Source organism: Monodelphis domestica, chromosome 2 (genome assembly GCF_027887165.1).
Source record: "Monodelphis domestica isolate mMonDom1 chromosome 2, mMonDom1.pri, whole genome shotgun sequence".
In the NCBI taxonomy this organism is placed as follows: domain Eukaryota; kingdom Metazoa; phylum Chordata; class Mammalia; order Didelphimorphia; family Didelphidae; genus Monodelphis; species Monodelphis domestica.
In genome coordinates, this window is record NC_077228.1 from 308,073,149 (window position 1) to 308,134,096 (window position 60,948).

Here is a 60,948-nt window from a genome sequence, read left to right on the forward strand (position 1 = left end):
AAATTGAGGCAACAAGATTAAGTGACTTCTCCAGAGTCACATAGTTGGCATGTGTCTTAAGCCAAATTTGAACTCTGGAAGAGTAGTCTTCCTGACTATAGATGTAACGCTTTATCCACTGCACCAACTAGCTAACAGGTAGCAGAACAAAGATTTTGATACAGCTTTTCTGGTATTCAGGGTCAAAAGCTAAGCCTCTATAACACAGGGCATCTCCCTCAAAAAAGTATTATTGGTGCTCAGCTTCAATACATCACTGCAGCCAATAGAGTAGAAAGCTAAGTAACTCTTTACCTCTTTCCTATCTTTCCCTATCTTTACTACTACTATTACTACTTTGATTTAATAAAGATATTAAAGTTATTAGCAGTCTCATAATTTAATTTTAATTATTATATATCACTTACAAATATTGATTTACTCCAAACTAGTTACCTTGTGATAATTTAGGATCTGGACACATGATATTGAGATTTTTTCCTATTACTGTATCATTTTTTTATTTTTAAACAATGCTCTGGGTTTATTATTTGATTTCTTTTTTATTTTTTAAACAATATTTTATTTGATCATTTCCAAGCATTATTCATTAGAGACAAAGATCATTTTCTTTTCATCCCTCCCCCCACCTCTCCCATAGCCGATGCATGATTCCACTGGGTATCACATGTGTTCTTGATTCGAACCCATTTCCACGTTGTTGGTATTTGCTCCAGAGTGTTCAGTTAGAGTCTCTCCTCTGACCTGTCCCCTCAACTGCTGTAGTCAGGCAGTTGCTTTTCCTCGGTGTTTTTACTCCCACAGTTTGTCCTCTGCTTATGGATAGTATTTTTCTCCTAGATCCCTGCAGATTGTTCAGGGACATTACACTGCCACTAATGGAGAAGTCCAACATATACCACAATTTGTTCAGCCATTCCCCAATTGATGGGCATCCCCTAATTTTCCAGTTTTTGGCCACCACAAAGAGCTCAGCTATGAATATTCTTCTACAAGTCTTTTTTCTTATTATCTCTTTGGGGTATAAACCCAGCAGTGGTATGGCTGGATCAAAGGGCAGACAGTCTTTTATCACCCTTTGGGCATAGTTCCAAATTGCCCTCCAGAATGGTTGGATCAATTCACAACTCCACCAGCAATGAATTAATGTCCCTACTTTGCCACATCCCCTCCAGCATTCATTACTTTGCATAGCTGTCATGTTAACCAATCTGCTAGGTGTGAGGTGATACCTCAGAGTTGTTTTTATTTGTATCTCTCTGATTATAAGAGATTTAGAACACTTTTTCATGTGCTTATTAATAGTTTTGATTTCTTTATCTGAAAACTGCCTGTTCATGTCCCTTGCCCATTTATCAATTGGAGAATGGCTTGATTTTTTGTACAATTGATTTAGCTCTTTGTAAATTTGAGTAATTAAACCTTTGTCAGAGGTTTTTATGAAGATTGTTTCCCAATTTGTTGCTTCCCTTCTGATTTTAGTTACATTAGTTTTGTTTGTACAAAAGCTTTTTAATTTGATGTAGTTGAAATTATTTTACATTTTGTGACTCTTTCTATGTCTTACTTGGTTTTAAAGTCTTTCCCTTCCCAAAGGTCTGACATGTATACTATTCTGTGTTTGCCTAATTTACTTATATATAATATTTATATTACTTATATATACTTAATTCCTTCTTTATGTTCAAGTCAATAACACATATTGAATTTATCTTGGTGTAGGGTGTGAGGTGTTGATCCAAACCTAATCTCTCCCACACTGTCTTCCAATTTTCCCAGCAGTTTTTATAGAATAGTGGACTTTTGTCCCAAAAGCTGGGATCTTTGGGTTTATCATATACTGTCTTGCTGAGTTCACTTGCCCCAAGTCAATTCCACTGATTAACCTTTCTGTCTCTTAGCCAGTACCTAATTGTTTTGATGACTGCTGCTTTGTAATAGAGTTTGAGATCTTGGACTGCAAGGCCCCCATCATTTCTGTTTTTTTTTTTAAATATTTCCCTGGATATCCTTGATCCTTTGTTATTCCAAATGAACTTTGTTATGGTTTTTTCCTAAGTCAGTAAAGAAATGTTTTGGAACTTCAATGGGTATGGCACTAAATAGATAAATGAGTTTGGGTAGGATGGTCATTTTTATTATATTGGCTCGTCCTACCCATGAGCAGTTAATGTTCTTCCAATTGTTCAAGTCTAGTTTTAGTTGTGTGGTGAGTGTTTTGTAGTTGAGTTCATATAGTTCCAGTGTTTGTCTTGGGAGATAGATTCCTAGCTATTTTATTTTGTCTAAGGTGATTTTGAATGGGATTTCTCTTTCTAGTTTTTGGTGCTGAGCTGAATTGGAGATACATAGAAATGCTGATGACTTATGCAGGTTTATTTTGTATCCTGCAACTTTGCTAAAGTTGTTGATTATTTTGACTAACTTTTTGGTTGATTCCCTGGGATTCTTTAAGTAAATCATCATGTCATCTGTATAGAGAGATAACTTGGTCTCCTCCTTGCCTATTTTGATGCCTTCAATTTCTTTTTCTTCTCTAATTGCTACTGCTAGTGTTTCTAGTACAATGTCAAATAGTAGAGGTGATAATGGGCATCCTTGTTTCACTCCTGATCTTATTGGGAATGCATCTAGTTTATCCCCATTGCAGATGATATTAGCTGATGGTTTTAGATATATACTGTTTATTATTTTTAGGAATGACCCTTCTATTCCTATGCTTTCTAGTGTTTTTTAATAGGAATGGATGTTGTATTTTATCAAAGGCTTTTTCTGCATCTATTGAAATAATCATGTGATTTTTGTTGGTTTGCTTGTTGATATAGTCAATTATGTGGATGGTTTTCCTAATATTGAACCAGCCCTGCATCCCTGGCATAAATCCTACTTGATCATGGTGGATGACCCTTCTGATCACTTGCTGGAGTCTTTTTGCTAGTATCCTATTTAAGATTTTTGCATCTATATTCATTAGGGAGATTGGTCTATAATTTTCTTTCTCTGTTTTTGACCTGCCTGGTTTTGGAATCAGTACCATGTTTGTGTCATAAAAGGAGTTTGGTAGAATTCCCTCTTTGCTTATTATGTCAAATAGTTTGTATAGTATTGGGATCAACTATTCTCTGAATGTTTGATAGAATTCACTTGTGAATCCATCAGGCCTTGGGGATTTTTTCATAGGGAGTTCCTTGATGGCCTGTTGGATTTCATTTTCTGATATGGGATTATTTAAGAATTCCATTTCTTCTTCTATTAGTCTAGGCAGTTTGTGTTTTGTATATATTCATCCATATCACCTAGATTGGTGTATTTATTGCCATATAATTGGGCAAAGTAATTTTTAATGATTGCCTTAATTTCCTTCTCGTTGGAGGTGATGTCCCCCTTTTCATCTTTGATGTTGTTAATTTGCTTTTCTTCTTTCCTTTTTTTAATTAGATTGACCAGTACTTTGTCTATTTTGTTTGTTTTTCAAAGTACCAGCTTCTAGTCTTATTTATTAAATCAATAGTTATATCACTTTTGATTTTATTAATTTCTCCTTTAATTTTTAGGATCTCTAGTTTGGTTTTCTTCTGGGGGTTTTTAATTTGTTTGCTTTCAAGTTTTTTCATTTGCATTTCCAATTCTTTGATCCCTGCCCTCCCTAGTTTGTTCATATATGCACTCAGGGATATGAATTTACCTCCGATTACTGCTTTGGCTGCATCCAAAAGGTTTGAAAGGATGTCTCATCATTGTCATTTTCTTCATTGAAATTATTAATTGTTTCTATGATTTCTTCTCTAACTAAAAGATTTTGGAGTATCATATTGTTTAATTTCCAATTAATTTTTGATTTGGTTTTCCACTTATCATTTCTGATCAATATTTTTATTGCCTTGTGATCTGAAAAGGCTGCATTTATTATTTCTGCTTTTCTGCATTTGTATGCCATGTTTCTGTGACCCAGTGTATGGTCAATCTTTGTGAATGTGCCATGTGGTGCTGAGAAGAAGGTGTATTCCTTTTTTTGTCCCTATTTATTTTTCTCCATATGTCTATTAACTCTAATTTTTCTAAGATTTCATTCCCTTCTTTTACCTCTTTCTTATTTATTTTTTTATTTGATTTATCTAAATTTGATAATGGTTGGTTTAAATCTCCCACTAATATGGTTTTACTGTCTATTTCTTCCTTCAATTCTCCTAGTTTCTCCATTAGAAATTTGGGTGCTATATTATTTGGTGCATACATGTTGATTAGTGATATTTCCTCATTATCTAAAGTCCCTTTTAACAAAATATAATTACCTTCCCTATCCCTTTTAATCAGGTCTATTTTTGCTTTGGCTTTATCAGACATCATGATTGCAACTCCTGCCTTATTTCTATCAGTTGAGGCCCAGAAGGTCTTACTCCATCCTTTAATTCTGACCTTGTCGGTGTCTACCTGCCTCATGTGTGTTTCTTGAAGACAACATATGGTAGGGTTTTGAATTCTAATCCATTCTGCTATTCATCCATATTTTATGAGGGAGTTCATCCCATTCACGTTCAAAGTTATGATTGTCACTTGTGAACTCCCTGGCATTTTGATATTCTTCCCTAATTCTAACCTTTTTTCTTTAGCTCTAACCTTTTAATACAGTGATTTACTTTAAATCAGTCCCCCTTATCCCCTCCCTTGATATGTTTCCCTTTCTAGCCCCTCCCTTTTTTCCCTCCCCCTACCCCCTCTCTTTCCCTCTCTTTTTATGTTCCCTCCCCCTACCCCTCTTGGTTTTCCCTTCTCCCTACCCTTGTTGGGTAAGATAGAATTCAAGATCCCAATGGATCTGGATGTTCTTCCCTCTCATAGTTGATTTCCCTGAGAGTAAGATTTAAGTAAAAACTCTCTTCCTCTCCTTCTTATAGGAGTTTTCTTCCCCTCTCCTTCCCATGTGAATGTTTTTGTGAGAAAGATTATTCTATTTGTTTTTTCTTTTCCCCCTATTTACACATTACATTTCCCCCCACATATTAATATATATAGATTGATATAAATGTAGTCCTTATAGAAGAGAGTTTGAATAAAAGAAAAAGATAATATTTTTCTCCTTTTCCCTTTCCTTCATATTTACCTTTTCAGGTATTCCATGCTCTCTGTTTTTTGATATCGAACTTTCTACAGAGCTCTGGTCTTTTCTTTGCAAAAACTTGGAAATCTTCTATTTTGTTGAATGCCCATACTTTCCCTTGGAAGTATATAGTCAGTTTTGATGGATAGCTGATTCTTGGTTGAAGACCCATCTCTCTTGCCTTTCTGAAAATCATGTTCCATGCCTTACGATCATTCAGAGTGGTACTTGCAAGGTCCTGTGTGATCCTGATTGGCATTCCTTTATATCTAAATTGTCTTTTTCTGGCTTATTGTAAGATTTTTTCTTTTGCTTGAAAGCTTTGGGATTTGGCAATTATATTCCTGGGAGTTGGCCTTTGGGGATTTAGTGTAGAGGGTGTTCTGTGAGTTCTTTCAATGCCTGTATTGCTCCCTTGTTCTAGAATCTCTGGGCAGTTTTCTTTGATTATATCTTGTATTATGATGTCGAGTTTGCTGTTTATTTCTGGCTTATCTGGTAGTCCAATTATTTTCAAATTATCTCTTCTTCCTCTGTTTTCCATGTCTGTCACCTTGTCAGTGAGATATTTTATGTTCTCTTCTAATTTCTTTGTCTTTTGTCTTTGGTTTATTAATTCTTGCTCTTTTGCAAGATCATTGTCTTCCAGTTGCCTGATTCTGACCTTTAAAGCCTAGTTTTCCTTTTCAGTTTGGTCAAACTGGTTTTGTAGTTGCGTGAATTCCTTTTGCATTATTTCCTACTTTTCCTGCCAGAAGGCTTCCATCTTTTTGGTCATTTCTGATTCAAATTTTTGAAGAGTTTGTGGAAAGTTTCCATTTCCTTTGGAGGGTATCAGAGCATTTGCTTGTGTTTCCTCTTCTATCTCCTCTGTATTTTGTATTTTTGCTCCATAAAATGTGTCCAAAGTTGCCCCCTTCTTCTTGTTTTTCTTGGTGTTTTGAGGCTTTTGTACTTCTGTAATTTTTGTCATCTCTATCTGAGTGGAGGTCCTCTTTGTGCATCTGTCTGATATTCAGAGGCTTTAGCCCCAGGCAAATTGTCTTTTCTCTGCAGCTGCTCTGTCTTCCCAGGGAAGCCCGGGGTTTGCTGATGTTTCCGGTGTTACTGCTCTCAGTTCCCTCTCGATCTTTCTCTGCTGCTTTACTTCACATTCTGAGCCTGGCACAGCAATGTCCACAAGGTATCTCAGTGCCTTTGCCAGCCCTGAGTTTACTGTTCTTCCAGAAGACCATGCACTCTGAGGGGAGAGGGGCCATGGCTTCCTGGAGCTCCTGATAGGATTAAGTTCAGCTGGATTGGACTGAATGTACCCTGATGCAGGGACCTTCTGTGAGACTGAGAGGGAAGGATCCTGCCAGGGGGTTACAGGCTCCCCCCTGTCTCTCTCTGTTTTTCTGCCTTCTGTGTTGAGTACCCCTGGAACTGGCTCAGGTTATTTTCAAGATGTGGCATTCAGAATAGCCGGCCCTGAGGTCCTTTTGCCGGCCCTGAGGTTCCTGCTGTTGTCTCGGGCTCAGAGCTCTGGGTTGGGGGGAGGGGAATGGGTCCTGGTACCTTCCTTCTGCCTACCCCTTAGATCCGGATGATCTAGGATTCTGGCTTTTGGGGGGCTGTACCTTTTGATCCAGGTCCAGGAGGAGGGTTCCCGGAATCTATCCTGTTGTTCTTTTTGAATTTTAGTGCCCTAGAAGCATACAGTTTGGGATCGGTATGGAAGGGTTTTCGGAGATCTCAACTTTAGCTCTGTCTAAGCCACCATCTTGATCAGAAGTTCCTATTTAATTTCTAAAAAGATTCTATACATTGTATTTTTCAAAGTTTTTCCTCATTCCTTTGTCCTGACAATTATAGGAATACCCTCATGTTCTCTGCCCCAAAGCAGTTTCTAAAATTGTAATAATTAAGACTGAGAATATAAGTTCCATTATGTCTAGTAAACAAAAACTAGTTTTGGCCAAATATATCCAAGGATTGGGGGTGGGAATGTCCTTGTCCTTGATTTCCCCATTTGGATGAATAATGGAAAGTCAAATTTTAACCAGACTTAACTTCATTTTTCCTTCTGGATCAGCAAGATTATTGGAATCCTATAGTTGGGCATGTGACTTTCCTCCATTATTATGAGAGGATCAGGGAGGGACAGAAAAATATTAGCCCATCTCCTCATTAGGGATCCACCAATTAGAGATGTCTCAGGTTGTTCAGAGAATAACAGAAAATAAGCTTCTAAAATTTTATTTAAATGACCAAAAAATGTTGAATGAATTTGCTCTTGACCACTGAGAGAAACCACAGACCAATTAATTTATTGTTTATTGCTAGTCTAATCGATATAGTAATTTTTATTAACTATAATCCAGTCTCTCAGAGTATTTACCTGCCATATTATGATATTCTGAAGGCATGGATGGTTTACTGGATTGAAGGGTCAAGAGATTTGTGTTGTAATTACAGTTTGACTTTGAGATGGTGCTTATTGTGTTATTTATTGAAATTTTTCATCTCTTTGGATCTCTGCTTTCTCATTTTATGGAAGGGAAATAAGCATTTATATAGTGCTTACTATGTAGCAAGCACAACTATTATCTCAAAAGAGGTTCATAATGCTAAGAGATAAATGCTGTTATTTCCCCCTCTTTACTGTTGAGGAAACAAAGGTAGGGAGAGGTTAAGTGACTTTCCCAGTGTCAAACAGCTGGGTAGTATCTGATACTGGATTTTAACTCAGATTTTCCTTGCTTCAGGCCCAACATTCTGTCTACTATACCATTTAGATGCCTAGGAGATTTTAAGGGATTAGAATAGATAGTTCATTTCTAGTAAGACATTTCAGTGATGCCCTCTGGTGGAAAGGTATGCCCATGGGCTCTATCACCTCTATTTAAAAATGGGGTTTGGTAGGGTTTTTTTTTTCCCCATCAGCTACATTGCTTTTGGAGCTCTTTGGAATGTTCCATCTTGCCCATGTATCTTCCTACACCCTTACTCTCTCCTTTAGTTTTTTAACTTCCTATTGTGTGTTGTCTTATCCCATTGATTGTAAAACCATTGAGTAGGGACTTTTAAAAAATTGTATTTGTATGCCTAGCATTTAGCACAGTGCCTAGAATGTAGAGAGTGCTTTATAAATGTCTATCGACTGACTGATATAAATTTTATTAAAAATGTTCTAATACAATGAATTTCAGTACTATAATAAATTCATTATATTTTTGTAGGTTTTTGGAAAGTCTTTTCTCTTTTTTTAAAAAAGGAGTAATTATAGCTACTAAAACAATTGCTACTATTGCAGAATATAATCTTATTTGTAAGTAGCATGGTGCAGTAAAATATGCAATGGATTTGATACTAGGTAGCACAATGGAAAGATTAATAGATGGAATCGGGATGGCCTGAATTCAAATCCAACCTCAGACATTTACTAGCTGTGTGACCCTGGGCAGATTGTTTAACCTCTATCTGTTTCAATTTCCTCATCTGAAAAATGGGGATAATAACATATACCTCAATTGACTATTGTAAGGACCAAATGAGATAACATTTAAATCACTTTATAAATATTGCAATACTAAATAAATGCTGCTTGTAGAGTCAGAGAAGCTGGATTCTAATGCCAGCCTTGCCTCTTGCTGCCTATCAAGCTTGAGTGCTCATGGAACCTTTCTCTGACTCTCAGTTTTCTTATCTATTAAATGAGGGGGGTTGGACTAGATGGTCTCAAAGGATTTATATATATATATATATATATATAAATGGAAACAGGAATCAGAGAAATGACAGAAGTATTAATTAGCAAGGGCCTTTATTCATCATTAAAGTTGGCATTTGATGATTGACTTTTAACCAAAAAAGCAAAGAAAAGAATTAAATTATTACATTTTGAAGTTAGTGAACCCTATCAAACCAGTGGATAGGTCACAGTGATAATTCCTTGAGACTAATGCTCTGTGGGACAATGGATAGAGTGCTGGTTCCAGAGTCAGAAAAACCTGAGTTTGAATTTGGCCTCAGACACTTACTGTGTCTTAGTGACACGTATTGACACTTATTGTGTGGCCCTGGGCAAGGCACTTAACCATGTTTGCCTCAGTTCCTTGTCTATAAAATAAACTGGAGAAGTAAACGGTAAACCACTCCAGTATCTCTGCTAAGAAAATTCCAAAAGGAGTCATGAATTCCCAGCTGAAAAATGGCTGAAGAACAAAAACAACAATAATACTCCTCATTAATTGACCATATGATATTATTTCAAAGAGTATATACATATTTTAACAGGTATGTGTAGATTAGACTTTATCTCATTATGCCAGTAATAGTTACTCATGTAGAATCCTCAAGAGGTTTTCACATGAAATGCAATGGGGGAAATATTAGTAATTAAGCTATAAACCTGTACTTGTAAACTTTATTTGAGTCATATAATTTGTTCTTGGTAGCTTTATACTCCTCCAACATTACATTTTATCTAATCTGTCTCTTCTAGAGTATCTCTTGAGAAGCAAATTAGTTGTGGCATTACAAGGTTCTTAAATGTATTGCCTTCTTTTTTCTTTTTTACACTTCTTTAATAGAAAAGAGACAGTTCATTTGGTTATTAACTCACATATCACTGATTTCATCACAGAGAGTGGGATGCACCTATTTTTCATTTGTATTGCTTCATGTTATCACCTGAGAGATGGTTTCTAAGGTCTGCTGAATAACTTTTAATATTTGCTGTCATTTAAGTCTTGAATCTGCCTTTTTCTTTGGAATCATTTTTTGTAGAACATAGTCTGAAGTAACACTCCAGCTGCCATATTTGATCCATTTTCTTTCAATTCCTAAATTCTCTTTTTCTCAGTAGGGACAGAACATACATCAGGAGAACAGCCAGCAATGGTCTAGGGATTGGTCTGAGTTCTATTTTGTTTCTCATATATCAGACATCGGTGCTAAGTGACAAATAATAGAAACTTAAAAAATAAGATGACTTTTTTTCTGGTTTGCAATTTTTCTTTTATATGACTCCTTTTCCTTTTATCATATTTTACAGATTGCAGTGCATATCTATGACTGTAAGTTCTTTGAAGGCAGAGACTAAATAATTTTATATCTGGGCATCTCAAAAGACTTTTCCAATTTAGTAGGTCAGTAAATATTTGATGAATGAGTTGCTTGAATAAAAGCATATTTGTTTGAATAAAATCATATTATCACTTTCCTCCTAGACATTAAGAAAGTATTGAGAAAGGATTTTTTTTTAAACCCTTACCTTCTGTCTTGGAGTATTGACTCCAAGGCAGAAGAGTGGTAAGGGTTAGGCAATGGGGGTCAATTGACTTGCCCAGGGTCACACAGCTAGGAAGTGGCTGAGGCCAGATTTGAACCTAGGACCTCCCTTCTCTAGGCCTGGTTCTCAATCCACTGAGCTACCCAGCTGCCCCCGATTTTTTTTCTTAAATCAATTTTGGAGGAAACTTCAGGGACGTAGATTGTTTCATTAAGCGCATGAGGGCCTTTAAACATCATAAATATTAATCCATTAAGTGTCTAAAAGCAAAGAATTTAGCTTATTTATGAGTGAATGACAGGCACATCTCCTCAGGTATCATGCAGGGCTTTTACTTTTAAGATAAAAAAGCCAAACAAAATAATGTCAAAGCTTGCTCAAGAATGTAAAGAGCTACCCAAGATAAATTCAAAATGGGTAAATGACTTAAATATTAAGAGTGAAATAATAAATAAATTAGGTGAACATAGAATAGTATACCTGTCAGATCTGTGGGAAAGGAAGGAATTTAAGACCAAGAAATAGATAGAGAACATTACAATATATAAAATGAATGACTATGATTATATCAAATTTAAAAAGGTTTTGTACAACAACAACAACAAAAAAACAACAACAATTCAACCAAAATTAGAAGGAAAGCAACAAACTGGGAAAACATTTTTATAACAAAACTCTCTGACAAAGGTTTAATTTCCCAAATATATAAAGAACTAAGTCAAATTTACAAATAATCAAGCCATTCACCAGTCTACAAATGGTCAAGGGACATGAATAGGCAGTTTTCACATGAAGAAATTAAAAGTATCAATAAGCACATGAAAAGGTGTTCTAAATATCTCCCAATTAGAGAAATGCAAATAAAAACAACTCTGACCTTCCACCTTACAGCTAACAGATTCCCCAATATGGCAGCAAAGTAAAGAAATAAATGTTGGAGGAGATGTGGCAAAACTGGGACACTAATACACTGCTGGTGGAGTTGTGAATTGGTCCACCCATTCTGGAGGACAATTTGGAACTATGTGCAAAGGGCTTTAAAAGAATGCCTGCCCTTTGAAATATGTGAGTAATATCGACGGTAAGTTTGTAGACTTGGTATATCATGGGTTGATAGTTACTCAATATACCTAATTGGAAATTGGACCAGCAGGTCCTTCCAGACCCAAATGCCATCAGACTCTTAGACCAAGATTTAGAAATATCAAAGATAGGGTTTATTACTATTCAAATGTAGGATAGGAGGACTAGGAACAAAGGGATCCCTATTGTATGAATTCTGGATACTCTTCCCACTCTGACCCAACTAATCTTCCCAATTAATGTTTGGGTAAATTTATAGTTCATCAGAGTAGTAGCTTTGAACTCTTTGCCTTGGGCCCAAGATGGCTTCAGGCCTTCCCCACAGTCAGTTTTATTGGTTTGCTGACTATTTCTCTTCATAGCAGTCAGGAAACAAGCTCAGGACTCAGGAACACAATTAGATGATAAAATTAGTAGACAGAGTAGGTAGGATCTCAATACCAGGATACCAGGACAGCAGGACAGCAGGACAGCAGGACAGGTAGGTTTGGCTCTGTAGGGAAAAGTTCAGCCAACTCCCACTTGGCTCACACAGAAGCTAGCTACAGGAAATTGCCCCTCCAAGCTCTCCCAGGGACAGGAACCAACAGCCTGAATTGTCTCACTGTGTCCATTCTTATCTCTTCTCCACACTCTAGAATGGGGTCCTTATAGTTCTGTAGTATGGGGCACATCAAGCCTTTTTCTTTCCTTTATCCCTTACATCTTTGATCCAGCCATACCACTGCTGGGTTTGTACCCCAAAGAGACAATAAGGAAAAATATGTGTACAAAAATATTAATAACCATACTCATGGTGGCAAAACACTAGAGGGGATTTCCATTGATTGGGGAATGACTCAATAAACTGTGGTATATGTTAGTGATGGTGATGTTAGACTTTTGTAATATATGTACAAAATATGAGTCATTTAGCTCTCCATTTAGAACATATAATTTATATATGTATTTATATATTTGACATGTATGTGACACCTATCAGTGGCGTACACTTCTATATGTTTTATGTCTGTGGCACACATGTGCTATGCATGTTTGTATCCATGATACGTGGGCATATATGTAAATATGTGACATAATTCAATATGTACCTATTTATCTACTTCATATATACATATTTATATGTGTATTTACATAGCTATGACACAATGTCACATTGTTAATAGATCCATTACACACATTTATATATGTATTCCTATATTTGTCACATGTTTATCTATGGTACATATGAATATTTATGTGTGTGTTTATATGAATATTTATGTGTGCATTTATATGTATATTTATATGTATTATTTATATATATTTGTATATATATACATGCAGAGAACCAATAGGACTATGCATAAAAATTTTAGGTGCTTAAAATCCTATGCACTGTCCTCTTAAATAATTATCAATATCTCTGCTTTGAATTCATATGGGGAAAAAAGAATTATATAAATGCATGCTAAAATATTAAAGAACAGGAACTCAGGAAATGCATCTTAAAAATGTGTCAGCATAAAACTCTTATTAGCAAGTTTGAGACCATTAAGACGATTTATAAACCAAACAACTTGGGATCTACATCATACATTTAAATATTTCTTGGGGAAGAAATGTGATTATGTAATGCATTTTATTTTGAAGGAGAGAACAGAAAAATATGGCCTAGTAGGACAATGAGTATATAAGGATATTTGGGGTCAATGACTTATTTTGGGATGTCTGAAGACTAGAGGAATTCCTCTGCCTCCATCTCCCTGCCAATGAAGAACTTAAACATATTTCAGGATCTGATTAGTACAAAATTTCTATAAATTGCCCTGTTATCTCTGTAATAACAAAGATGATTTCACATGAGTAGACTTTCCAACTAATTCAAGCAAAAACACTTTAAAAAATTCCATGTCATAGTGGGAAGAACATTGGATTTATAGTTTGAATATCTGAATTCCAGTTCAAGCTTCACTGCTCAATATTCATGCAACCTGGACAAGTTGCTTCATCTTTCTAAGCCTCACTTTCCAATCTGTGAAATCAGAATAGTAATACTTATCTGTCTCAATAGATAGATAGATCTATCTTATTCAGTTGTAAAGAAGATCAAGTAAAATAATTTAAGCTAAGTAAGTGTTTTCCATAATTAAGGTATGCAAAGAGTTATATAAACTTAAGATATTACTATAAATAATAATAATAAAAATTGTATTATGTATTTCTAAAAAGTATTATACTGGATGTTGGACAATGCAAAGTCAATTTAAAATGTTTCTTTCCCAAAGAAGCTTATTATCTCAATGGGAAGATAAGACTATACACAAATAACCATAATAAAATGTAGAAAGGAATCATGGTACACATGTGTGAACACTAAGTTGCGAGTAAGAAAACCTGGGTTCACAATCTGGCCCTGCTACTTATTATCTATATGATCTTGGTGAAATTAATCCATCTTCTTTTTTTACCTAATTTATTTATTTTTAAAACCTTACCTTCTGTCTTAGAATTCAAGGCAGAAAAATAGTAAAGTTGAGGCAATGGAGGTTAAGTTACTTGCCCGGGGTCACACAACTAGGAAGTATCTGAAGCCAAATTTGGACCTAAAACCTCTTGCCTCCAGCTTTGCCTCTCTATCCACTGAATTAATGGGCTCTGAAATCTTTCCACTTTGGAGTCCATGGACCCTGGCTTAAAAACCTCTAGACTACATGATGTCCAAGGTTTTTCCTACATCCAAATCTAATAATCCTAGTATAACTAGAAGGGAAGTTGGAGGACATCAAATTCCTCCCCTCAATGTATAGATGGGAAAACTGAGGCTCTTAGGGGTGAAATGAGTGGTTCAAGGATATATGGGAAGTGAGTAGCAAAGCAGAGCTCTGAATCCATTCCTCTGGCTACAAAAATAATAATCATTCCATTCCACTTCACTGCCTTGTCTATAGTCTTGTGAACCTAAGTGGCATATGGAGTGCCATGGAAATTCAGAGGATAGAAATATCACTTCTAGGCTTACAAGTTCAAAGAAGGCATCAAAGAGGTAACATTTAAGCTGGGCCTTGAAGAATGGGTAGAAATTTAAGAAATGATAATAGAGAGGAAAGCATTCCAGATATAAGGAATAGTGGGGGAAAGTCAGAGATGCGGGAAAAGTAGGGCAAATGTGGTCCAACTTACATGGTTCATAGACTATGTAAAATAAGTATGTAAAACAGATTGAATTGTGGATAGTTTTAGTTTGTTTGTTTTGTTTGATAAACATTTGAAACAAATGCAGGGTTGGTTTTTTTTTTTAAACCCTTACCTTCCATCTTGGAATCAATACTATGTATTGGTTCCAAGGCAGAAGAGTGGTAAGGACTAGGCAATGGGGTGGGGGGTGGGGGTAAAGTGACTTGCCCAGGGTCATACAGCAGGCAAGTGTCTGAGGTCAGATTTGAACTCAGGACCTCCATCTCTGGGCCTGACTCTCAATCCACTGAGCTACCCAATTGCCCCCCTAATTCAGGTTTTTGAATAATGTAGCCATATAACCAGAGATATATACTAGGAAGATACAGTAGAATGGATGTTAGAGTGAGGAAGAAAATTGGGCCAAAGATATATTGTATTCATCTACATGATGTGCACTTGGTTTGGGACAGTAACAATCCTAAGAATTATTCATATGTGAGACATCCTTTCCTAAATAGAAGGAAAAGAACTTGGATCATGAAGGAGAAAGCAAAGTAGAGATGATGTCAAAATGATGGTAAGTGGAAAAGAAATGGAAAGTCAGGAGGAGCAACAAATTTTAAGAGAAACACGATAATTTTGGTTTGTAGTATGGGATTATGGGAGAACTAGGAGGAGAACCAAACACAGTATCACAGAAATCAGAGAAACCAAGTAAGGAAAGATAAAAACAAAGTGGGAAGTTAGAGGTGTCAAATGCTGTAAAGCAGTAAATTAATCAAGAGATTAAGGAAAGGCCAATTCATTTGGGAATCTGGAGTTGATTAGTGAATGCTAAGAGCAAAGTGATGAGTATGATGCTGGACACAAGAGTTAAATAGTGAATGGATCATGAAGAAATTGGATATTCCTTATCCTTTTAAGATGTTTGGTGGAAAAAGAAAAAAAGGATAAACAAGGAGAGGGAAGCTGAAATAACAGGGATAAAAAAGACATTTAGAAAATTTATTTTGTTTTCAGACTAGGAGATAATTGAGCATGTTTCTAAGTAGAGGAGAAAACCAGTGGAGAAGAGGAGTTTGAAAATAGAAGAGAATTTGGAAACAATGGAAGAGAAAAACTTTTGGCTTTAATAAGACATAGTGTATAACGCTTTGTCTAATTAGATTGTAAATTCCTTGTGTTTTATATAAATTTTATGCCCCATCCCTTTCCTTCTCAGTGCCTTGCTCAGTGTTGCTCACATAAGAAGGCACTTAAGAGTTCTATTGATTGGATAACTCCAACACTGAAAGTGTATGTAGCAGTGGTTTTGAACATGTTCTTTTCTCTAAAAGGAAGAATTTGTTCTCTAAAGTACCCATTGTTCTTTCCAGCTGAAAAATTTGTTACAAGCAGTTGTTCTCTGAGTTGGGTATGTGTGATTTTTTTAGCTGATTTTGCTTGTAGAATAAACATATTATGTACTGAGAGGTTTTTGTTTGTTTATTGTTGTTGTTTTCCAGATGTCAATGAATTATCTATTAGGCTTTTTTAAAGAGATGTTTTGTTTTTAACTTGATAGCTGCTGTCTTAATCACTGCCAACAACTGTTTTCAGATGCAAAATTTTGTTTCACCAAACAGCTATACATAGCATTATTTAAATGGTAAGGATCCAAATTTTAAAACGACATTGAAAAACTGAACTATGTCCAGAGTAGGGCAACGAGGATGATGAAGGGTCAGTACAAAACATTGTAGAAACAACAGGATGATGAATATGAAAAAAAGGAGACATAAGTAGGGAATGTTGTCTTACAATATTTGAAGGAGTGCCATATAGGATGGTGATTATATTTATCTTGCAGTTCCAGAGGGAAATGGTTCTAAATGATGGGATTATAAGGAAACAGACTTTGCTTAAAGAAAAAAAAAAGAATTCAATTAGAGCTATTCAAATATGGAATGGGCGATCTTATGAGGTAGTTAATTCTTAATCATTGGAAATTTTGGAAGTAAGTTGTTTTTCACCAACTTTGTTGGAGAGATTTAGAAGGTGAGTTGAACTAAGCAGTTCAGAGCTTTTAACCTGAAGACTTTTTGTGACTCATACCATGAATTGGAAAACTATTTTTGTTGTTGTTCAACCATGAGGTGGCAATGCTACATGCTAAATCAATCCTCTTCACCAAAAAGCGATAGAATTTTGTGTAATCCCATGATCAACTTGGAAGGTAAGTGCTACTTTCCACTTAGGTAACATGCTGGGAAAGTGCCAAGCTCTGTAAGGTTCTCAGAAAACAGTCAACTTTCTATCCCCAAGCTCCACCTCCCTTGCCATCATTGTACTCATTTCATGAGTCTAAATAAGGGTTCTTAGCCTGAAGTCCAAAGTACCCAAGGGAGTCTATGGATGGACCTTGGAGTTTGGATGTAAACAAAGAAATGTAAAAATAACTGTATTAGCAAGAAGGAAAGCTCAGGAGCTGAGCCTGACTTTGGATATTTCTGTTTTTCAGCTCACAATCTCTAACCTTCTGACTGCTTCCTGTCTCACTTTGTCATTTGGATTAACTGACGATATATTATGGCTTGTTCACTGTTAATGACCCAATGGTATAGATAAGTAAGGGCAGGCCAGATACAAACAGTGACATTCTCCTTTCTGCTCAACTTTCTCTTTCTCTGTGCTTTTATGCTTAGGAACATCCCCATCACTCTTTCTGTTTTTGTTTCACTAAGTCAAGAAAAATGTCAAATCCCCTTCTGTTTCTTCTAAAAGACACTCAATTTGGACATTTAGATATTATCTTCTAAGAAGGAGAGACTGAAAAGTGAGAGTGTTACTATATTTTCATATTTCTTTAAACAAACAGAAATAAGAAATTGTAACCTGAAATACTTTAAATGTATATAATATAATTGGCATGAATCCTCCTTCCAATCATATTGCTCATAACTTTTATTTCTCTTCATAGATGGTCCTTGAGAGTTATTGTGGTTGAAAAACATCAATATTCTTCCAACTTAGAGAGGAGGCTCTCCAATGTAGTGAGCCTGGTCCTTGGTCCTACAAGATATTCACAGTCATTCCACATTAATAAGAACTGTGATCTTGAAATAAATTAAAATTACTTTTGAGAATTCAAAGTGACATATCAATGCTGTCAACTCAAATAGAAACTAGATCTCTGAAGGCCACATATTGAGTTAGAAAATCACAAATTGGCATTATTTATATTGTATTTTTATTTATTTTGTTAAATATTTCCCAGTGTCAGATTAATCTGGTTCAAGTTTCACTAAAGAGTCTTGCAGCCTGCTTGCAATAAGTCATTGGCATAGAACTTTAATGGTATTTTGATAATATTGTTTCTTATGACTCTACCTGATAGAGAATCCTTGGAATAACTTCTGTCATTGTAATGAAAAATGTTCCTCTTTCTGGAATTGGTGACCTCTTCCATCTCTAATGTCTGTTTTTTTTTTTTTTTAAACAAAGGCTGAATGGTTCTTTCAGTCAATCAATTCAGCAATCATTTATGTTGTAGACATATAGACATATTATAGTATAGAGCATAATATAGATGTATTGAATGCCTACTATGGGCTAGGCAGAGTACTAATACTGGGGATATTGGTCCCTGCCTTTAAAAATCTTACAATTCTGGGAAAATTAGATCTGTTTCTCAAAGTTTGTAGATCAAGTAGAGTCTTTATTCAGATTGTTATTATAAGGCATAGGAGTGACTAGTTGATTCATAGAATTTCTTCTTTAGTCCGAGTGGGCTTTGATTATAATCTGTTTCTAAACAGTATACAACATATGGGATAAAATGAATAGCAAAAGAGTTAGGGTATGTAGTTTGGATCATAAGATCTCTGCCTGACATTTGCATTCCTATTGTTTATCACCAGGCTTTACAATGAAATCTTTCCTAGAAGGGAAGCTCTAAATTTTTGTTCTCATGATTCCATGATGTGGAATTGAATAAATTTTAATTGAATTATGCTTTCTCCATTGTTAGTGTAAAAATGGAGATTTGAACCCTGTACTTCAATCCCCAGAAGTCCTTGCTCTAGTTCCCGAGATGCCCTTTAATCTCACTGAGATTTTCACCTGTGCAAGATCAACATTTCTATTTAACTGGCTGTAAAAGCCTACTGATTTCTCTTCCTACTTCTGCTTCCAAGGAGACGCTGCTCTCCACCTATCAGGCAAGATGTGAGTGGTTGTGAATGGGCTCTCTGGGCTTAGGCACATGCTTTTCTTATTTTGTATTTTCTCTATTTCTTAATCTTTAAATAAACCTCATAAAAATATAATACTTCTAGCAGAGAAACTAATTTTAACTGTTATGTTAGTTGATAGGAAGGAAGGACTGTGCCTGGCTGTGCCAGGCATGATAAGGAAAGAATGAGCAGCATGGTGAAGGTTCATGAAACAATGAGAGAAGGAAACTTATTGTAAAGAATTATGGTATCATTCAGTATTTTTATGATGTAAGACCAATTACCCATTAACTGGACCCTTACTACATTGAACAGATTGGAATTTCTGGTTTTGAGAAAGATGCAGATATATATTAAATATATATGTATATAATATATGTATGTGTATATATAAAATGGATTTCATAAATGCTTGTGGATTAAGATAATATATACAAAGTCCTTTGTAGATCTTGAAGTGCTAATATGAATGTAAGTTTTGATTCTAATGATAATTGCTCACTTTATCATGCAGTCCCAGTGGAAGCAATAAACTCTAGTGCAAAGAATTCTGGATTTAGAATCAGAGAATTTGGTTTCAAATCCCATTACTGGGACTTACTCTTGTTGTGGCCTTAGGCAAGTCATTCCACCTCTTTTTTTTCAATAAAATAAGAGGTTTGGACTAAATGGTCTCAAAGATCTTTTCCAAATCTAATTTTATGATCCCATTAAGCCTAGAACTGGGCATATCCTCAATTTTCTCTTGTAGTCTTGTAGGACTTTTTTTTCTTCCCTTCCTTCCCTCTTGTCCCCTTCATGAATGGGATTTGTCTCTCCAATTCAACCTCCCTTGACAACAACAAAGCAGAGAACTTTGGCCCAATAAAGCTCCCTCCAGCCCTTTGAAATCAGATTCTTCAGGTAATGACTTGCTTCTTATTTCAGCATCATAAGACAAAGCCTACAGACTCTTGAAAGTGATTTCAAGAGAGGAGTTTTGAAAGCATTTTGGATAATCACAATTTCTCTAAAATCAATATATAGATATTTATTTTACTTACAAGTTCTGGTGTGTGTGAACAAAACAAATACACTCCACATTATAACCATATTCATTTACTTTTTTTGCTAAGTTCATAGGATCAGGTCATAGAATCAGAGCTGCAAACTACAAGGGATGTAAGAGGTTATCTAGAAGAACTTCATTTTGCAGATGAAGAAACAAACTGTGGGCCTGAGATGCTGTATTTTATCTAAAGTCATGTGTGTATTAAGTAGCAGATCCAAAATATGTAACTTCTTGAAAAATTAGAAAGTAATCCCCCCACAGAACAAATTTATACTGAATCAGTTTTCAAAGTTAACTTTTCCCCCTCTAGAAATATTGAAGCAAAAGGGATTCAGCCTGTTTTATTAGGAGAAAGAGACTGAATTCTAGACAATTGGTAGAATATGGGAAAGGCATATGAGGAAATAAAGTAAGGAAAAGTTTCTTAACAGGTAGAATGATTCCAAAATAGACTAGATTGCCTCCACAAAAGATGTTTAATGATTTAATTAATGATTAGATGACATTTAAGTATTTATCATTGAGAGGATTCTTGGCAGGTTCAATTATGGAATCTTTGTGGTATTCTAAAGCCTGATATTCTCTGTTTTGGTGAGACATAAGAATATCTGAAATAATTTTTCCTTTTTTTTTATAATTTCCAAGAAATTAAAAGTACTAATGAATTCAAGAACAGTGGTGAAATGCATTGTGGAAGAAAAGAGGCTATAGCACATTATAAAGGATATGCCAATAGAATGTCATAAAAATAAAAATAAAACTTAGGGTTGGAAATAAAAGTGGGTTCACCATATAGATAAAGTGGAGTATAGGACATGGAGGAAATCTAGAGATAGGTCTATAGCATGTTTCAGTGAAAGGTCTATGAAATATTTATTGGAGGATAGATATGGATAAGAGTTGTACATGATAATCCACAGCCTTGAAATTAAGACTTAAATGAATTAATTCATAGACCCAATGACAAACTGAAGACTTGGCAACCTACCTACCTATGTACTGACTCTGATAATCAAATGTATGAAGATGTTTCCTTATTCATCCAGTACTAGAGTTGGGTTTGAGGCAACCATTCAGAAAGCTGTTACTTGGCTTTTTGTCTTTTGTGGACTGGCAGCAGTCTGCAATTAATTTCAACCTGATTTTCCATTTCAACAGTATCTGGGAACAGGCTTTAATATAAATCTGAGTGTGAGAACATCGATCACCATCTTCCTTGGGCAGAATCAAGACAAAAACTAATGCAAAAATAGTTTCCTACTTTGCAGCTCCCTGAAACACCAAAAATCCTCCAAAGTGGTTTGTCAGGGTTATAGATGTTCTTCTATCATTTATTTTGCCTTCTTATCTAATTCTTAGAGATCCACTGTTGCTCAACACGAAGAGTCTGAAAACTAAATCTGACATTCTTAGCCTATTCAAACAGTTTATGATAATTCTTTCTTCTATCTGGATTTTTAAACTCTTCTAAAGTATTTGAATTGCTGATCATTAGTAGAATTTTTATAGTATTGGAGACCAGTTAAGTCCTTCTCCCTAGCTCTGTCCAGTGTGCTTACAGCCTGATGTAGCAGAAATAGAATATGATCTAAAGCCAGAGGGGCAGCTAGATGGCACAGGCTTGGAGTCAGGAAAACTTATCTTCCTGAGTTCAAATCTGCCATCAGACTCTTACTAGTGGTTTGACCCTGAACAAGTCACTTAACCTTGTCTGCTTCACTTTTCTCATCTTTAAAATGACCTGAAAAAAGTAAATGAGAAGCCACCCCATTGTCTTTGCCAAGAAAACTCCAAATGGTGTCATAAAGAGTTGGACATGATTGAAATGAATGAATAGCAAAATCAGAGGAACTGGATTGAAATCCTAGTACTGCTATTTGTTCCTTCTTTGACTTTGGACAAGTCACTTAACTTTCCTAGGTCCCAAATTCCTCATCTGTAAAATGTGGAGATTGAACTAGATGGTCTTTCATATCTATGAGCTTATCATCTTAAAAAAAAGGAGTTTTATTTGGATGAACTTTAATTTCCTTTATTTCACTAAACCATTTATTCTGTAGGTCATTCTCTTGTCATTCTATCCCTCTACCTTCATACTCTGAAAATGCCAGTAATAGGGAAATCACTTTGCTCTTAAATCAATTCCCTTGTCTAAGTCATTTTAGGAGAAGACAATGACTTTAGCTCCTTTAACTCCACTTAATGAAATTAAGGGAATCAGGGAAGCTGAAGAAGAATTAAAAAGCTTCAGTTCATTTGTGTTTAGAGGATTCTTGCCTTCATCTATGTCTTAAAAGAATTTGGAGATGCAAAGATATGTTTTGTTTTGTCTTTCTTCCTGACAGTGGAAATTTTTAATTTAGTTTTTCTTACTTTGGTACTCATCAAACTAGATAGCCAATGGTAATATCATAGTGCAATTCTATTTTTCTGGGCTTTCTTCCAGAACCCTGGCATTACCAGTAGAATAAGAAAGACATGGAGCATTCTGAAAGTGACTATACTACTATTTCTCTTCTGCTAGGCTTTCTAGAATAGCCATGGGAGTCCACAGCTAAATATAAAATTAGAAAAGCATACTTATATGCATTTTAAGCACATTCCTAAACTATGTCTAATTTAAATGCTTAAGGAAGCTTATTAACTATAGATACCTACTTGTATGCTATTGAGTATAGGACTAAGGTCAATTGAGCATGTGCCTAGAAGAAGAATAAATCTAAATAATGTTTTGTTTTTTTATTATTTAGAAATGTCTCTGGATTTTACCCACTCATCCAGGAAACATAGGACGTGATTAAGATATTTTTGCTGTGTTTTTACTTGGAGTATCTTTTGTATATGCTTGTACTGTTACTATGTGTATATATTTACATATATTATGTATATGTACATAAATACATACTTACATATATTTATATGTATATATTTTTCATTGATAGGATATAACCTCCTTGGAGGCAAATATTGTTTTTATTATTTACTGTTTTATTATTCCTTTTGCATTCTTAATTCATAGAACAGTGCCTAGCACATAGAAAGTACTTAATTTAATGCCTGTTGATTTACTTATATTCTCATGTAATGTTTTAATGTAAACCACCTTACCAAGTATACAGATATTACTATGAAAACTGAGGACTAGTTGCTTTAGTTTCTTGTTGATTGAGGAGATAGCTCAGAATTTCCTGGGTTGCTTGAACCTTGGATTTGACCTAGGAAACACCACCCAGAATGCCTAAGGGTTTTAGGTTTTTGGTAGACTTTTTTAGAAGATGGAGAGAAAGTCAGAAAACCATTTCAGGTAGCTAAGAATGGGCTATAGAGATATCTGTTGAGATGAAGAATTTGGGGAAGTATCTCCAAACAGCATAAATTCATATCCCAAGACCTGAGTTGTCAACCTAATGTCTATATATATGACAAGGAAAGTTAACCTGGTTTCCCCAATACACCAGGTTGTCCATTTCTCACAAAATATTCTATCAAAAGAAAGGTTGGAAGTTCACTACAATTTTTTAATCTTATTCTTTTTCTTGTTTTTCCTCCTCTTCTTCCTTCTCTTCCTTCTTTTTCCCTCATCTTACCACCTTAGAATCAATACTAGTATTGATTCTAAGGGAGAAGAGAATAATTGTTAGGCAAATGGAGTTAAGTGACTTGCCCAGGGACACAGCTAGGAAGTGTCTGATGCTAGATTTGAACCTAGGGGTTTGTGATTCCAGGCCTGGTATTTTACCTACTAGCTATCCCCTACATAGCTATTCATTTCTGATGGGAAAACCATAATACTCCCAAATTGTTTTGACTCCTGTAATATAGTCATTTTGCTGCAGTTGATAGGGAAAAAATTCCTTGAAGAGAACTTCATGCCTATGTTTTAATTATATTTTCTGTTACTTTTCAAGATGTTACAATTTCGTATCTTTTGGATGTTATGAGCTAATCTTGGTATTTAAGTGAACTGGAAAATATTTATTTAGAATTTTTAGATGAGCAAATACTTTTAAAACAAAATTTACTATACCTTAATTTTTTAAACTATCGACAGTTTCCCCAAAATGCTCTTTACTGGTATTGAGTCCTCTCTTCTAACAGAGAAAAATGGTTAAGTAAAGCCAACTAACAAGCCAATCATTTCTGAAGGGTATTTGTTTTTCCAAACTTCTCTACTGAGAATAATGATGTGTGTTTAATTTTTGTTCTTTCCCACTGAGATTGTCTTCATTTTCCAATAAGAGCCTCCACTGTCTCAGCCCAAAGAACTATCTTTTATAGAAAGGAACAAAACTGAAAGAAAATGAAAATCATTCAGCAAAATGAAGCAATAAATCAACTAATACCAACAATATTTCACATTCAATTTCCTCTTACTTTGGCAAAGAAGAAAGATTGATGCATTATCTTCTTTTGGGCCACATTCTATCATCAAATTTACAAAATATTCCCTTTCTTTTTTTGTTTCATCTATTTATGTCTTTTTTGTCATTGTGTATATATTTTTGGTTCTTTTTACTTCAATTTCCTTTAGTTTATATGGTTTTCCATACTTCTCTGTAGTCTTCATATCCATTATTTCTTACAGTACATTGATTTATTATTACATTCATGTCCTAGAATTTATATAGCTATCTCCTGATTGATGGAGAACTACTTTGTTTCAAGTTTCTCAGAACTAAAAAAAAGTTTAAACTTTCTAATCAATTAGGAGAATCATGAGTATAATCCAAATTGTGACTAAATGAAAATATTCATCAACGCATTTGTATTAATAAAAATAACTCTTGCTTATGAGCTATTTAATGAACCTATATTGTTGAGGCAAATATTATGAATTTGAAAATTACATGAACCAGTGATTTGATGACCATGAATTCTATCCTAAACCATCTATTTCTCTCATAAGAATAACAGTGGTATTAATAATATAGCACAAACTCCCATATACAATGCTTTAAAATTTACAAAATTATTTTTGCAGAACATGAAGTAGACTTTATTTTCATTGATGTCAAATAGAGAGAGGGAATGAATAGATCTGTTCAAATTTATTGGATATACTAAAAACAACCCCAAACTAAAACTAAATGAAATAAAACTTCACAGCTTTTATTATTATTAATTATATATATATATATATAATTATTATTAATGAGGGTAGAAAGTGCTACAGTGGAAAAAAATTCTAGATCTGGAATCAGAATATAAATTTAAGTACAAGTTTTGCTACTGACTACCTGTGATATCTTGGATGAGTCATTTAATATCTCTGTGCCTCAGTTTCATTATCTGTAAAATACAGTGACTGAGGTTAATAATTTGTAAGTTCCTTTTTTGCTCTAAATCTATAATTCTATGGAATAAGCTTCATGGTCATATATAAAAGAGAGAATGTAAAAGTATCAAATTAGATTCAGCTGAGCAAGTAGTTTTGAAAGCACTTGTCTCAGATGAAAATTTGAGTTGTTTGCCCATTTTAGCCATGAGCCAATGTGACTTACCCTAGATAAGTCAATTTCTATTAAACTGAATAGTGTTTCCACTTGGAGGAGATACCATATAACTGAAATGGGTGAAATGAAGGCAGATTATTTTTTAGATCTAGCTGTTAAGATAAAATGTAGGAAAGCTCTTAAAGGCAATTGCAATGGAATTTAACATTTTTACTTTTCCTGAAGAAAAAATAATATGGCATCAATTCAGCAGACAAGTACTTAACACTGCTGAAATGTAGGAGTAATGGAGCTTAAAAGTGAAATAGTATATTATAGGTTCTTTTTTAAATGTCACAGACAAGTCATTCATAAGTCTTCTAGGTTGGTGAAAACTCAGGGTCTGGAATTTACTAGGAAGTATGTTCACGTACCACATACCCCATCTAATTAAAATTCTGTCATTTGAAAGAAGAGGAAACTGATCCCAAGAGAAGTAAAATGACTTGCTCACACTTAGGTATTACCAGATTTAAGACTAGATCTTAGATTACTTTTTCAGTTCCATATTCTTTCCAACATCCCAAGGATTACCAACCTTTTTGAATGAGAAGACCTTTTCTCTAACAAAAAAAAAAATAACAGAACCTTCATGTAACACTTATACTAGTAGTATCCATTGATTGAGAAAGTACCTGATGATGAAAAACTATTAGGAATGTAACAATATTTTAAATGAATTTGTGTTTTAGCATTCACAACAATATCACAATATAAGATAGTAATGTTCAAAAAAGTTTTTAGATTATAGAGTGTTAACTTATTGATTATGCTGTCATACTGCTTTTTTCTTAGAACTAAAATACAAATAAAAATGATCATTATTGAGGCTCTTATGGGTTCCTGGACCGTTTGCTATAAAACCACAAAGCATCTTGGGATCAGAGGGTGAGAAATGCTGCCCAAAGTTAAGCTTTGGTTGTTCAGTCTTGTCCAACTCTTCATGACTTCATTTGGGGTCTTCTTGGCAAAGATATTGGAGTGGTTTGCCATTTCTTTCTCCACCTCATTTTGCAGATGAGGAAACTGAAGCAAACAGAATTAAATGACTTGCCCAGAGTCACAAAGCTAGGTTATATCTGAGGTCAAATTTGGACCCAAGTTTTCCGGAGTCCAGGCCCAGAACTGTATCCACTGCATCACCTAGCACCCCCAAAGACAACTTTTGGGGAAAGCTTAAAGCCAAACTATTATTTGGCCTATTATATTAGTTTATATATTCTTTCTACCCTATTTTAAATAGAGAGGACTTAGTCCTGATTATATAGAAAAGGAAGGGGCTCAGGCAAGCATGTGCCAGACACAAGTTTTTCTAGCTCAGAAGAACCAATTGTTAAATTTTTAGTGTAAGAATTTACACCTCAGAGACTAGAAAATGTTACAAATCAGGGCTTTGCTTTATTGTCCTGTGGCAGATGAGATTCCTTATAGGTGGAAGTAAAGGGATGTGACATGGGGACTGGAGTGAAATCCTGGCCAATTAGAAAATCATAGGGGAAAGGTTTAGACTAAGTGTAAAGAGTCAATGCAAGAAAGGGAACTCTCTCCCTGCCATTTTTTCTTGTGGCAGAAGCTTTCTCACTGTTGAGAAGTCCTGGAATCTATGCAAGCCATCTCTTGCAAGCAGCACACAATCGGGCTGGCACAGTACAGCACTAGGGAGGACCATGCCAGTTGGAAAACCAAGAACTAAAGGATCTACAAGGCCAGAGATTTTGGGTAGTTAGGCTGGTAAACTTTCTTTCTTTCTTTCTTTCTTTCTTTCTTTCTTTCTTTCTTTCTTTCTTTCTTTCTTTCTTTCTTTCTTTCTTTCTTTCTTTCTTTCTTTCTTTCTTTCTTTCTTTCTTTCTTTCTTTCTTTCTTTCTTCCTTCCTTCCTTCCTTCCTTTCTTTCTTTCTTTCTTTCTTTCTTTCTTTCTTTCTTTCTTTCTTTCTTTCTTTCTTTCTTTCTTTCTTTCTTTCTTTCTTTCTTTCTTTCTTTTTTATTACAGTTCACACAAAATTGTGACTCATACTGAGCTTACATATAGCCAAAATCTTCAGATTTTTTTTCAGACTACTGTATAATCATGCCTTAGTCTATTCAAAAATTTTATATCCATTCCAATATTTTATCTTGGTATGATCTTTTGGGAGCCTGGCTAGTCACACAGTGTTAATTAACACTCCCAGTTTTGTGTCATCAATAAATTTAATGAGCATGACATCTCTGCCTTTATCCAAAGAATTGATTAAAATATTTAACAGCAAAGAGCTCAGTAGACTTCCATGGGTCATAACATTATAGACGTCTTGCTAGATGAATAGCAAACTTGTAACAACTGCATTTTGAGTCTGGTAAATCAACTAGGTCTAAATCCTTGTAATTATATTATCATCTAGTCCCTATTTCTTCATTTCTCATTATAAAAGTATGATATATTTTATCAAGTACCTTACTAAACTATGGCAAAATTCTATCCACAACATTACCGTGATCTGCCAGTTTAGAAAAACCTATCAATCAAGAAAATAGAATTAGCCTTGGCAAGGTATGACCTGTGCTCAGTGAAGTGAGACTTGTTCTTTGTAATCACTATTTCATTTTCTAGTAATTCAGGAACCATCTCATTAACGATCCATTCTGAAATTATGCTACTCATCAGTCAAGTTCATTTGGCTTATGCTTTGCAAACAGATCTTTTCCTTCTTTTGAAAGTAGAACACTGACCCTTCGCTAGTCTTGTGATATCTCTCCCACGCTCTGCTATCTTTTTAATATCACTGACAGTGGGTCAGTAGCTCCGTTTTGTTACTGAAGGATGTAATTCATTTGGAAAAAGTCACTTGAATTAATCAAGAGCAGGTATAGGTTTACTTGCTATTGACTAATTTATTTATCATGTAACCTGTTTTTCAGTTTTGGTCTTGTATTTCCCCTCCTTAAAGAAAACTGATGCCAAAGAAGAATTAAACACTGGTACCTTCCCTCTACTTTAAGTTATAATCACCCCTATTACCTCCAAACCCTAGACTTTCTTCATTCCTCTTCTTTCAGCCAATATTATTGAAAAGAAGATCCCTTTATTATTGTCTTTGCTTTTAATTGTCAGATATCTCATTCTGAGTTTTAGAACTCATTTGTCTTGTATGTTGTGTTTTTTTGTGTTCTTTATTATTTATTTATTTTTACTCCCATCTTTTGGACATATCTTCATATGTGTGAAACTGTCATTATGTACAAATTTGTTAGAAAAGGAAGCCTCATGGATTATGTATATAAAATATTAATAATTTGGTCTAAAATAGTATAGAAGACGTATCATTGTAATTAATTCAAACTACATAAGAAAACAATAAACAAAATTCCTTTGTGCTCTATGAATACCACTATCTTAGTTCATAGAATATAAAATTAGATGGAATTTTACAGATTGTCTAGGTCAGGGATTCTCAATCTTTTGGTCTCAATACTTCTTACTTTTTACAAATATTGAGGACTCCCCCAATCCCAAGAGCTTTTGCTTGTTGGGGTTTATATCTATCAATCATTATTATATTATAAATTAAAAAACATCTTAATGTTGTTATGAAATTAGTATTTATCTTATAGTCCCTCTTGAAAGGATTTAAGAACCTCCAGACAACACTGTGGGAACTGCTGCTCTCATCCAACTCCTTTATTTAATAGTTGAGAAAACAAAGACTAAGAAAGGCTAATTGACTTAACCAAAATCACAAAGTGAACAAACCAAGATTCAAATCCAGGTTCCCTGACACTAGCCCCCTACATGAGTTTTCTACTAATCTATTCTCTTTTCCTAATCAGCTAACCCATTCCCTACATTTTAAAGATGAGGTAACTAAGACCCAGAGATCTAAAATGACTTGGTCTATGAGCACATGTCTTATAAATGGCAAAGTCAAGATGTGATGCCTGCTTTACTGAGTTGAAAGAAATTTAGTGCTCATGACACTATACCCTGCTGTGGGCTTTGTTTTCTCTCTCTCTCTCTCTCTCTCTCTCTCTCTCTCTCTCTCTCTCTCTCTCTCTCTCTCTCTCTCTCTCTCTCTGTCTCTATGTATCTCTCTCTGCCTCTCCATCTCTCTCTGTCTCTCTGTCTCTCTCCATCTCTCTGTCTTTCCCTCTCCTTCTCTGTTTCTCTCTCTCTCTCTGTTTCTTTCTCTCTGTGTTTGTCTCTCTGTGTCTCTCTGTCTCTGTGTCTCTGTGTCTCTGTCTCTGTCTCTGCCTCTGTCTCTGTCTCTCTGTCTGTCTGTCTGTCTCTCTCTCTCTCTCTCTCTTTCTCTCTCTCTCTCTCCTTTCCCCATCTACATCTTAAAAAAAATGTCAGAGTGGGTTGTGAGTTCCCTATATATTCACAAGCATCTCTTCAGATTGCTATTACTTTTCCTCAGTATCAAATTTCTCCCTGTTTTAACATTGGGATTTCATTTCTTAAAATATTCCCCTTGAATTAACCCCCTATAGAATTGAAACCTAAGATATTCCACCTTTACTTTCTTTGATCTCTTTGAAATATACAGTCTCGAAATCTAGGCTGTACATTAGTTTATGATGGCTTTTCTGCCCTCTCTCAAAAACTTTAAGAAGAACGAGGAGTCATTTCCCCCAAGTTTCTCATCTTTTCTTTCCTCAAAACTAGTTCCTCTCAATTAGGGAAAAGCATATACAGAGTAGAAAAATCAGGAATTTATCAGATGTTCTACTCTTGACAGAGTGACAACTCAACCTGTATATGGATAATTGACATCCTTCGTTATATAAGACTTTATTTACTCTAGGCTTGTGATGTTTGCCCCCCATTACTTATCTATTTTTCTGTTTCATCCAGGCAGGTCTATAGTATACTGTGATTATAATCTTGGATAAAGTAAGGTTGCCATCCCTCCCCCCCACTCCAATTTGCTGTGTAATAATTAAACTAATAATTTATATGCTTCAGTTTTTCCTTACATAGAATATAAAATGAAGCTAAAATGAGTTAACAGACAGAAACATTTTTAAAAATAAATGTGCCATAAGAACAATAGCCTGTTCTGACTCATTTGGAGACATGCACCATTAGCTAGTACTAATTAGATAGGCTAGGGAATTGCTAGCCATCATCAACTGCCCATCAGGCAATGCTAATTAAACTGTCTTATCTTCTAAAAGAAAAACTAGATAGACTATTGCATGTTACCACATATGCCACAAAAGGTTTTATTTCAACAAAAGGAATTTTTTCCTCTCATGTATTGTTATTATTATTTTTTTAGGGCATCATATATGTGAAATAGAGGATGGAATGTTTGGATTGGAGTTAGGAATCTTTGAGTTTGAAGGCTGCCTCAAACACTCACCATGTGATCCTAAATCACTCTCTGAATCTCTGTTTCTCTGTATGTATAACGAGAGGGGTAGATTTGATAGACTCTCAGATCCCTTCTAAATCTATGATCTTATCATCCTATGGTAACAAACTAAAGACAGGGCAGGTATGAAAATAGATAGGAAAAGAGAAGTAATACTGTTCAGGAAGAGGTTAGAAAATAAAGGTCATCCACACACATAGAGATGTCTATCTGTAAATACCTAAATAAAGTTATCAATGCTTCTTCCTCTCTTTGACAGGCTAATTCCTGAATATTCAGCCTGCTATTTTCATTTCAGGTTCCTGATAGCATAGCACTGAGCTAGACTCAAATGTTTTGAGAGACAATGTATTAAAATGGAACAAAGAAAAAAAGATGAAATGGACAGCTAAGAGTTTGAACTTTGTAAATTTGTTTATATTGTAAGTCTTAAAATTTCACAGACTTATGAATGTTAAAAATTTTACTCCACATTGAGGAATCCTCCAATTCCCTACTTGAAATAATTCCCTACCAGATAGTGAGAACTCTACTTGAATGTGAAAACTCCTTGCTATGGGAGGATCTCTACCCCATCCCTACTTGGGACTGCTTTAGGGGAGAAAAGTCCTTGCTAAACAATGAAAGTACTTGAAAACCATACTTATAAAGGAAAGGAGTTCTTTGAGCCATGCCTATTTTTGGAATTGATACAATGGGATGCTAAGTGCCTATAAAGATGGGGCAACTTGTAAACTACTTAGACCTAAAAGGTGAAAACTTACTCACAGGTTTTCTCTTAATGAAATTAGTCGACACAGCAGCATTTTTTTCTGACTTACTAAAGAGATTAATCTACTCAGCTGTGAATTCAAAATGGGCTGTCTTTTGGAAAACATCTACAGTGATTGGTAGATGAAAGAACGTAGGGGAGGTGACATAGGAAATTTTTCCCTTAAAAATGAGAGCTCAGAGAAGAGCTGAGGTCATTCTGAAACATTCAGATTGAGGAGGACTCATTCTGAAACATTCAGATTGAGGAAGGACTGATTCTGAAACATTCAGATGGAGGAGGGAGCTGGTGAAAGCAGCTGAGATGATGCTGGCCTGGTGTCACTAGAATCCTTATTTAGACAGACCTTGTGGTGAGTGTTAAAAGACTGCCTGACTGATCTCTCTCTCTCTTAAGACTCAGGTCTAGGCCATGTTGGCTTAAGGCCCTTCATACTTATTTCCTTTTTCTCTCTTTCTCTTTTTTCTTGAATTCCACATTTGTATTAATTAAAATCTCTATAAAACCCAGTTGACTTTGGTATTTGAATAATTGGGAATATTTCCCTGGCGACCACCTTATATTTGATTTAAAACCCAAGACACTATAGTGAAACATATTTTCTGCAGTCAAATTTACTCACTCTCCCTTATATCTATCACAATTTATATCTTCCACTATTTTAACTCACTACAGTTTATGGGCTTCACTATTTTAAATCTCACAATATAAGAAGAGGACAGATGAAGAACAGGACTTATATGGCAAAAGTATAAAAAATATTAATTTCACATATTAGGAAATAGCATACAGCACTACATAACTTGGAAGAAAGAAGAGAGCCATCAGTCAACATGAAAAGTGGAAATCTCAAGAAACTTGATAAGTATCCATTCAACACAGCACTATTAGACAAAAAACACAAAAATCACAAACTTATATATTAGGAGACCTCATGTAAATAAATGTGTCTGAACTTGCATTTATGCAAAATGTAAATATGTATATAGTTAGTTCCATAAGGTCTGTAATAAAATAGATAATCTGTGGGACTATTACTTATTGTAATAACTGGATACTCTGGCAGGCTAGATAGCTGCTACTAGAGGGACACTTGAGGGCTCTTAGTTATGAGGATAGAAGTACTTTGATAGATACTGAGAGATAGAGAGATGCGCCTGCAAGGGAATGCTCTAGATTTTGCCTGCTGTTCTCTACTGATGACTAGTAGATCAATATATTTCCTAACCTCCTCCTCCCTTTACTCCCTCCCTTCTTCCACCCTCTCCCTTCCAGTTTCTTCTGAAGCATGTGGCTTTGCCCCTTCCCCCTGAGTGGACTATGATATTTATGAGGGAAAACTTCTTCCTTTCTTTTCTCAGGTAAGGGATTTATTGGGATAACAGAACAAGGAAACTGAGGTGAGAGGGATGAGGGTTTCCCTAATCTAAAATGAGAATTATGAGGGTTTGGGAACTCACAGCTATGACAGGGGGACAGTCAGAGAGATGGAGGATAACTATAAAGTCTTTTCTATTTTCGATTCATAAAGCCACCAAGGTCTCTTAGCCTAATTTCAGAAGGCCCACTCAAGGGTCCTTCAGCCTGGGATAGAAGCTAATAGGGATCAGTTCTCAGCTTCTTCCCCCTCAGCCAGAAATCAAGGAAATCTCCCTTGTCAGTCAACCCCCAGAGAGAGATAGCATCTGTTCCTCCTCCTCCTGGCCAGCTTCAACTGCCTCCTCCTGGGAACATTCTGTTTGGAATCTTCACCTTGATTTTGCAGATCAGGCCCTTCACCTTGGTCTGCATGCTTAGATTGTCCTGCAAATCCTCTCTCTTCATTTCTCTTCCACAGGTCTTAGGCAAATAGATCAATAGATATTTCTATGTGACTGATGATCCAGATGTGGGAACAATGTATATTATTGTATTATATGTAAATAATCTCTGTAAATAATGTATATACTTTAATTAGGTTAATAAAAAATAAAATAAAATGGAATACATACTAGATGAAACATGTTCTAATATGTACTCTGCTACTTAGAAACTGGATTACTTTGGGATAGTCAATTCCCTCTGAGCCTCAATATCCTGTTTGTTTTGAAAGCCTCAAGAGCCATATAAAGTGAATTATTTATACATAGGTACATATATACATATATACATATGTATACAAAATGTTTCTGACACTTGAAAGTGGATTGTTAGTCTAATAGATGATAGTGGATGGAAAATAGTGAAGTTTCTTATTTAGTATTTACTTGAAAAAGGCAGAGGGAGTTCACAGACAATACTGATGCCTAAACTCTAGATAGGAAATGAAGGGATCTTAATATTCTGGGGAAAGTTTATTGTCTACTACAAATATTCTATGAATTTTCTATATCAAAGGAGCTTATGGGCTACTATGAGTTCTATAAAGCTACTGTGTCTATGGAGTGAAATAAAGAGTGACTTTTATCTGATATGCATTTTTTCCTTGAAATCTTTTGTGGAATTATGTCCCCTTTTATTCACATTTGTGAAATAATAGCAGATTGAATATAAGAAAATTGAGACTAAGATTATTAGAAACATCATTGATTCTGAAGCAATAGGAGATAGGTTCAAATTCTGCCTTCAATGCTTAAAACTTCTAAATCACTTGTAGTTACAGAAACTCAAATTAAAACAACTTTAAGGTACCACCTTAATCTATCAAATTGGCCAATGTGACAGTGAAGGAAAATCATAAATTTTGAAAGGTATGTGACAAAATTGGAACACTGATACATTGTTCATGGAGCTGTGAACTGCTCTAACCACTGAAGAGGGCAATTTGGAACTATGCCCAAAGTGCTATAAGACAATATATATTATTTGATCCAGTGATACTTTTAGGTCTCTACCCCAAAGATATGATTTAAAAATGGGGAAAGGACATACTTTACAAAGGTATCTGTAGCTATTTTTTGGTTGTGGCAAAGAATTGGAAATTGAAAGAATATCCATAAGTTGGGGAATGGTTGAACAACTATGGTATCTAATGTGGATGGAATACTATTATGTTGTAAGAAATGATGAAAAGGATGACTTCACAAAGAGTTAGAAAGGCCTACATGAACTGATGCAGCGTGAAATAAATCGAATCAGGAGAACATTGTAAACAGTGATAACAGTATTGTGGAATGATCAAGATGTGAAAGACTTAGATACTCTCAACAATACAATGAATCAGGACATTTCTGAGGGACTTAAGGCAAAATGCTAATTCACCTCCAGAAAAAGAACTGTTGGAGTTGAATTTTTATCAAAGTACATGACTTTTCACTTTCATTACCTGGGTTTGGGGGTTGGGGCATTTTGGTTTTATATGAGAATTCTATTTAAAATATGAACAGTATGGGGTGAAGATAGAATTATCTCTCTTTGTTATTTCTAATGTAATCAATCAGCAACCTTTAGTTTAATCAATCAAAAACTGAAAACACTCCTACTTAACTCTTGACCAGTCACTAGGTGGAAGAGTTCACAAGCCAAAAACTCTCACCTCCAAAGGGGACTGCCTAACACTGGGTAGGGCTAAGCACTTTGGAAGCTGTGATTAGTTCCTGTGAAGAGGGAAGAGACAGGAAAATGTGGGGAAAAGGACTATAAAAAGGCCATAGCTTCCTGGATTCATGGCTTCTTCTTCTCTCTTTGGATATTCTGGCTTGGAGTCATTCCTGCCTTGGTGCTTGAAGAGATGCTTCCCTTGGATCTTGTGGTGGTGAGTGGAGTGATTCCTTCCTTGGATCTTCAGTGAGGAGATCCTCTCTACTCATTGGTGCTTTGGTGGGACACTCCCTTTAGCATGAATTCTGATGAGATTCTTTCCAGTCTTCAACTCCTGTGCACTGAAGGTTCACAGCTGATTCTTTGGTGTGTCCAAGCCCATAGGATTCTGGCTTCCTAATTAGGACTTTGGATCTGGTGAGGTTTGCTTTTGGATTCACATTTGCAGTCTAGAGACATTAGGATTAAACTCAGAGTATTTGTAGCTAGGCAGTATTTTATGTCTCTTTATCTACATTTTTCCATTTTCACTCTTTCCACCTCTTTGTAAACGAAGCTGCTAAAAGTCATTTTGACTTAAGCTGTAATATTTTAAATTTGGTGACCACAATATTACTTTATAATTCTTATATTTAGCATAAAAACTAAATTTAAACTCTTACAATGGAAATGTTTTACATGATAATACATGTATAATCCAGATCAAATTGCTTATCAGCTCCAGGAAAGAGAGGGAGGGGAGACAATTCGGATCATATAGCTTTAGAAAACTTATGTGGAAAATTATTATTACATGTAATTAGTAAAATTAAATATCTTTACCAATTAAAAAATAAAAGATAATATATATGTATATGTATGTACATATATATATAACAACATCTCACCACCAAAATAAACACTCAATACTTATATGACATTTTAGATCTCCCTTAATTTCATTTTCCTTATCTGAAAAAATGTGAAAATTAGACTAGATAGCTTTAAAGTCTTTTCCACTTCTAAAGCTACAATACTATAAGTTTTATGTGTCAGAGTGACTTTTAAAGAAAGATGTTCCAGAGAGCTGGGTATGTAGGTCTGCATACTGAAAAAGAGGTAGGGGCTGCAGTGAAAGTTACTGGTATAAAGATGAATACTGAAACCCTGAGAGTGAACAAGATAACCAAGGATGTGAGAGAACAAAGGACCAAGGAAAGGACTTTGGGGAGTACCTGCATCAATCAATGTATCAGGAATAGGATCCAGTGCAGGAGATAGAGAATTAGTAATCAGAGAGACAGAAGAACCAAAAAAAAAAAAGCTGCTCTGGAAGTCAAGAGGAGAAAAAAGCCATAAGTGGACTGAGAATGAGGTGACAAGCAAGTCATCAAATTCAGCAATGGAAAAGTCAAGGAATTTGAGGAATAGAAAAAAAAGACTAGTAGATTTAGTGATTAAGATGCTACTTCTGAACTCTGAGAGAACAATTTCAGTAGAGTAAAAGCAACAGAAATTTTAAGGTCAGGATGTTGAGAAAGTAAGGGTACTGGATGTAAGTTGCCCTTTTTAGAATTTTAGATCATGGGACAAAGAACACATCATGCAAGGTGAACAAGATGGACAATAGGTGAATGGAATTGTTGGATAGATATCAATGGTTCAAGGCAAAACTTTTTTAGGGTTGGGATGATCTGAGTACTTTTATAGACATGAAAAAGCACAAAAAGGAGAGACTAAAGAAGTATGAAAGTCAGGGGATGACCCAGATCAAGGTCCTTTAGAATTTTAGAGAAGGTCATCATAGGTATAGGCAGAGGGATTAATTTAGGAAAGTAGGTTTTAATTTGCTTAGGACAAGTTAAAGAAAATATGATTATATTGAGAAATGTGCAAGATAAAGAAGGGGACTTAAGGATATTTTCATTTGATGGACACCAGCTTGTAAGTAAAGAGGTAGGTTACCTAGGCCATTTCCTCTGTGTGTGTGTGTATGTGTGTGTGTGTATGAGTATATGCTGATAAAGTGAGTGCAGGGGTAGATATCAATTGGGGTCTTTTTTGTGTATGTTTTCATGTTTATTTTTTAATTGAGAGGCTTTCAATCTCCAATATTAGTCCTGAAGTAGGAGAAAATGTCTCTTCTTGTTATTCACATTACCTAGAAGTTTATTGCTTATGTTTCAAAGTTTCTATTCAACTCTAGTCTTTGCATCAGTAATACTTTTATAAATTTTTTTATACCTTTATTTTATTAAAGGTCTATTCTCTCCACCAAACTCAACCACCAAAGAAGTATACAAGGTTTTCCAAGGCAAATCATTTTTTTGTTATAAGCCTCTATCTTTTGCCTCTTGGGATATTATGTTGCAAAATTTCTCTCTTTTTAAAATTTTATTTAAAAAATTCTCTGTGGTTACATGATTCATGTTGTCTCACTCCCCTTTTCTCTCTCCCCTCATGGAGTTGACAAGCAATTCCACTGAGTTATACATATATTATCACTCCAAACCTATTTCCTTATTATTCATTTTTGTAACAGAGTAATATTTTAAAATCAAAACCCCAAAGCATATACCCATATAAACAAGTGATAAATGATATGTTTTCTTCTGGATTTCTACTCCCACAGTTCTTTCTCTAGATGTGCATGGCATTCTTTTTCATAAGTCTCTCAGAATTGCCCTGGATCATTGAATTGCTATTAGTAGCAGTCAATTACATTTGATTGTCCCACACTGTTTCAGTTACTATGTATAATGTCCTTTTAGTTCTGCTTATTTCACTACACATTAGTTCATGTAGATCTTTCCAGTTCTTACAGAAACCAATCAATTCATCATTCCTTATAGTACAGTTGTATTTCATCACTATCAAATACCACAATTTGTTTAACTATTCCACAGTCGAGGGGCCATCCCTTCATTTTCCAATTTTTTGCCACCATAAAAAGTGCAGCTATAGACATTTTTTGTACCAATAGATCATTTCCCTTTTTAAAAAAAATCTCTTTTGGATATAAATCTAGAGGTGGTATTGCTGAATCAAAGGGAAGGCATTCTTTTAAAGCCCTTTGGGCATAATTCCAAATAGACTTCCAGAATGGTTGGATCAATTTACAACTCCACCAGCAATGCATTAGTGTCCCAACTTTGTCACATTCCCTCCAACATTTATTACTTTCCTTTGCTGTCATGTTAGCCAGTCCCCTAGGCATAAGGTGAGACCTAAGAGTTGTTTTGATTAGGATTTCTCTAATTAGGAGGGATTTAGAATACTTTTTTAATATGATTGTTGATAGTTTTGATTTCTTCATCTGAAAACTGCCTCGTCATATCCCTTGACCATTTGTCAGTTATTGGGGTCTGAAAGAGAAAAGAATAGATTTAGAATAGCCACTCTAACACAGACAGATAGAAATATTATTCTTCATGTAATAAACACAAATAGAAATGAAAACTTCAGGAAAATTATAGTATCTGAAACTCATTCTCTGTATAAGACAATTAGAAACAAAAATTCTTATGTTCATTTTGCTACTAATGATTTTTGAAAATAAAATGCTAGAGTAAGAAAATTTTCTTATTTTCAATAGTAGTAGTATGATAGTACCCTAAGTTTCACTCATTTTCATTGTTATCATGTACATTATTAGATGCAATGCCCTGAAGAATTATCTTTGAAAAGTTGAGCCTCTCTGCCTTTTTCCAGTTGGCTAGCCTATTTACACAAAGTAACCAGAGATCAAAAACAAACCAAAAACAAACAAACAACAACAATAACAAAAAAAAAAAACACTACACATCTTTATAGAGAGAGTGGAGAATTAGTCAATTATCTATATAACAAGTTCAAAACTAACTGGTTTGGGTGATGGGTAGAATTGACCTCTCTGGGGATCTATATCCCCTTGCCATTCATGTGAGAACTTGGCAGGTGATGGCTTTATTCTATCATATATTCTAATGACGTGTCTTTTTAAAATACATATAATGATAAGAGAAGTCAAAGACGTGTAGGTCTGATGTGGATGAGACAGAGGAAGCTTTCAATAGCTGATTAAAACAGAGGAGAAACAAGAGCTAAGGGCTTGCCTTGATGACCTATTTTTCTAGTTATGGTAATGAGGGAAAAAATACTCTCTACAACACTCAGTTTCTGTGCTAGAATGCTGCTTTCAGTGAGTCCTAAGCCAAAAAATACTGTGCTCAGAAGTTAAGGGTTCCCAATGTTGCTGTGGGGGATGCTCATGTAGGATCCTTCAAGATTAAATTGGTCATGGTTGGTCATGATGTTTTGGTGACCTAATAGGTGATGTCTGGAACAGCTATTCCAAAGAAGAGACCAGTGCTCCTCAGAGGAGACATGTATATATGTGGGTGTATGATAGTTTTGGAAAATGGTTTTGAGAATGCTCTGTTCTTGATTTAATTCCTAGATATTCACCATTTATTCTATGTTAAATAATGTACTTTGATTTATATGATATCAAATGACTTATTCTGAGTTAATTGGAGAAATTTAATGGAAATGGGAATTGTTAGCTGTGATTACCTTCTAGGTGCCCTGGACCTAGGAGTAGCCAAGAGAAATCTATATTTGGGGTCCCTAGAGCAAACATTCATTCACTTTTGCTCAAGATTTTTCAGATGCTTGAAGTCAAAATATTTTTAGCTTTAATTATCCATTTAATAACCTGAATTCTCCACCAAGTTATTAGTAGAAACAACCCCTGTTGGTTTAGAAAGTTGTTTGCTACTGAACTTCAATACTGAAATATATTTTAAATTTAAAGAACATAAAATGTAAAATTATACCAACAATGACAACCTGCTTGTTCTGGTATGTTTGAAAACAGTTGAGTAGAAATTATTGACTCAGAATTTAAATCTGAAAAGGACCTTAGAGATCATCTTTTCCAACTCCCTCATTTAAATATGAAGAATTTGCACTAATAGGATTATAACTACTATTTGGTCTTTGTTGCAGGACATGTGTGATTCCCCCCACATCGGAGGCTTATAGGAAGGCTAGAATTAAATTCTGGATTAAATGGATTTGCCAGAAATAGTGTAATGCTTAAATTTAAGTAATAGCAATCACATTGGTAAAGAGATCTATACTAATAAAGTTAAAATAAAATATTACTATGTTAAAACACCAAAATAGGTAGGACCACCATTAGGCAAAATTTTGATTTCTTTAATTTGTCTTTTTAGCTCCCATTCTTCCTTTCCCTGACTTTTCCTCTATTTTCTACTTAGAGTCAGCTAGGTAGCATAATTGATAGATCACTGTACCTAGAATAAAGAAGATGAGTTCAAATCCATCATCAGACACTTAATAGCTGTTATTCTGAACAAATCATTTAATTACTTAGTTTCTTCAGTTCTAAAACTGAGATAAAAACACACTTAATTCCCAGGTTTGTTGTGAGGATAAAATGAAATAATGAGATGCTAGTTATTATTACTCTTATTGTTATTTGTTCCCCATATTCCATATTTTAATGTCAAAGTCATCTCTTTCTTCAAGTAGAAAAAATTGGTAAACATATCTACACTAATATTTTAGAACTTATTATATTTTACTTTTCAGAGTAAATCAATAAATAAAACTTATTAAAACAATAATTTCTCCCAGTCTGCTAAGAACTAGGGATGAAAACATAAAAAACAAAAGCAAAATCCTAAAGAAGTATCTACATTTTCAAAAACATCTCAGAAAGTGTATAATTAAAATTAAAGCCAAAGGGAGATATGTCTGTCATTGGTGAAAATATTTTTAGATAGTTATCTTTCCAAGATCCATCAAATAACAATGTTCAGGTTTGCCCATTTTGCTATGCCTAAATGTTCAAAAACATTTTTAAAAATTCAATTAATTCAATTTATTAATTAAATTAATTTTAATTGTTCTATGAATAATTAATATAAATTAAATTTAACAAATTCAATGTAATAAATATAAAATAAAATGCATTAATTTAAATTTAACTTAAGTTTAAAAACTTTTTAATGATGTCTTTAGGATATGTAAGATTTTACTTGACAAGAAAAACATCCGGCATTACTTATTCAATTTCCTGAAAAGAACATTATTTACTTATTTATACCCTCTATTTTGCATTTATTTGTAAGTCTGAAATAAAGGATATTTACAAAACCAAGATTTAGAATAGGTCTTGATCCCTACTCAATTATTACTGATTTTATGATCATGAAACTTTATTTCCTAGTTGGCTTGCTAGGTGGCATTCTAGATAGAGGACTGGACTGTAGTCACGAAGATCTGAGTTCAAATTTAAACTCAGACATTTATTACTTATATGACCTTGGGCAAGTTACTTAGCTTCTGTTTATCTCAGCTTCTAGAATTCTAAAGTGGTGATAGCAATAGCATCTGAATCCCAGGATTGCTGTGAGGAATCGAGGAAATAATTATGAAGCACTTCTCACAGTTCCTGACAAATAGTAAGCTCTATTTGTTAGGTATTATTTTTCATAGAATTTTAGATGTGGAAACAGCTTTAGAAATCTTTTATGATTTAACCTCCTCATTTTGCCAATTCAGGAAAACTGAAGATCCCATAGGTGAGGTAACTTGTCTAAAGTCACACAATTAATCAGAGACACAGTCAAGATGAGAAGTCAATATTCCTGACTTCTAGTTCATAGTTCTTTGCATGAAATAAGGCTTCAAACTTTCTCTACTTTTCTTCTCTTTCTCTTTCCCATTATTACATGGAGGAAATGAATAACAGAACTTCTCTTGAGAAAATTTCTTTTTAAATGTATTTATTAATAAGTGATCATTCACAACATTTTTCACTGGTCTTATGAATATATAAGGTTGCACTGTTAAGTAAAATTCAGTCTCTTCCACAAAATATGTTATGTTAGAGAGACAATTCTTATTCAGGTATGTTTTGGAGGAGATGGCCACTGGTGCTTGCAATTCTGTGAAAACAGTTTAAAGGAAATGAAGGACACTCCATCTTTTTTGGTGCCTTTTCATGTTCTGTCCCTCATACCTATAATATTCTCCCTCCAAAGTCCTTCCTCCTAGATTTTCTGCCTATTTTTTATGACCAGTTCAAATCCAATCATGCCAGTCTCTCCTGGTCCTCCCACATGATGTATGCATCTATTTTTCCCACATCCTTTTTCCTGCATTATAACTTTAGCTCCTTGAGAACAGGAATTTTTAAAAATATTTCTTTGAGTCCTTAATGCTGAGCACAAAGCCTGGGACAAAGTAAGCACTTAAATTCTTGTTAGATGATTGATTAGAGATTGTGCTTTCTGTTTTTATTGAAGCTATTTTCCACATTTCATGTGGGAACTGATTATGTCATCCTCCTACTTAATAGTCTCCATTGTCTTTCTATTGTCTCTAGGATCAAATACAAAATGCTCTTTTGGCATTCAAAGTTCTTTCTAGTCTTCTTATAACTTATTATCTAACACACAGCCTTTGATGGAGTGACATTAGCCTTCAGGCAGTTCCAGGATGGAGACATTTTATCTCTTGGCTCCCTGCATTTTCTTTGACTATATCCCGATGACTGAAACATTCTCCTTCCTTACCTCTACTTACTGACTTTCCTGACTTTTTAAAAATCCTAACATCCCATTTTTTCTCCAATCCTTCTTAATTCTAGAGTCTTTTTTGTCAATTAAAAAAAATCCTTGTATATAGCTAAAAATCCTTGTATATAGCTTCAATTATATTTCTATGTTGTCTCCATTTGGTTGTTAGCTCCTAGATAATGAAGATTTTCCTTTGCCTCTTTTTGTATTCCCAGCACTTATTACAGTGTAAGAGTTTAATAAATGTTGACTGATTGATTGGTCTGGAGAGACAAAGTGCCATAATGAAGTAATGAACTTGGAATCAGAAGATCTTGGATTGGAGTCAATAGCTTTGACACTTACTAGCTATGTAAACTTGGGCAAATCATTCAAAGTTTCTCAGCCTGACATTCTTAGTTATAAAATGCGGATTATAACCCTTAATAACCTAGAAGAGAGTAAAGGGACAGAAGGAGGCCATAGAGAAGCAGTGGACTGCATCGTCCAGGATGTGTTAATAGATGGAATCTTACCATGGAGCAATGTCTTCTTTGCCACTTAAAAGAATTAACTATATTTCTTTGGGTGTGAAATATAATGAAAAAAAGGAATCAACAGGGAAAGATCTATAAGACAGTGACAGAAACTGCCTAGAGGGGAGAGCCCAGAATGAATCCTCCTATGTTTTGATTCCCTAGGAATAAAGAGAAGAGAGAGAGATTAAGTAATTATAAAAATCATTAATCAGAGAAGGAGGGTCTAGAGTAGATAAAAAGAGAGGAAGGATAATGAAGAAAATAAGAGAACCCTTTCTGGAAAGAGACAAAAGGAAAGAAATTTTAAAACTCCTAATGCATAAGCTATTTGAAGGAGAAGAGAGAAAGGAAGGAACTACTTGATAAAATGAAAAGGAAAAAAAGTAGGGCTCATTAAACAACTAGATAAATGCAGGGAAGAAAAGTAACTAATACACAAAACTCCAAAGGGAAAAGTGTAACAAATGGAAGTATTGCGGGAGAACTTTATGGTAAAACCCCAAGGTTTGTGACAGGTTACCCTTTGCAAGACTCCAAAATTTAGCTTAAAAATAAAAAGAGAATTTTATTAATTTGGAATTCATGTTGAGAGGCTGGGGAGACAGTGTTTAGGTGGAGCATTGCCTTCTAAAGGAGATGTATTCTGGGTTTTATATACCCTTCTGACAATAGAGTCTATGTGACTAGAGAAAGGATAATGATAGCACATTAGTGGATCTCTGGAACCCAAAAAGGGTGTGGTAGTTATGTCTTATGCTTAAAGTCAAAAGGAGTAAACTGTCCAGGTTAGAGAATAATCAGATATCTGGTATATAATGTAGATGTTTATCAGGAGCAAGCTGGGAAGTCCCTATCTGTGCATATCAAGAATAAAGGGAGAGGCCAGAGGGGCTCAAAATCACCTTCCCTAACACTACAGGAATGCTACAGAATCTGGGTGTTGGGATGTCTATGGGAAGCCTGTGCCCCATACCAGAAGCAGGGGCAATGCTGAGGAGAAGAGTCAGTAGGAGTAGGGCCACCTGTGAAAAGGAATTCTTTATTCTCTTTGTCTATTTTAAAATTAATCAACCAAAAGGTTAAACACCCCTACTTAACACTAAGTAAGGGAGTTCCCAAGTCACTTACTAAAATGGGTTCAGAAACTTGTGAATCCTCTGATAAGAGTTTATACCTTCAGAGGATGAGAGGAGAATTTCATAGTCACTGCCCCTATGGACAGTACTAGGCAATTTGGAAACTGTAATTGGCACCTGTGAAGAGGAGAAGGGACAGGAAGTGATGTGGGAAAAGGATTATAAACAGTCATGAACTTCCTGTCCAAGGGGACTTCACCTTGAATCTTCAACTTGGAGCTTCAGCTGGTGACCTGCCTCTTGGAAATGACCTTGGCTTTTGGGATTTTTCCTTGGCTTGGATCTTCTCCTTTGGATTCCATCTTGGGTGAATGAGTAACTGGCCTTCCTTTTCTGGCTTCTGGAGAGATTAGTTCCATAGAGGACTTCCCCTCTTGGAAGAGGCCACGTGAGTTGAACATTGGGTCCTTTAGTACACCTTTAACAAGCCCTGCCAGGTTGAGCCAAGTACCAGAGCAACAATTAGTGTGATAGGCTAGACATTTTCTCTACCCACTATATTTTTTTAAAAATCCTTACCTTCTGTCTTGGAGGCAATACTCTGTACTGGCTCCAACGCAGAAGAGTAGTAAGGGCTAGGCAATGGAGGTTAAGTGACTTGCCCAGGGTCACACAGCTGGGAAGTGCCTGAGGCCAGATTTGAACCTAGGACCTCCCATCTCTATGCCTGACTCTCAATCCACCAAGCCACCCAGCTGCCCTCTCTACCCTCTTCTTACATTTTTCTACTGTCACTCTTTGTAAATAAAGCTACTAAAAGGCATTTTGGCTTGAGATATAATATTTTTAAAATCAGCAACCACAATATTAATTTAGAATTTTCATATATTTAGTGAAGTCCTTAATTTAATTCCTTATACACCTTGAAAAGAGTGTGCTAAAGTTTCTAAAGAAGCATAGTTCTGTTTTTACAACCAAAAAGAAAAATTAGAGAAAATAGAATAAAACACAAACCTAACTCTCATAATTTTACATGTGAATAAACTGAAGAAGCCAATAAAATAAAAAGTGACAGATAAGATAAGAAAATACAATTCTAAGATTGATTGCTTAAATGGGTTCAAATCAAGAAAACATGTAATGCCCAGTGGATTTACACGTCGGCTATGGGGGGTGGGGGGAGGAAAAGAAAATGATCTATGTCTTTAATGAATAATGCTTGGAAATGATCAAATAAAATATTTAAAAAAAGATTGATTGCTTATAGGATGCACAGTAAGAAAAATAAGACATACACAAAAATAAAACTGAAAGTATGGCAAAACAAATTTACTATGCATCAAGTGAAAGTTTTAAAAAGCAAGAGTTACAATTATCTTTATCTGTCTCTGAAAACAAACATTTTTTTAAAAAAAAAGGGAAAAAGAAGGAAACTACATTATGGTGAAAGGCACTATAGACAATAGACTAATATAAGTAAATAGACTTATACTCTCCGAATGCTTTAACATTCAAATGCATAAAGAAAACATTACTTGAGCTAGAAGAAGACATATTTAGTAATCCAATAAAGACAGGAGATTTTAATATCTCTCTCTCAGTTTTGGGTAAGTCAAACATAAAGATAACCAAAAAAAAGAAAATAGAACTGAGCACACTGCTGGGGATAACAGAGTAAGAAATTTATAATATATTCTAAATGGGAATGAAAGAGAATATTAATATTCCTTAGTACCACATGAAACTTTTTACCAAAAAATGATCATACATTTGGGCATGAATATTGTAAACAAATGCAAAAAGGCAGAAATGGTAAACACGTTCTTTAAGAGATCACAACATAAAATTAGTCAATAGTTTAGGGAGCATAAGCAAAAGGGGAAAACTCAAATGAAAAATTAACAATGAAATTCTGAATAATGAGTGAGTCAATGACCAAATCATAGAAGCAATTAAGTCCATCTTTTTTCCACTACCCCACACTCCCTCTTTTATATATAACTGAGAGAGTAAGCACCGAAACTGAGGAGTTTCATATAGTCTATGACAATGACCTGAACCTGAAGAAAAGTTTGTGGTGGTAAAGAAGAAATGGATTTCATATATAGGAGATAACCCGTGGAAAGATATTTTTGATTTCTAAGCAGTATGAATGTGAATCTACCTATTCGGAGAGAAGTTGCCAAGTCACTAGAAACTGATTGCCCAGAAAATTAGATACATTAATTTCAATGACTTTAAAATCCCAATGGAAGAGTTTTAGGTAGTGGAATTACAATGTTACAGGTATTACCTTAGGCAACTAAGTAATTTCTTTCTTTTGGGGGGATTGGTATTGAGAATTATACTTTATTTCTAGTTGTCTCTCTTCTAGTCCACTACCTTTTAAAAAACTTTTCATTTAGTTCTATGACTTCAATAGTATCTGAATTAATATGATTGCTCACTTCCCAAGTTCATGTTTTATGTCATTTAAAAAGTATAATTAAACTTTCTGAGAACTGAACCAATCTTCAGTATTATATGCACTGGCAGGATATCAGATTTCAAACATGCTGAAAAGGTCTATGAAGTTTCCTTTGTAAAGATGTGCTGCTCTTAATTTTGATGACAGTTATCTTGTTCTTACCTACATTCAAAATATCAGTCTCATTAAGAATGGGCTACATCTGACAAATCTAAACTTTATAGTGAAATATTGTCATCAGATTTTCAAAGAGGATCTTAGATATGAGTTAACTGAAGATGCGATGCAAAAATAGGACTTTCTTATAATTTGTATAATGTTTTTAAAGAGCTGTGGAGGGAGAATATCACATTTTTACCAAGAGGCAACTGAATCTTGGGTGTTTAAATCTATGGCATCACTTCATCTTTTTCTCTTTGACTATATGCCACCCTTTGAATCACTAACATGGATTATAATAATAATAAACATTTATAATGTTTGAACTCAAAAGTTAATTCAGATTTTATAAATATACATATATACCTCTACCTTAAAATGGAATAACTAATGAATAGCCACTAGGCAGGTTGCTGAATTAAAGTATTTTCGTACCTGCAGCCTCATCTTAGTTAACTTGTAATATGGTAAGTTCTAGTTATAATAAAACCAGTTAATGAGAAGCTCATAATTGCCTATCCAAGGTGCATTTCTTTGTGGATACCAGTGTTAGTCAAAAAAAAATATAAAAGCAATAAAAACAATAAAAATAAATTAGTAAGGTAAATCTATGATAAAATAATTATAAAATTTTTATTAATATAGCATACATGTACATATATCTTAAAGGCAGCATGGTGAAATGACTACATTATTGGGCTTGGAGCCAGGAAGACTTGGGTTCAACTCTTGCCTCTGACACTTGACTTTTTTGTGTGTGTTTCAAGCAACTGTTTAGGATTTATTTACTAAGTTGCAGGCTCTGTTTTGTTATGATTAATTGCCAGCACTGATAAATAATTGAACCTCTAAGTATTTGTACTCAACTTGAAAGTCTACAAAGCACTTCCCTTGAAACCATGCAGGGAAATGAATAGAACAAATTTTATTATATTTATACTTAGGTTTATAAGTAAGAAAATTGAAGGTCTGAGGGAACAAATGACTTTTTTCTTAGGGTTGTTGTTGTTCAGTCATTTCAGTTGTGCCTGACTTTTTGTGATCCCATTTGGGCTTTTCTTGGCAAAGATACTAGAGTGGTTTACCATTTCCTTCTTGATCTCATGTTATGATGAAACTGAAGCAAACATGGTTAAGTGACAGGCTCAGGATCACACAGCTAATAAGTATCTGATTTAAACTCAGGTCTCCCTGATTTCAGACCTGGCCCTCTATGCACTACACCACCTAGATGCTTTGAGTTTCAGATCTACTCAGTGAAGATGTGGATGACATGTTTATTAAATTTGTGGATCACATACATTTGTGAGAGATAGCTAATAGCATGGATGTACAGCATCAAGTTTCACTTCAATCCAACAAACTTTTTAAAGTGCTGATATATGCCTGGCCCTGTGCTTAGTGCTGATGATAAAATGATATTTATTATACAACCTATTCTGAAGGAACTTAAATTCTAATTAGGGTGAGACATGCACACAGGTAATTTCCACACAAGGGAGGCTGAGATAAGTGCAAAGAAATCTTATAAGCACAGGATTAGGAGAAATTTGTGAAAAGTAGAGGGCACTTTCACTTTGATGGGAGGGGAACAGGGAAAAGAAATGGTAACTTAGTGGACCTTTTAAGGAAGGGAGAAAATTCAACAATTGAATATGATATGGGGTAGCTCATTCTAGTAATGATGAAAGAAATGGGCAGTTAGTCAATTATAAATTTATGTTTCATTCAAGAAGCAAGGAGCAGAGCACTCACAAAAGTTTTTGAATAGAGATATACTATATTAGACAGGTACTTTAGAAAGATCATTCAATCATGACATGAAAGATGGGTGGACTTGAGCATAATCTAGAGGCAACAAGACCAGTTTTGATGTAATTAGAATAGTATAGGCCAGAAGACATAATTTTTTTCTTTTTTTAAACCCTTATCTTCTGTCCCAGTAACAACTCTACCATAGAAGGATAAAGGCCAAGCAAATGGGGTTGAGTCACTTACCCAAGTTCACATAGCTAGGAAATATCCAAGTTCAGATTTGAACTCAGGTCCTCATAATTCCAAGTCTGGAACTCTATCTACTATGCCACCTAGAAGTTCCAGAAGACATAAGGTTTTGAATTAGGGCATTTCATCATTCGAACAATAATCATGCAAAGTAGGCAATAAACTGTGTAGGGCAATTTGGAACTAGGCCCAAAGAGCAATAAAAGACTGTCTGCCCTTTGATCCAGCCATAGCACTGCTGGGTTTATACCCCAAAGAGATAATAAGAAAAAAAAAACTTGTACAAGAATATTCATAGCTGCACTCTGTAAACCTTGAAATTTCTTAGACTTGTGAATGTTGGAAATTTCACCATTGGAAAGTTTCATACTTGGAAAAAATTTCCTACTGATAGTAAGAACTCTATTGGAATGTGAACCCCCTTGGCATGGGAGGATCCTTCTCCTCCCTACTTGGGACTGCTTTAGGACAGAAACCTTTTGCTGAACAATGGAAAGGGCTTTGACCTATGCTTAAGCATAGAACAGGAAGTTCTTTGAGTCATGATTGATTTTAGAATTGATACAATAGAGATACTTGGAATGACAGAACCAGGTCTTGGAACTTACAATCTCCACCCTACTCAGTCTAACAGGATTTAGGAAGGGCTGCAGCATAGATCAAGATTTAACTATTTGAGAATATGACCTACAACAGACATGTGCAAAGGAAACAGACCTCTGGGCGGTCCTGGGTTAAGCTAGAGCCACCATTGGCACAGGGAAGACATGGACAGTGATTGGTAGATGTGAGAACTGAGGGGAGGGGACTGAGATGGTTTCCTTAAAGAGAGTGGGATCTGAGGAGAGAAGGAGAGAGTTTTTTGCTCTGAGAGAGAGGAGGTTTTGCTCTGAGCGAGGTGGCTCTGAAGGAGGACTGAGGAGGTTGCTCGGTGGGAGGACCAGGAGAGAAGCCTGGCTCTGAAGGAGAATTCTCTGGAAACATTTCTTGAAAGGAGGCTCTCTTGAAGGTGGAGCCTGAGGTTGGCATGAGAAGCCTTACCTAGAGAGATCTTGGGTGAGTGATAAAACCAACTGACTGATTTATTCATTCTTATTCCTTTCTTACTTTCTCTCTTTTTCTATTGATTAATCAGTGTATTATAAATTAAATTTCTCTATAAAACCCAGTTGGCTTAGGCATATTCATAAATTGGGAATATATTCCCTGGCAACCATCTTATATTTATATAAAACCAAGACACAGTAGAAAACATATTTCAGCGGTCATAATTGATATATATTTGTCACATTTTATGGCTCCCACTCTCTTATCTACAACTATTTAACGCTCAAAACTATTTTAAATCTAACAACTCTTTGTGGTGGCCAAAAATTGGAAAATGAGGGGATGCCCTTCAATTGGGGAATGGCTGAACAAATTGTGGTATATGTTGGTGATGGAATACTATTGTGCTAAAAGGAATAATAAAGTGGAGGAATTCCATGGAGTCTGGAACAACCTCCAGGAAGTGATGCAGAATGAAAGGAGCAGAACCAGGAAATCATTATACACAGAGACTGATACACTGTGGTACAATCGAAAGTGATGGACTTCTCAATTAGGGACAATGCGATGTCCCTGAACAATCTGCAGGGATCTAAAAAACACTATCCACAAGCAGAGGATAAACTGTGAGAGTAAAAACACCGAAGAAAAGCAACTGCTTGACTACAGGGGCTGAGGGGAAATGACTGAGGAGAGACTCTAAATGAACACTCTAGAGGAAATACCAACAACACGGAAATGGGTACGAGTCAAGAACACATGTGATACCCAGTGGAATCATGCCCTGGCTATGGGAGAGATGGTGGGAGGGGGTGGGGGAGGAAAAGAAAATGATTTTTGTTTCCAATGAATAATATTTGGAAATGACCAAATAAAATAATGTTTAAAAAATAAAAATAAAAATGAAAATGAAATAAAAAATAAATATTGATAGTCAGATTCAATGTCTTTACCTTTATCAATTTCCCATTTTTCAGAAGCAATAGTTTGTTATGAGTCAAAAGGACTCAAATACAGTGAGCAACAAATAATACTGCAGAAATCAAATTGACTGTAACCTAACATAATGATAATAACTAGTTATTGATGTACCAGGTGTTTTTTAAGTCAGCTAACTGTGTGGAGTCAAAGCATTGACTAGTTAGATAGAGCAGATGTCAAAATCAACACCAAATTAGAAAAAAGGATAATAATGAGAAAACACCATGGACAATTACAGAAGTTCCAACTTGACTTATTTAAACAAGCTGTTGATTCTGGAAAATGGGAAATGGACAAGTATCAAAATCAACAAGATTAAATTAAATAGGAAATTAAAAACTTAAACACCTTCTTTTACACTAAAAAAATCAATTTTACAATTACAAAGAGGAGACCTTGAGTATCCTCTCAACAATAATTGTAATGAAAATGAATTAGGATATTTATTTGAACAGGCTCAATACAAATCAGCAGTGTAATGCAACTGCTAAAAAATGCTAATGTGATGATTGGCTGGATTAACAGAAACATAATGTCAAAATAAAAGAGGAATTTTCAAATATTTCAAAAATTTTCATCCATTTGTGCCTTCATCCTTTAAGAGACTAGAGAGCATGCCTTCCAATTGCAACCAGACTGATGGGCAATATTGCAACCATGTTGCATGTTAGAGATGGACCATGAATCTGACCCTGGCCACTTGTTAGTTGAAGATGTATACTGAGTGAAATAAGACACTGTTAATTTATTGAACAGTTAACAAACAAGCCAATAATTTACTTAGTTATGACATAGAAAGAATAACACAAGTTTATAGTAAACTTTAGCTTTGGTAGATTAGCTCAGAACTCTCATCTCTCCCTTATTTAAGTACATGTAGTTAGTAGGGCAGGATGGAGTGGGTGTGGTAACTTTAATAGTCAAGAAGAATGCAGAATGAGAATTAATATCAGCAATAAGATCAATAGCCATTCTTGAATATTCAAAAAGGTGAATAGCTTTAAAAATAATTAAAAACTATAAAACTGCCATAGTTTCAAGACACTAACTGAAATGCAAATTATAACAACTCTGAGACTAAAAAAACAGGTATTCAAATACTATCAGGGTGGAGCTATGAATTCCTGAAATCCACAAAACTAATTTATAAGATGTCAGATCATACCAATAATAAGATGAATAAAATAGTTTTCTGCAAATATATTTTCTGCAAGTTTCTCTAATCCCAAATCCTCAAAAGAAAGGAATTATGACCAGCTAATGAAAATAAATATTTGGATCCACAAGATAGGATCAACCCTCCCCTTCTCCCCAACACAAGGTTAAAAAAAAAAAATAAAACACATGAATGTCCTCATTCCCATATAGCTTTCTGTGCTTTCTGCACAGAAACCAGCACAGAAATCTCACAAGACTTAAAACTAAGGGTTAAGATATAGGAATCCTCAATGATAGAGACTCTCTCCACAAACCCACAAGAGGCAGAAAGCACTTAAATTGTGATTCTGCCTAACCACTAAAGAAAGATGAGAAGGGATAATGACTAAAGGAATGGGAGGTGAAAAGAGTATAAGAAAGAAGTGGAATAGTTCCAAAGCCTAAAAGTCCTGGAGAACAGATAATGAAACATTCTTTCCTCCTCAAAATAGAGAACTAAAGGACTACTGGGGTAGAATGTTATCAACACATAATCAGATGCTATTACTGTATATAGTATTTTTGCTTAATTATTTATCTTTATTAAAAGGATTAGTTTAATATTGAGGGGCAAATGGGGAATAGTCCCAGAGACTGTCATAAAAATTTAAAAAAAATCTTTCTTTCTTTTTCTTTCTTTCTTTCTTTCCTTCTTCTTTCTTTCTTTCTTTCCTTCCTTCTTCCTTCCTTCTTTCCTTTCTTCCTTCCTTCTTTTCTTTCTTTCTTTCTTTCTTTCTTTCTTTCTTCCCTCCTTCCTTCCTTCCTTCCTTCCTTTCTTTCTTTCTTTCTTTCTTCCTTCCTTCCTTCCTTCCTTCCTTCCTTCCTTCCTTCCTTCCTTCCTTCCTTCCTTCCTTCCTTCCTTCTTCCTTCCTTTCTTTCTTCCTTTCTTTCTTTCTTTCTTTCTTTCTTTCTTTCTTTCTTTCTTTCTTTCTTTCTTTCTTTCTTTCTTTCTTTCTTTCTTTCTTTCTTTCTTTCTTTCTTTCTTTCTTTCTTTCTTTCTTTCTTTCTTTCTTTCTTTCTTTCTTTCTTTCTTTCTTTCTTTCTTTCTTTCTTCCTTCCTTCCTTCCTTCCTTCCTTCCTTCCTCACCATCTCTCACTTTCTCCCTCTCTTTCTCCCTCTCCCTCCCTCTCTTCCTCCCTTCCTTTTTATGCTGGATTAAGATTATTCCTTTTTTTTTTAATGATTGACTAGTTTTGTGGATCTGAGGGTACCTGCATGATATATATATATATATATATATAGTTCACCTAGATTTTTAGCAAAATGACAAAATGTTCTCATGTTATTCTTGCTCAGAAAATCGAGAGTTATTGGCTAGAAATAACACAATATGTTCAACTTGAAACTGTTGAATGTGAAAACTGAAGAAAGAATAATTAATGATTTCCTGTCAGCCTAGGAGGATGTCTAAGTATAGAGCCTCAAGGTTCTGTACTCAATCATTTGCTCCTCAACATTTTTTTCAATGATTTTGATTATGGCATAGATGATCTGCTTATCAAATGTGCAGATGACCCAGTTCAGAGAAGGAAGCAAATATTGTACCAGAGTAGTTTGGATTAAAAATATAATACTTTGACAAGTTAGCAAATTAGGCTAAATATGTATTAGTAAATAGGCCTTCCTCACTACAGGTTGCCTACAACTATGAAATCTCAGTCTGGGACCAAAAGATTTGTAATCAAATAAATATTCATGTGGTGCAGTAGATGTTGGACCTAAAGTCAGGAAGATTCATCTTCCTGAATTCAAATCTTACCTCAGACACTTACTAGAAATGTGACTCTGGGCTAGTCACTTAACCTTGTTTACCTCAATTCCCTCAACTGTTGAATGAGCTGGAGAAGGAAATGTCAAACCACTCCATTTTTTTTTTTTGCAAAAAAAAATTACCTAGCAGGGCAGTACTGAAAAATAACAAAAATATTTGGTCTCATGGATCCACCTCAAGCCACTGATAACATATTCTGGTTTGATCTGACTCAGGTATATTGTTTTGCATTCTTTTAATTCATTAGTGATTAATTAGGGGACCTCAGAATGGTAAATGCATCTCTAAATTGAATGAGGTAGAAAGAACAAAAACTGAAAATCATCTGTACCATTTTGCTGCCTATTAAGTTTATTTACTGTTTTATAGATACAGTCTAACTCTTCCTGGCAATTAGTTTTCTTATTTATTATTTCAGAAGTGACTAAAGTAATATTTTCCATGTATGAACTCTTAGGGGAGTGGGGTAAATTTGTGTTTGTTTTATTTTACTATCATGTCTCATTTGCAATTATCTATTCATTTGGAACTGCCAGAACAGTTAAGGATATGTTTTCTTGCTTAGGATGATGGTTCAAAGTCTAGGAACTTTTTTTTTTTTTTGCTTCACAGTGCCCCAATACCTGATCAGGTTTGTCATGCTCTGGCCACTTATGAAAGAGCAGATCAGAGAAACAGTCCTTTTTATGGTTTAATTGTCTTCTCATTTTCCAGAAGAGGAAATAAAAGCTAAAAAGTTAAATCAAGTTGGCCAAGGTTAAAAAGTGAGTCAGTTGGGACATGGAATAGAAACCAGCTTTTATGATCATATTTCAGGGCATCTGTCCACGAGGCTGGCCTGTCTGCTTGTGGCTGGCTCATTTTATACTTTTCTTTCTCCTTGGTTTACTTTAGCAGTAGAGTCGATATCCATCAGCTGTCAATGTCATGGATGCCATATAGGACTGTCTATGGAACTCTGTCTGCTGCTTAATCACAGCTAGTTCAATTGTTCTGTCACTGACTACATTCTATTCTTTGTTGAGTGTTTTTCTTTGTTAAGACAAAGTTTACTACTAAAGTTTGCCTGTTAGCCTTTCATTCTTTTAACCCTGGAGTTATTTTTAACGCTTTCTTCTCCTTTCTTCTCTATATAAGTGAGAATTCACTTGGAATAGTGAATTAAGCATTGAGTTTGCAATCAGGAAAATAAAACCTAAATTTGAATGATACTGCAGACAATTACTAGCTATGTAACCAAAGACAAGTCACTTAACTTCTTTAAGTCTCAGTTTCCTCACCTGTGAAATGGATATTACAATAATTGCTCCTACCTCAGAGGGTTATTCTGAGCATCAAATGATATATGTAAAGCACTTTTCAGACAGTAAAATCTTTTCCAAATGCAGGTCATTATTATATTCAATCAACAATCAAGTTTTATTATTTCTTTTTTTTAAGTCCTCTCATATCTGTTCTTTTTTCCCTACACTATTAAATCACAGGATGATTGACTATTGTTATTCATTATTCCTATCCCCTCTAAAGGTTACATGGATATTGAAAGGGAAAATGGGATTTCATGATTACTAATGTATTAAAGGTGAACATATTAATAATAACTATTATTTATGCATTTCCTTTAAAATCTATAAATCACTTTACATATGTTATCTCATTTGATCCTCAAAACAATCCTATCATGTAGGTTACCCTCATTTTACAGTTGATAAAACTAAGGCTCAGATTTTATTATTTGTCCTGCCTCCAGATCTAATATTCTTTGCTTTGTATTGATATAGACTAAAGTCAAAATTGGGCTGTATTTGAAGCAGTGTTTGTATAATGTCTTGTAGCATTCATTACATCATATTTTTAGTCTTTAATATCCACTACTTTTTTAAATTAATTACATTTAAAAATTATTAGTCAATTTAGAACATTCTTCCTTGGTTACAAGACTCATATTCTTTCCCTCCCCTCTCCCCACCCCTTCCTGTAGACAATGTGCAATTCCACTGGGTTTTACATGTGTCCTTGATCAAAACCTGTTCCTCTGTTGTGGATGTTTGCACTAGGGTGATAATTTAGAGTCTACATCCCCAGTCATATCCCCATCGACCCATGTAATCAAGCAGTTGTTTTTCTTCTGGGTTTCTACTCCCACAGTTCTTCCTCTGAATGTGGATAGTATTCTTTCTCATAAGCCCCATCTGAGTTGTCCTGGATCACTGCATTGCCACTAATGGAGAAGTCCATTACATTCGATTGTACCACAGTGTATCAGTCTCTGTATATAATGTTCTCCTGGTTCTATTTCTCCCACTCTGCATCAATTCCTGGAGTTCATTCTGGTTCACATGGAATTCCTCCAGTTCATTATTCCTTTGAGCATAATAGTATTCCATCACCAACATATACAGCAATTTGTTCAGCCATTCCCCAATTGAAGGGCATCCCCTCATTTTCCATTTTTTTTTTGCCACCACAAAGAGTGCAGCTATGAATATTTTTGTGAGAGTCATTTTCCTTATGATCTCCTTGGCATACAAATACAGCAGTGCTGTGGCTGGATCAAGGGGCAGGAAATCTTTTAGAGCACTTTGGGAATAGTTACAAATTGCCCTCCAGAATGGTTGGTTCAAGAGGCGAGTCAAGATGGAGACTTAGAGACAACAACAACTCAGACCTCCTTAAACCCTTCCTCACTAAACAAAAACACAATGTTTGAGGGGACTGAAAACCAAATCGTACAATAGAACAGAATTAGGGAACCCTCCTGGACCCAACTTAAAAGTATGCCTCCCTCAAAAGCCTAAAATCTAGAACACATGGGTTTAAGGGGAAGGAAGAAGGAAGGTCTCAGGACCCCTCCTCACCTAGAGCACTGAGTCTCCAGTGGTGGCTGGAATCTCTGGGCAGGCAAGGGTGCTATTTAGGGGGGAATACCTTGCTGGCAAAGCTGTACCAGGATCAGGGCATAGAACACAGGCAGCATAGAGGCAGCTGGAGGACAAGCTCAGAGAAGGCAGCCCAGTCATAGCCAAGATGCTCCATCTTGCCCCACCCCCCACTTGTGGAGGTTTTGGCCTCAGGGCACATCAAGCTTTGCAGAACAACCCCTCTGCCCTGGCTCAATTTCATCAATAGAGCAGATAAGAAGCCTTCACTGGCCAGGGAACTTCAAGTCCAACACTCCTCCCCCACAGACTGATCTGAGAGCCTTGATGACTAAGCTCTAAGGAGCAAAGGCAACAACAAACTATAGGCAACAACCACGCCAACAAGACAGGAAGCCCAGCTCCTTTTCAGCTTCTGCAGTCACTTGTGGAAGATCTGTCTAACCTGATTAAATAGTCCAACAGAAAAGAAACCCCTTCAGGACAGAACAACCCAAACCCACAGATTCAGCACAAGTGAGACATTCAAGACTACAGGCAACTACAGGGGGAAAAGAAGGGGGAAATATGAGTATTGGCTATTTGGTCATCCTTCTCCTTCTGTTCTTTCTTCTCCTTTGCCAAATTTTCAAGCTGATTAATTTTGGCTTTCAAAACACTATTTTCTGTTTCCAGATGATTTATTTTGCTTTTTAAGTTTTTTTTTTTCCCAGTTGTCTTCAGTCTCTCTTAATTGTTTTTTGAATTGTATTTTGAGTTCTTCCAAAGCCTGTGTCCAATTCATTGGAGTTTCTGTGTTTTTGCTTGGTGTTCCTTGATTCTCCTCTGTTCCATTTGCTCTTTGTTCATTGCCTGGATAGAAGCTGTAAATTGTAATTTCTTTTTTTCTTTTTCTGTTGTTTACTCATATTTTCCCCTTCTTTCCTCCCTGTAGTTGCCTGTAGTCTTGATTGTCTCACTTGTGCTGAATCTGTGGGTTTGGGTTGTTCTGTCCTGAAGGGGTTTCTTCTCTGTTCTGTTGATCCATCAAGTTAGCAGATCTTCTGCAAGTGACTGCAGAAGCTGAAAAGGAACTGTGTTTCCTGCCCTGTTGTCAAAGTTGTTGGCTGTAGTTTGTTGCAGCTTTTGCACTTAGAGCTTAGTCAGCAAGGCTCTCAGATCAGTCTGTGGGGGAAGAGTATTGGACTTGAGGTTCCCTGGCTTCTGAAGGCTTCTTATCTGCTCTATTGATGAGATTGAGTCAGGGCAGAGGGGTTGTTCTGCAATGCTTGATGTGCCCTGAGGCCAAAACCTCCATAAGTGGGGGGTAGGGCAAGATGGAGCATCTTCGCTATGACTGGGCTGCCTTCTCTGAGCTTGTCCTCCAGCTGTCTCTATGCTGCCTTGTTCTATGCCCTGATCCTGGCACAGCTTTGCCAGCAAGGTTCTCCCTCCAAACTAGCACTCTTTTCTGACCAGAGATTCCAGCCACCACTGGAGGCTCAATGCTCTAGGTGTGGAAGGGTTCCTGGGTCCTTCTTCCTTCCCCTTAAACCTGCATGTTCTAGAATTCAGGATTTTGGGGAAGTGTGTCTTTTAAGTTGGGTGCAGGAGGAGAGTTCCCTAGCTCTGTCGTGTTGTTTGATTTGGTTTTCAGTTCCCTTGGAGCATTGTGCTTTTGTTTGGTGAGGAGGGGTTTAAGGAGACCTGAACTGTTGTTGTCTCTATTTAGCAACCAAGTATTCAAAATATAGTTATTGCTTGATTGACCTTTTCTTCTATTAAAAAAATGGTGATTACTGAGGTAAAAATAAAGGTTCTCTCCACTGATTTTGATGGTATATCAGTGTAGTTCAGAGAGAGTTTCTGGAGAAGGCTAAGTATATGAGAGAGAGAGAGAGAGCTAAAGATTGAATGGAACTAGCTTCTGTCCTCCTTTCACCTCCCTGAGAGAGATAGTTGTCAGTTGCTATACTAAGGTCCCTTGAGGAAAGGGGTGATAGAAAATTGAAGACAGGTTTCCCCTGCTAACTAAACCCAAGGATGACCTTTGTTCTTCTGGCACAGAGAGGATTTAGAGACAAGCCCCTGCTGGGACTTTGCCTCAGAGGGGGATGGTTCAGGTGGCTATTTATTGATCCTGAATCAGATACCAACTCAAATCTAAATCAAGAGGCTTGGCAAATCTGACTGTTGTTTGTAAGGTTTATTGAAGGATCTTTAGGTAAACTGGATGATGGAAAGTGGGGATTGGTTATCCTAATGTTTCCTATATGGTCCCTCACCTGGACAGTATATTTTTCTGCAGATCCAGGTTTCTCCAACTCACTCCCTCAACTAAACAATCCCACTATTTATTTATGTATCTATTTGACCTAAAGAAACTATAAAGAGACAGATACAAGGAGATTGGAAGGTCAAGGGAGCTGGGCTCTCTCCTCCATGAATCCATAGCCCCCTTTTAGAGTTTGAGATATCTTCCCTTGGTTGGAAATATCAAACTGAAGAAGGATTTATAGGAAGCTTGCATGCAGGAACAGGATAGTCACTGGTGGCTCTTGGTGAAATCCTCCACCAGGGAACAGGTATTGCCAGGTCAAGGACTCAGCTCAAAAAGTCCAGAATTCCTTATAGATCTTTCTCAAATCAGTTTCCTTTCCCAGAATCCTTTGCTCTCCAACTGATGCTTTATCTCCCTCAACCCTAATTCCATGGTTCCAAAAATCTTCTCTCATGTACCCATCATTACACTTCTCTTTATGAGATAAAATATTTTACTATTAAATATTGTTGGAGATGTAGTGATCTAGGGTTGATTAAGTTTATATTCCCCCATTAAAATTTGATTCTGCCTTTGAACTGATATCATACCTGACCTCCCACAACATGAGCCAATGCAGAATAATCCTAGAGGTTCCCAGGTATTTAGCAGACATGGACCTCATCCAAGGAAAAGGCAGACAATTATATGAAACCTAGAGAACCTGTAATAAGAAATAATAATAATAACACATTTTGTAACATTTTATGATTTTCATAGCACTTAAAAAATACTGTCACATTTTAGGTCAGTTCACTCTTATCTTCACCTTAACAGGTGAAGAAACTGAGGCAGATAGAAGTTATGTGTCTTGTTCAAGTTCACACAACAAGGAGATATCTGAGGCCAGATTTGAATTCTGGACTTCCTGACTTCAATTTAAGTGCTCTATGCATCATATTACCTACCTAACCAAAACTCAAGAATAAGGAAATAGTGAATTTAGAAGATTCTTCTCTGATTTGATGCCAAATGGTGATGTCAACTCATGCTCCCTTCCTAAAACAGAGCATCTGCTTCTTTTGCATAACTTATATAGGTTTTTATGATTATGCTAGAGAGGTTAATTATGTGGAAGAATAGTTTCTAGAATAAAGCTTTATAGAAGTTTAGGGAAATCCCAAGATCCCCTGAATTGCCCAAGCAAACTCCATATAAGATTTTTATTTTAGGTGAACTTCCACCATTTTATATGCTTTATCAAACCATTTTTAGGTCAGTTGTTCTTCAAGAGTGAGAAGATTTATTACTATTGCCTAGTCAATAAGAACACTTATCCAACACTCACTATGTTCAAAGCACTGTGCTAGGCATTGTGGTCACTGATATATTAATATTTAAAGAAATTATGTTTTCATTCTCATGGACAGTCCAAACCAAGTAAAGTCAAGTGAATATGAATGTATTAATTACCTACCATATGCCAGGCATTGACCTAGGAAGTTAAAATACAAGGACATTAATGAAATAGTCTTTAACCTAAATAATCTAAAATGGGAGAAACAAAATTTCTACAGATTATTCAATAAAAATTAGGTATATAAGGGGAAATCATCAATCAATTTGAAGAGTTCCTCAGTTAACCTCAAAGTATTATAGGACATCAGCCATTGTTTGGAAGCAATGAAAGGTAACTCTTTATAGAATATGAGGATGCTCACTCATAGTATTCTAAGTGGGTTTCAGAAACTGGGACTGTCTTAAAATGATTATGTGAATGAATTACACAATCCCATATGCTATAAAAGTGAGCTGAGGAAACTGACTTTTCATTGCTCTCTTGAAGTCTTTCCCTGCCTTTTCCCCTGGTGCTTCATTCCAGAAAAGTATATTTGAGTAATAACATAGATAAAGCTGCAAATTATATATGAGGCATAGCATGTAAATTTTCTTTATCTAATTAGAAATAGGAGGCAGGGATTAATGAGAAGACAGAGTAAGATCAAGTCAATATAGAAAAC

The 60,948-nt window shown here is 35.3% G+C and overlaps 1 long non-coding RNA gene across 1 annotated transcript; it reads right to left on the minus strand.

Annotated features, from left to right (window-relative positions):
• Nucleotides 1-35,905: 35,905 nt before the first annotated feature.
• Nucleotides 35,906-59,646, minus strand: LOC130457398 (uncharacterized). Its single transcript, XR_008916578.1, has 4 exons — nt 59,539-59,646; nt 48,807-48,895; nt 44,442-44,672; nt 35,906-38,361 (listed from the first exon to the last, which is right to left on the minus strand). It is a non-coding gene; the product is annotated as an uncharacterized LOC130457398 (long non-coding RNA).
• Between the last annotated feature and the right edge of the window lie 1,302 nt (nt 59,647-60,948).